Below are 54,616 nucleotides of genomic sequence, written 5' to 3' on the forward strand. Positions count from 1 at the left end.
AAAAATTTCAAAGTGTTTTTTTTTGTACTTATTTCACCTAATATAAGGTCGTTTGGTATAAATATGCCCTTTGCTGTGCATTGGAACCCTCCTAGAGCAAAATAAAAAATTGACAAAATTGCACTTTTTGCAAAAATTAAATTTTTTCAATTTTTGAATGATTGTAACTTTTTTATTTGAACTCTTATACATTTTGATAAAACGCCATTAGAAAGAGGATAAAAAATACTACAAAATGAGCCAAAACTGGACTCTCTAGCTTTTCAGGTTACCGAGATATTGAATTTCAAAAAGTATTAAATAAGGACACCTAATACCCCCCCATTCTTTAAATTTTTTTGAAAAATGAAAATTTTAAAGTGCTTTTTTTGTACTTATTTCCCTAATTTAAGGTTGTTTGGTATAAATATGCCCTTTGCTGTGCATTGGAACCCTCCTGGAGCAAAATAAAAATTGCCAAAATTGCACTTTTTGCAAAAATGAATTTTTTTCAAATTTTGAATGATTGTAACTTTTTTATTTAAACTCTTATAGATTTCGCTAGAACGCCATTAGAAATAGGATAAAAAATACTACAAAATGAGCCAAAACTGGACTCTCTAGCTTTTCAGGTTCCCGAGATATTGAATTTAAAAAAGTAGTAAAAAAAGACCCCTAATACCCCCCCAACCTTTAAATTTTTTTGAAAAATGAAAAATTTCAAAGTGTTTTTTTTGTACTTATTTCACCTAATATAAGGTCGTTTGGTATAAATATGCCTTTTGCTGTGCATTGGAACCCTCCTAGAGCAAAATAAAAAATTGACAAAATTGCACTTTTTGCAAAAATGAAATTTTATCAATTTTTGAATGATTGTAACTCTTTTATTTGAACTCTTATAGATTTCGCTAGAACGCCATTAGAAAGAGGATAAAAAATACTACAAAATAAGCCAAAACTGGACTCTCTAGCTTTTCAGGTTACCGAGATATTGAATTTAAAAAAAGTAGTAAAAAACGACCCCTAATACCCCCCCATTCTTTCAATTTTTTTGAAAAATGAAAAATTTTAAAGTGTTTTTTTTGTACTTATTTCCCTAATTTAAGGTTGTTTGGTATAAATATGCCCTTTGCTGTGCATTGGAACCCTCCTGGAGCAAAATAAAAAATTGCCAAAATTGCACTTTTTGCAAAAATCAATTTTTTTCAAATTTTGAATGATTGTAACTTTTTTATTTAAACTCTTATAGATTTCGCTAGAACGCCATTAGAAAGAGGATAAAAAATACTACAAAATGAGCCAAAACTGGACTCTCTAGCTTTTCAGGTTCCCGAGATATTGAATTTAAAAAAGTAGTAAAAAAAGACCCCTAATACCCCCCCAACCTTTCAATTTTTTTGAAAAATGAAAAATTTCGAAGTGTTTTTTTTGTACTTATTTCACCTAATATAAGGTCGTTTGGTATAAATATGCCTTTTGCTGTGCATTGGAACCCTCCTAGAGCAAAATAAAAAATTGACAAAATTGCACTTTTTGCAAAAATGAAATTTTATCAATTTTTGAATGATTGTAACTCTTTTATTTGAACTCTTATAGATTTCGCTAGAACGCCAAGAGGATAAAAAATACTACAAAATGAGCCAAAACTGGACTCTCTAGCTTTTCAGGTTACCGAGATATTGAATTTCAAAAAGTATTAAAAAAGGACCATTAATACCTCCTGGAGCAAAATAAAAAATTGCCAAAATTGCACTTTTTGCAAAAATGAAATTTTTTCAAATTTTGAATGATTGTAACTTTTTTATTTAAACTCTTATAGATTTCGCTAGAACGCCATTAGAAAGAGGATAAAAAATACTACAAAATGAGCCAAAACTGGACTCTGTAGCTTTTCAGGTTCCCGAGATATTGAATTTAAAAAAGTAGTAAAAAAAGACCCCTAATACCCCCCCAACCTTTCAATTTTTTTGAAAAATGAAAAATTTCAAAGTGTTTTTTTTGTACTTATTTCACCTAATATAAGGTCGTTTGGTATAAATATGCCTTTTGCTGTGCATTGGAACCCTCCTGGAGCAAAATAAAAAATTGCCAAAATTGCACTTTTTGCAAAAATATTTTTTTTTTAATTTTTGAATGATTGTAACTTCTTTATTTGAACTCTGATAGATTTCGCTAGAACGCCATTAGAAAGAGGATAAAAAATACTACAAAATGAGCCAAAACTGGACTCTCTAGCTTTTCAGGTTACCGAGATATTGAATTTAAAAAAAGTAGTAAAAAACGACCCCTAATACCCCCCCATTCTTTCAATTTTTTTGAAAAATGAAAAATTTTAAAGTGTTTTTTTTGTACTTATTTCCCTAATTTAAGGTTGTTTGGTATAAATATGCCCTTTGCTGTGCATTGGAACCCTCCTGGAGCAAAATAAAAAATTACCAAAATTGCACTTTTTGCAAAAATGAATTTTTTTCAAATTTTGAATGATTGTAACTTTTTTATTTAAACTCTTATAGATTTCGCTAGAACGCCATTAGAAAGAGGATAAAAAATACTACAAAATGAGCCAAAACTGGACTCTCTAGCTTTTCAGGTTCCCGAGATATTGAATTTAAAAAAGTAGTAAAAAAAGACCCCTAATACCCCCCATTCTTTCAATTTTTTTGAAAAATGAAAAATTTTAAAGTGCTTTTTTTGTTCTTATTTCACCTAATTTAAGGTCGTTTGGTGTAAATATGCTCTTTGCTGTGCATTGGAACCCTCCTGGAGCAAAATAAAAAATTGCCAAAATTGTTTTTTTTGTACTAATTTCACCTAATATAAGGTCGTTTGGTATAAATATGCCTTTTGCTGTGCATTGGAACTCTCCTAGAGCAAAATGAAAAATTGACAAAATTGCACTTTTTGCAAAAATGAAATTTTATCAATTTTTGAATGATTGTAACTCTTTTATTTGAACTCTTATACATTTTGATAAAACGCCATTGGAAAGAGGATAAAAAACACTACAAAATGAGCCAAAACTGGACTCTCTAGCTTTTCAGGTTACCGAGATATTGAATTTAAAAAAGTAGTAAAAAAAGACCCCTAATACCCCCCATCCTTTCAATTTTTTTGAAAAATGAAAAATTTCAATGTTTTTTTTTTGTACTTATTTCACCTAATATAAGGTCGTTTGGTATAAATATGCCCTTTGCTGTGCATTGGAACCCTCCTAGAGCAAAATAAAAAATTGACAAAAGTGCACTTTTTGCAAAAATGAAATTTTATCAATTTTTGAATGATTGTAACTCTTTTATTTGAACTCTTATACATTTTGATAAAACGCCATTGGAAAGAGGATAAAAAACACTACAAAATGAGCCAAAACTGGACTCTCTAGCTTTGCAGGTTACCGAGATATTGAATTTAAAAAAGTAGTAAAAAAAGACCCCTAATACCATTCTTTCAATTTTTTTGAAAAATGAAAAATTTTAAAGTGCTTTTTTTGTACTTATTTCTCCTAATTTAAGGTCGTTTGGTGTAAATATGCTCTTTGCTGTGCATTGGAACCCTCCTGGAGCAAAATAAAAAATTGCCAAAATTGCACTTTTTGCAAAAATGAAATTTTATCAATTTTTGAATGAGTGTAACTCTTTTATTTGAACTCTTATAGATTTCGCTAGAACGCCATTAGAAAGAGGATAAAAAACACTACAAAATGAGCCAAAACTGGACTCTCTAGCTTTTTAGGTTACCGAGATATTGAATTTAAAAAAGTAGTAAAAAAAGACTCCTAATACCCCATCCTTTCAATTTTTTTGAAAAATTAAAAATTTCAAAGTGTTTTTTTGGTACTTATTTCACCTAATATAAGGTCGTTTGGTATAAATATGCCCTTTGCTGTACATTGGAACCCTCCTAGAGCAAAATAAAAAATTGACAAAATTGCACTTTTTGCAAAAATGAAATTTTATCAATTTTTGAATGATTGTAACTCTTTTATTTGAACTCTTATACATTTTGATAAAACGCCATTAGAAAGAGGATAAAAAACACTACAAAATGAGCCAAAACTGGACTCTCTAGCTTTTCAGGTTACCGAGATATTGAATTTAAAAAAGTAGTAAAAAAAGACCCCTAATACCCCCCATTCTTTCAATTTTTTTGAAAAATGAAAAATTTTAAAGTGCTTTTTTTGTACTTATTTCACCTAATTTAAGGTCGTTTGGTGTAAATATGCTCTTTGCTGTGCATTGGAACCCTCCTGGAGCAAAATAAAAAATTGCCAAAATTGCACTTTTTGCAAAAATGAAATTTTATCAATTTTTGAATGAGTGTAACTCTTTTATTTGAACTCTTATAGATTTCGCTAGAACGCCATTAGAAAGAGGATAAAAAACACTACAAAATGAGCCAAAACTGGACTCTCTAGCTTTTCAGGTTACCGAGATATTGAATTTAAAAAAGTAGTAAAAAAAGACCCCTAATACCCCCCATTCTTTCAATTTTTTTGAAAAATGAAAAATTTTAAAGTGCTTTTTTTGTACTTATTTCACCTAATTTAAGGTCGTTTGGTGTAAATATGCTCTTTGCTGTGCATTGGAACCCTCCTGGAGCAAAATAAAAAATTGCCAAAATTGCACTTTTTGCAAAAATATATTTTTTTCAAATTTTGAATGATTGTAACTTTTTTATTTAAACTCTTATAGATTTCGCTAGAACGCCATTAGAAAGAGGAAAAAAAATACTACAAAATGAGCCAAAACTGGACTCTCTAGTTTTTCAGGTTCCCGAGATATTGAATTTAAAAAAGTAGTAAAAAAAGACCCCTAATACCCCCCCATCCTTTCAATTTGTTTGAAAAATGAAAAATTTCAAAGTGTTTTTTTTGTACTTATTTCACCTAATATAAGGTCGTTTGGTATAAATATGCCCTTTGCTGTGCATTGGAACCCTCCTAGAGCAAAATAAAAAATTGACAAAATTGCACTTTTTGCAAAAATGAAATTTTATCAATTTTTGAATGATTGTAACTCTTTTATTTGAACTCTTATAGATTTCGCTAGAACGCCATTAGAAAGAGGATAAAAAATACTACAAAATGAGCCAAAACTGGACTCTCTAGCTTTTCAGGTTACCGAGATATTGAATTTCAAAAAGTTTTAAAAAAGGACCCCTAATACCCCCCCATTCTTTCAATTTGTTTGAAAAATGAAAAATTTTAAAGTGCTTTTTTTGTTCTTATTTCACCTAATTTAAGGTCGTTTGGTGTAAATATGCTCTTTGCTGTGCATTGGAACCCTCCTGGAGCAAAATAAAAAATTGCCAAAATTGTTTTTTTTGTACTAATTTCACCTAATATAAGGTCGTTTGGTATAAATATGCCTTTTGCTGTGCATTGGAACTCTCCTAGAGCAAAATGAAAAATTGACAAAATTGCACTTTTTGCAAAAATGAAATTTTATCAATTTTTGAATGATTGTAACTCTTTTATTTGAACTCTTATACATTTTGATAAAACGCCATTGGAAAGAGGATAAAAAACACTACAAAATGAGCCAAAACTGGACTCTCTAGCTTTTCAGGTTACCGAGATATTGAATTTAAAAAAGTAGTAAAAAAAGACCCCTAATACCCCCCATTCTTTCAATTTTTTTGAAAAATGAAAAATTTTAAAGTGCTTTTTTTGTACTTATTTCACCTAATTTAAGGTCGTTTGGTGTAAATATGCTCTTTGCTGTGCATTGGAACCCTCCTGGAGCAAAATAAAAAATTGCCAAAATTGCACTTTTTGCAAAAATGAAATTTTATCAATTTTTGAATGAGTGTAACTCTTTTATTTGAACTCTTATAGATTTCGCTAGAACGCCATTAGAAAGAGGATAAAAAACACTACAAAATGAGCCAAAACTGGACTCTCTAGCTTTTCAGGTTACCGAGATATTGAATTTAAAAAAGTAGTAAAAAAAGACCCCTAATACCCCCCATTCTTTCAATTTTTTTGAAAAATGAAAAATTTTAAAGTGCTTTTTTTGTACTTATTTCACCTAATTTAAGGTCGTTTGGTGTAAATATGCTCTTTGCTGTGCATTGGAACCCTCCTGGAGCAAAATAAAAAATTGCCAAAATTGCACTTTTTGCAAAAATATATTTTTTTCAAATTTTGAATGATTGTAACTTTTTTATTTAAACTCTTATAGATTTCGCTAGAACGCCATTAGAAAGAGGAAAAAAAATACTACAAAATGAGCCAAAACTGGACTCTCTAGCTTTTCAGGTTCCCGAGATATTGAATTTAAAAAAGTAGTAAAAAAAGACCCCTAATACCCCCCCATCCTTTCAATTTGTTTGAAAAATGAAAAATTTCAAAGTGTTTTTTTTGTACTTATTTCACCTAATATAAGGTCGTTTGGTATAAATATGCCCTTTGCTGTGCATTGGAACCCTCCTAGAGCAAAATAAAAAATTGACAAAATTGCACTTTTTGCAAAAATGAAATTTTATCAATTTTTGAATGATTGTAACTCTTTTATTTGAACTCTTATAGATTTCGCTAGAACGCCATTAGAAAGAGGATAAAAAATACTACAAAATGAGCCAAAACTGGACTCTCTAGCTTTTCAGGTTACCGAGATATTGAATTTCAAAAAGTTTTAAAAAAGGACCCCTAATACCCCCCCATTCTTTCAATTTGTTTGAAAAATGAAAAATTTTAAAGTGCTTTTTTTGTTCTTATTTCACCTAATTTAAGGTCGTTTGGTGTAAATATGCTCTTTGCTGTGCATTGGAACCCTCCTGGAGCAAAATAAAAAATTGCCAAAATTGTTTTTTTTGTACTAATTTCACCTAATATAAGGTCGTTTGGTATAAATATGCCTTTTGCTGTGCATTGGAACTCTCCTAGAGCAAAATGAAAAATTGACAAAATTGCACTTTTTGCAAAAATGAAATTTTATCAATTTTTGAATGATTGTAACTCTTTTATTTGAACTCTTATAGATTTCGCTAGAACGCCATTAGAAAGAGGATAAAAAATACTACAAAATGAGCCAAAACTGGACTCTCTAGCTTTTCAGGTTACCGAGATATTGAATTTCAAAAAGTATTAAAAAAGGACCCCTAATACCCCCCCATTCTTTCAATTTTTTTGAAAAATGAAAAATTTTAAAGTGCTTTTTTTGTACTTATTTCACCTAATTTAAGGTCGTTTGGTGTAAATATGCTCTTTGCTGTGCATTGGAACCCTCCTGGAGCAAAATAAAAAATTGCCAAAATTGCACTTTTTGCAAAAATGAATTTTTTTCAAATTTTGAATGATTGTAACTTTTTTATTTAAACTCTTATAGATTTCGCTAGAACGCCATTAGAAAGAGGATAAAAAATACTACAAAATGAGCCAAAACTGGACTCTCTAGCTTTTCAGGTTCCCGAGATATTGAATTTAAAAAAGTAGTAAAAAAAGACCCCTAATACCCCCCCATCCTTTCAATTTTTTTGAAAAATGAAAAATTTTAAAGTGTTTTTTTTGTACTTATTTCCCTAATTTAAGGTTGTTTGGTATAAATATGCCCTTTGCTGTGCATTGGAAGCCTCCTGGAGCAAAATAAAAAATTGCCAAAATTGCACTTTTTGCAAAAATGAATTTTTTTCAAATTTAGAATGATTGTAACTTTTTTATTTAAACTCTTATAAATTTCGCTAGAACGCCATTAGAAAGAGGATAAAAAATACTACAAAATGAGCCAAAACTGGACTCTCTAGCTTCTCAGGTTCCCGAGATATTGAATTTAAAATAGTAGTAAAAAAAGACCCCTAATACCCCCCCAACCTTTAAATTTTTTTGAAAAATGAAAAATTTCAAAGTGTTTTTTTTGTACTTATTTCACCTAATATAAGGTCGTTTGGTATAAATATGCCTTTTGCTGTGCATTGGAACCCTCCTAGAGCAAAATAAAAAATTGACAAAATTGCACTTTTTGCAAAAATGAAATTTTATAAATTTTGAATGATTGTAACTCTTTTATTTGAACTCTTATAGATTTCGCTAGAACGCCATTAGAAAGAGGATAAAAAATACTACAAAATGAGCCAAAACTGGACTCTCTAGCTTTTCAGGTTCCCGAGATATTGAATTTAAAAAAGTAGTAAAAAAAGACCCCTAATACCCCCCCAACCTTTCAATTTTTTTGAAAAATGAAAAATTTCGAAGTGTTTTTTTTGTACTTATTTCACCTAATATAAGGTCGTTTGGTATAAATATGCCTTTTGCTGTGCATTGGAACCCTCCTAGAGCAAAATAAAAAATTGACAAAATTGCACTTTTTGCAAAAATGAAATTTTATCAATTTTTGAATGATTGTAACTCTTTTATTTGAACTCTTATAGATTTCGCTAGAACGCCAAGAGGATAAAAAATACTACAAAATGAGCCAAAACTGGACTCTCTAGCTTTTCAGGTTACCGAGATATTGAATTTCAAATAGTATTAAAAAAGGACCATTAATACCTCCTGGAGCAAAATAAAAAATTGCCAAAATTGCACTTTTTGCAAAAATGAAATTTTATCAATTTTTGAATGAGTGTAACTCTTTTATTTGAACTCTTATAGATTTCGCTAAAACGCCATTAGAAAGAGGATAAAAAATACTACAAAATGAGCCAAAACTGGACTCTCTAGCTCTTCAGGTTACCGAGATATTGAATTTCAAAAAGTATTAAAAAAGGACCCCTAATACCCCCCCATTCTTTCAATTTTTTTGATAAATGAAAAATTTTAAAGTGATTTTTTTGTAATTTCACTTAATTTAAGGTCGCTTGGTGTAAATATGCTCTTTGCTTTGCATTGGAACCCTCCTGGAGCAAAATAAAAAATTGCCAAAATTGCACTTTTTGCAAAAATGAAATTTTATCAATTTTTGAATGAGTGTAACTCTTTTATTTGAACTCTTATACATTTTGATAAAACGCCATTGGAAAGAGGATAAAAAATACTACAAAATGAGCCAAAACTGGACTCTCTAGCTTTTCAGGTTCCCGAGATATTGAATTTAAAAAAGTAGTAAAAAAAGACCCCTAATACCCCCCCATCCTTTCAATTTTTTTGAAAAATGAAAAATTTCAAAGTGTTTTTTTTGTACTTATTTCACCTAATATAAGGTCGTTTGGTATAAATATGCCCTTTGCTGTGCATTGGAACCCTCCTAGAGCAAAATAAAAAATTGACAAAATTGCCCTTTTTGCAAAAATGAAATTTTATCAATTTTTGAATGATTGTAACTCTTTTATTTGAACTCTTATAGATTTCGCTAGAACGCCAAGAGGATAAAAAATACTCCAAAATGAGCCAAAACTGGACTCTCTAGCTTTTCAGGTTCCCGAGATATTGAATTTAAAAAAGTAGTAAAAAAAGACCCCTAATACCCCCCCAACCTTTCAATTTTTTTGAAAAATTAAAAATTTCAAAGTGTTTTTTTTGTACTTATTTCACCTAATATAAGGTCGTTTGGTATAAATATGCCTTTTGCTGTGCATTGGAACCCGCCTGGAGCAAAATAAAAAATTGCCAAAATTGCACTTTTTGCAAAAATAATTTTTTTTTAATTTTTGAATGATTGTAACTTCTTTATTTGAACTCTGATAGACTTCGCTAGAACGCCATTAGAAAGAGGATAAAAAATACTACAAAATGAGCCAAAACTGGACTCTCTATCTTTTCAGGTTACCGAGATATTGAATTTCAAAAAGTATTAAAAAAGGACAAAAAATACCTCCTGGAGCAAAATAAAAAATTGACAAAATTGCACTTTTTGCAAAAATGAATTTTTTTCAAATTTTGAATGATTGTAACTTTTTTATTTAAACTCTTATAGATTTCGCTAGAACGCCATTAGAAAGAGGATAAAAAATACTACAAAATGAGCCAAAACTGGACTCTCTAGCTTTTCAGGTTCCCGAGATATTGAATTTAAAAAAGTAGTAAAAAAAGACCCCTAATACCCCCCATTCTTTCAATTTTTTTGAAAAATGAAAAATTTTAAAGTGCTTTTTTTGTACTTATTTTACCTAATTTAAGGTCGTTTGGTGTAAATATGCTCTTTGCTGTGCATTGGAACCCTCCTGGAGCAAAATAAAAAATTGCCAAAATTGCACTTTTTGCAAAAATGAAATTTTATCAATTTTTGAATGATTGTAACTCTTTTATTTGAACTCTTATAGATTTCGCTAGAACGCCATTAGAAAGAGGATAAAAAATACTACAAAATGAGCCAAAACTGGGCTCTCTAGCTTTTCAGGTTCCCGAGATATTGAATTTAAAAAAGTAGTAAAAAAAGACCCCAAATACCCCCCATCCTTTCAATTTTTTTGAAAAATGAAAAATTTCAAAGTGTTTTTTTTGCCTACCCTAAAGCAGTTTAAAAGCTCAACAAATTTCCAGAACCTTAACTCAAAAAAAGTAAAATATTTTCATTTCTGAAAGAGTCTTGTGCTTTTTTAAAGCTTTTTTGCAGACATTTATGCCTTTTTGAGCAAAATAATTTTGCTTTTTAAGCGCTTTTTTTCACGATTTTAGTACTTTTTAATCTGGACTTCAGTGATAATTAATGGACGTCTATTTCTGTCTGTTCATTAAAGTAAAACAATTGAAAAATCATGCATTAATAGGACTAATTACTGAACAATTTTGCATCCGTTATCGTCCATTAAAAAAAGCTGTTAAATACGGTCGATGGAATATAAAAGTATGTGTTTTATTTTAATGTATGTAAAATGTATCTTAAATCTCTTAACTAATTTACCTCGCAAAATCCAAGTCTAAAATGTCGCTCCTTGCAACAAGCAATACACACATACGTTACGTAAACTCCAACAACACTGTAATTAAAATAATACAACACATAAACACGTTAAACACTATATTTGTCCGAAAAACATCAGGTGTTTTATCAGTTGACACTAAAGAAACTAAATTAAGTTCATATCTGATGCCCAAGTAGTAGAATGCACAAAGCAAAAAAGTCAGTATGGTCAGACAATATTTACTTTAACTTTTATTTTAGGTGTTTGTATTTCGACGTTTAACCTATCATAAAAACAGTTTTGAATTTTACATACTTTGCGTTCCAATTAAAACGGGTCATCATGCAATTTTGATACTTCCAAGTTTCCTAATCAGTTGTTTTTTAAAGGAGACATTTTTAGACAGTTTAGCATCGTTCTTGTGAAAAACACATAACACTATAATACAGGGTTATTCACTTTATTCGACACGAAAGAACACGTTTGATTGGAAGTAGTATATGGGTTTTTAAAATTATTTTGAATATGTTACAGCGCAGGGTGGTTCAGTAAAAAGCGTATGCTACTGTTTACTTACTGAACCACCCTGTGTTCTTCACCGAACATGTTATAGCGACAACCACAAAAAAGGGTAACATTTTTTCGGATTAGGGTAAATTAGTGACCTATGTGACTGCTAGTTTTATTGTATGCTTCTGTTTTGTTGTGTTGTACGTTCAACACACAATTTTGTTCTTATTAATGCAACTTCTGTTTTTAAAAAACTTTTATTTCATAAAAACGAACGAAATTACATTGAACGTTAACCACGCGAGTTATCTTAATGACTAATTACATCACAAACGCTGCTGTATAAATAGGATAATAAATGCTGAATTAACAAAGCTATTCTAAGGATGTCTATTTAATATTAGATCATCAGAAATGGCCTCCCTCAGTAAGGCTGAGAAAATTGAGGTGGATTTTCGAAGGTTTCTAGTTTTATATCCACTTTTACATTGCCTTTATTTTTTCTATAGTAATAGTAAATTACAATACCAACAATGATAAAAATAATAATTAATATTGTAACATAGTAATTACACTATGTTCCGTATCTGCATTTGCTTCGGTCTCCCCCAATACCAGACTTATGTAAACAAGATCAGCGAATTGGGGACATGATGTGGGTATAAATACAGCTTCAAAGCACGTACTAATCACCGAACTCTGGGGTCCCCCCCTCCTCCACTGATCTCTGGGATAGTCTGGGTTCACCATCTGTGTAGCTTTTAGTGGAGCAGGTGGTAACCAAGTGCAAGCACCCGGGAATCAGCCTGTTAAAGGAAATAGCACGGGCGAGCAGCATTAGTTGCCGTACCGGGTTATCTCCCTTTAGCAGTACTATAGCGTCTTATTCGGCGTGGTGCATGCCCTGGGACACTAGTCTAGGGTTCTATTCACCCCCGGTAAGCGTGTGCCCTCCGCGAACCTCAGTAACCATTCCTGCTGATACACCGTACATCATGATCCTCGCCTTCTTGGCAATCTGGGGGTAAGACCATTGCAGTTTTATCTTGAATAAAAGCGGATTACCTGTACACCTGTCGTTTCCTTCTTCTGAGCTACCCCCCAACGTGACAATATTAATTTAATTGATACGCTAGAGGTAAAAACATCGAATTTCGTTAGATGATGTACAGTTAGTTGTTTTGCTTTTTCCAAGTCTTCATGAATCTTATCGGGGGTAATTGCACAAGTGCATAAAAATTACCGATAATTTTGCCTGAAAACTTGTTATCTCTTAACTGCATGAGTTTATTTTCATATTTTTTTGGCGAAAGAGCCCGACACCGAAGGTGGAGGGCTTTTTTAGAAAAAAATATGAAAATAACCGAATGCAGTTTGCAAAGATAACAAGTTTGAACGCAGAATTATCAGGTCATTTTTAAGGCACGAATGTAATTTTGGGGAATATTTCCCGAATAAAGAAAATGTTTTGGTTTTGCTGCAACTATAGATTGCTCAATGGAGCTCAATGAACAAGTTCCAAACCGTTCATTAATTTATTGTTGACATCGCGTTTGACATTGTTTGGTTATAAAAAGTCAAAAAACTGCGCAAAGACAACAATTAGTATACTAGCAATAGGCTCTACAACAATGCAGTCGTTATAGATACGTACAGTGCAATTATCGAAATGCAATTATCACTTTAGAATGCAATTATCGCTGTCATTCTGGTGAAAATGCACTGCTCATATGGGACATTTAACACATGAGGGAAATATTCTAATTTAATTTCCGTTTTGGATACGATATATCCTCTAATACTTTATCTTTTTGAGTAAATTTCTTCATTTACTTTTCATCCCTAACTAACAGGTACACCAACTATAGGAACTATAGGAAATTACTGACTCACAGTTTGTCTTCCAGTATTTCGTCCTGTATCAAGCGGTACGTCGCTAAGTAACTTCACTATCCAGGGTAGTACTGCTTGTAGTAGACACTAGCACGGCTAATATGTAACTTCTGGCTTCTCTCGTTGTGGCGAACCAGAAAGCGATGTCTGCCAGGAGTCACAAGATGCGTTGCGTTGGTCCGTTCTTCAGAATCCTTCCTTAACTGTTGGCACAGAGGGTGCTACTTAATCCAGTGATGTAACCTTCACGAACTTCAAACTTTCACGAACTCCGAACTTTTCACTAAATCTGAATTTTAATTCGCACTCCGAAAGGATTCTACCGACTGCGCCAATTTTGTTCTTATTAATGCAACTTCTGTTTTTAAAAAACTTTTATTTCATAAAAACAAACGAAATTACATTGAACGTTAACCAAGCGAGTTATCTTAATGTACAAACGCTGCTGTATAAATAGGAAAATAAATGTTGAATTAACAAAGCTATTCTAAGGATGTCTATTTAATATTAGATCATCAGAAACGGCCATATAACTACACCATAGATGTTCAATTTGTTTTGTATCGTATGATGTTAATAAAAGGTGTTATTTATAACTGCTTATCCATTTTTTTTTAAATCATATCTCCAAGGTAAGGCATATTTACTTAAAACTTAAATAAGTGAAAGGTACTATAAGAAACTCTCTCTTTTTTTCGAAGGAGCAATGTACCTAATTATTAAATTATATCAAACTAAATTATCTACTCATTATGACAACATATCAATTTCAATTGCTTAATTTATATGAAAAACTTAAAGTGTTACGGTAAGTTTTAACCTTGCCCGTAACTTGTTTGTCCGTCATTCAGAGTTAACATCGGCTGAATCGTCTTTAACATCTGTCTACTTCCATGGTCGTGACAGTTGGTTGTCATTCTTGTCGTGCCGGTCAGTCTATGTCAATAGAGTTCAAGGAAAATGATGCATCACCAACTTGAAAAGTTTGTTCGCTGAGATTCTAGAATTGTGCAAGTCTATAAAAGGCCAATTTGTCATCTGGCCAAGTCTTTTTCACGCTGACTATCGAGCGAGATCCACGAATTTGGTGTTCGATTTTGTGACACGCGTGTGTGTGAGGTTATTTCCGCCATTTTGGTAAGTTGCCTTAATTTGCTAGAAGCAACCCAGGTTTTAATGTTGGTTTTATTTAAGGGTGGCCGTATTCCAGTGGTTGGAAGCGGGCCGTTTTGCTTTTTCGTCCTTTTTTAGAAATAAAAAGGTAATTTTCTTGACATGTGTTAACCTGGGTATGTAAGGTTAGATTTATCTGAAGGGCCCCTCCTGGTTGTGGTCAAAGCCTGTCTCCTGGAGTCAGAGCAGGGTAACTTGTTGGAAACAAGCAGGGAGTGGTACTTGGTTGATTTGCCGTGGATAGAACCACGCGGTAGCTACAGGGAGCTAAGAGTTCGTGGATTGGTGGATTGGAAGGGAACAAGGATTCAGGCACCATTTTATTTTCCTGCTGGATGACTGGCCAGCGGATAGCCACGTGCTAAACCACCAAGAGTGTGGTGACTGTTTTGGAGGGAGCATTTCGCCTGGTTAGTGGGTTATAGTTTTATTGTGATTCGCAAAGCAACTGGAACTGAACTTGATAGCATTTAGAGTAATAGTTACTGTTTTGACTTTTTAAGTAATGACCTTGGCTCGGTTAACCCTTGTAGTAACCACTGGAAGTGGACATTTATTCTGGCTTATTGCCACTTAACAGATTAACCAAGTCAAAGTCAGTTAGCTTATTGTTTTTGGATGCTGTTTGCTGCTCTTGATTTCTGCCTAGGTATTCTACAACAACGACATTGGCCTGAAGGATCGTGCTGTAGCGCTGCATCCCGATTCGTCCCCGGCTCCAGTAAATCGGGCAGTAAGGGCGGTATGTTTTAAGTTAAGAGTTAGCAACAGCCGTAGAACTGTGTTCGAGTAATTTCCTGAGTAAATTTTAAGCCTTCAGCCTTAACTGTTTTTATTCTTTGTAAACTGTAAATTTGTAAATATAGATTGTACATTTCACCTAGTTCAGTGTATGTTTTCGACTACCTTAAAACCCAAAAGTGCAGGGCTATCTCATGCTCAATTATCCACGCCCGAGATAAGTTTTAATTTTATTAGCAATAAGTAAAAAGATTGAAACAAAGTTTGGAAGAAAAGATCTAGTTGGCCACTTAACGATCTATAGATGCATACAATGACAATATTTACATTTATAACTTTAACACCTGTGATTTCACAATGTTTATCAATAGACAAGTTGTTAAAATTTTTTCTGACACAGTTACTTTTTGTATAGATTAGGGTCCCACATCCTCCTCCTGTTTAGACTACCGTTTTGCTGAGAAATTAACTATTTTTATGAAATATCTAAGAAATGGTGCAAGATAGGTATAGGGAAGTATTCATTAATTACTATCCTTTATGCGGGGAATTCAAAAATGAGATTAGAAACAGGGTGTTCCATTTGAAAATCAAAAGTTGCTGTTCTTTCCCACTGATCTGGCAACACCGCAAAGTGTTAAAAACTAATGGTTAGTTTAGTTAGTTTTTAAACGTTTTATTTAAGTGTGATATCGCCGTGAATGCCTCCAAATGCGTGCATAAAAAACAATGACACGGAATCATAAGAACAGCGTGCCCTGAAGATGCAAAAACAAATATGCGAAACGTTGGCTATACTGTTGTATATTGATTCTACGTAAACCCGATCCAACTCCCAAAAAAGAAAAAGCTACTACATAATAATAAATTTAGTTTGTTGCTACAATTATTCACTAAGTTAACTTACATAAGTACTGCCCGGAGTCTTGAGAAATCATTAATGTTGTTTGATAGATGCAGTCATCCATAATTTTTTCAGAAAATAAATATCTGCAATGCATATTGCCATGAAAAAATGAAACCCTATAAACATTCTATTCTAGTCTATAAACATTGATCATAATTGACGTACCCTAATAGTAAACTTTAGAGCCAATTTAATGCGAATAACCAATCCATGGTAGTTAAAACTATAGTTATTGCTGGTTATTGTTCACGTGCAACAGATAGCATAACCAGTGAGTAACCCAAATCGTATTAATGTAATAGTTGTTAATGGTCAAAACTATTTACAAAAAAGTTATCCGCATTAAATTGGCTTAGGTTAGGCTGCCCAATGATCTTTGACTCAAGTTCCTGCATGTGAATACGTCAATAACATTTTAAAGAGGCTTATTTAGGTCAATTAATTTACGTAACGCCGTATTCGGACGCTAAATTTTACCCAATGGCTTTGATACTCTACCCCTACCCAATGCGCAATAGGCCACACCCACTTGGGTTTTAGACCCGTAGCGGCCGTAGTCGTAGCATCTAGCATCCATCTAATTTCATTTCATTTCCGTTGAAACTGTCGAAGCAAACAGAAGTGAAACTTTAAGCTCTGTTTTAAGTACTTGTTATTTTTCTAAAAAGGCATTTTATATCCACATAAGTTTAAAATGGCTTGTCGTTGGGCCAACGTTAAAAAACCAGAAGCTGTAAATTTGAGCGAAATCATGTCCAAAGAGGCAAGAGAAAATCGAAAGTTGGGCCAGAAAATTTCTATAACAGGTAAGTTCATTCACATTATACATAAAAACTATGTAGCGAAAGCAATTATTCAGCTCCCAATTACAACCATTTTTACAACGGTCAATGAGTTGCACAACATTTCATTATTGCTATTATCACCACAGATGCTCACACTTCTTCCAATGCTACCTTAACATCTGAGGATATCCCTGAGGAGGTGCTGAGGGCTATATCAAATGATACCATGGACAGTGATGCCCTAGTTGCCACAATGCTGCAGCTGAAATTTGATAAAGAGTATGACAAGATGCTGATGAGAACACAACAAAAGTATAATGGTGACTCTAAAGTGTCAATATCTTTCGAGAAGTTTAAAAGAACTTCTGAAAATTTTGGTAAGTTAAGAGAGTCAATTTGTGTTTCCAAACTGTTTTCATGATGTTGTCTTGTAGATTTTGAAAGTGATGAGGAGGAAAACACTAGAGACAGAAAAGAGTGGAATCATTTTGACAGTTTTCTTAGAGATAAAATCAGTTTTCCAGTATGTGGTTACAAGGTAACTTTTTTATGTTTTTGACTTTTACTTAATGGGTTACAATGTTAATTTTGCAAAATGCAGAGATTTTTTTTATAAACTATTTGGTAACGCAACCTTCTAATCCTATAATTATAATTTTACAGAAACTTACCAAAAGTGCCAAACGGAGATTTTAATCAGACTTCCTGACGTTATCAACCATATCGATGGTCATGTGGAATGACGTCGCAAGCGTTTTGGTACACTGACGCAATGTCATTTACAAAGTTCATCTCCATCATTGTCAAGACCACGGATTTGCATTATTGGCAACAGCTCTCCTAACATGGGATTTTTATGTATAATTTTGCAATTGCCCTATGTAACATAGATTTAAATTTAGTTCCATAAAATAGTAATTTTGCTCATATAATAAACAATAAAAAACACTGTTTTGCTCAGTGCGTTTTGCTCAGCTCATGACGTTATGTCATTTTCCTGAAAAGCGCTTCCTAAGAAAGATACAGTCCTCCAAATTTCAGTTGGTTTCAAGAAGATGGTTTTTATTTGTCCGTTCTATTTTCTGCGCTCACTGAATATTATTAAAAAAATACAATTTTTTAATTTCCTTGTTCAATTTGGAGAAAGATCTTTTGAAAAATTTTGTTTTGAAGTTTTTTATGCGTGATAACCTAGTTATTACGTTTTAAGACCCAAAAAAAAAGCGAGACATTAGAGCGGCCAAAAATTGTAATATTTTATTTTTTAATAATAGTGCTGCAAGAAGTCGTTGTCCTTCAAAAAATAAGTTGAGATGCATGTTGGCAGTTTTTATAATAACTCATCACAAGACAAATACAGCCTTTTAAAGTACAAAAAACCAAGTCTTTTGTAACTATTCGTCACTAGACAGTTTAGACAAAAGTTACTTTCGTCAAGTAATGAGTATCTATTTCGAAAGTACTTGTACCATTTTTTATCAAAATTGCTTCAACGATCCCAGAATTATGACAAAACACGCTGAAATTTGGAAAGCGGTATTTTTTACAGGTCTTCAAGGACGCTCTATATTTTTCACGACGTTTCACACGTGTCATGTTTCCTCCTAATAAAAATATAAATTCCACAATATTGTTACGATTTTCCCGTGGGTTTACACAAAGTCAATTTAACTCAACAAGAAATAAATTTATTTACACTTCAAAACACTCTGTACAATAATTAATTCGGCTACCAAAAACACTACTGCAATTCCACAATTATTCTACTATTTAACCCTAACAAAAATTCCCAGACAGAACCCCAAGACCAACTCAGACAAACAATTACGAACATAGAACATTCAATCTAAAACTACTTTACGTCAACATTAACGGACTGAACAACAAGAAACATTTAATCTACAATTACATTGAACGTAACGAAACTGACTGCTGCATGTTTGTAGAAACCAAAACAAAACTGGAACAATCACCAACATACGGAGACTGGCAATTCATATGTAAACATGGAAATACTGCAAACAATGCCAGAGGGGGGGCTACTGTATTACTCAAACCTATACTAAAATTAGGCAAGTCAAATCCTCCTTCACTTAATAACCCACTAAACGACTGCCTTCACTTTACTATACCGTACCTGGACGACAAAATCCATATATTCCTAGTTTACATTCATCCGCACTCAGACATTGAACAAAACATACTGACTAAGGCATGTCTTTACAAATATGCTATAATCATTGTCGACTTAAACTTAAACAGAAACAAAAAAATACAGTTAAACAGATTTTTAGACAACTCAGACTTTATCAAAAACAAACCCCGCCAACATTTCTGATGCCAGCAAATCAAGACTCGACATCATACGTATTATTACACACAGAAAACCTGACAAATATTATAAAAAATATTGATTTGACAAATGAGCTTGGTTCCGATCATCTGGCCATAACTTTTGACATTGACATCCAACCAATACAACCCTTACTTAATACAAAAAAACGCACAAAAAAGTTTGATTTAAACAAAACAGACATAGAAAAAGTGCAACGACAAATACATGACTACATTCAATCACGGACAACAACACCACATCTATAGATGAATTACAGAAACAACTGACATTGGCAATAGAAAAATTTTCTCCACAAGTAAAAAACACCTTTTGCCAACATATCCTGCCAAAATTTATACTAAGACTGATCAAACGCAAACGAGAATTGTACAGACTTTACATACAAACACAAGACAATGAATTAAAGAGAAAACTTAACGAACTGAACAGGAACGTAAAAACCTTAATAGACCAATACAGACAAGACAAATGGTTGGAAGCCTGCCAGGAAATCGAACATGACAACGGAAAAACATATTGGCAGAAAATAAAAACACTGTCACGTTACAAAAAAAACAATCCACTTGGTATAATTAATGAAAATGGCTCAGAACAACACACAGACCAAGACAAAGCTGATGCATTTGCTAGACATTTTCAGAGGGCTTTTCAAACGTCTACCAATCCCAACTTCGACGGCCAAAACTAGACTTTAGTGAATGACTGGTACGACAACAACTTTGACGACCGAATAGATTACAATATTCCACTAATCTCTGACAACGAGTATGACGAAGCACTTGCTCACTTAAAAAACACTGCACCTGGCATAGACAAAGTGAAAAGCAAACTTCTAAAAAGCTTAACTCCTGAAACCCACAAACTCATACTAGACTCACTTAACGACTGCATCAAATCCAACACAATTCCGGATACATGGAAAACTGGTATAATAATACCCATTCCGAAACCTGGACTTGACAACACACAAACACAAAATTACAGACCCATCACACTACTTCCAGTACTTAGTAAACTGCTTGAACTTATTATTAAAAATAGACTTCAAGAACAGATCGGACATCATATACCACCATACCAATTTGGTTTTAAACCAAAGCACTCGACTATACACCCACTTTTCATCTTAACCAACAACATACAAACAACACACCTCAACAACAATAAATCGGCTTGTTTATTCATGGACATAAACAAAGCTTTTGACAGTGTTTGGCATAAGGGACTACTCTACAAACTACATAGACTTAGCACACCAAAATACCTACTTTACACTGTCAGAAACTTACTGGAAGACAGACAACTGCACGTTCGAATAGACAACACACTCTCCTTTTCCTTCAGCCCTGAGCAGGGATTACCGCAAGGTTCACCTCTCTCACCTTTACTCTATAATCTGTACTGCCATGACATATACAACCATAACAAGCAAGACAAAAATCAAATTGACAAAACAGCATACATATTACAATACGCAGACGACACTGCACTTATTGTTCATGACAAAACTACGACAAAAGCAGTTTTAAAACTACAATCATTTACTGACGACATCATGACATGGTTCTACAGATGGAGACTAACGCCCAACGCAACTAAAAACCAGCTTTTATTACTGAACCATCAAATAAAAAACGACTCACCAAACATAACCGCAGACGGACACACAACTGATCCCAAACAAGACGTAAAATACTTAGGGATAACACTGGACCAAAAACTAAAATTCACAAAACACCTTAAAAATGTCCGGACTGAAATTGTTAAAAGAACAAAACACTTTAGGTCACTAACATACAAAAACAAAGGCATCAGTACCAAAACGGCAACTCAAATATACAAATCCATCTGTAGACCGGTCCTGGACTACGGACACTTACTTAGAGCAAACGCTACGGACAAGACTAAAAAATATACACAAATTACTGAACAGATTGCTCTAAGACTAATAACAAAAATACGACATCCTGCAAACCCACTACACAACCCATCCAACCAACTTCTCTACGAACGTACGAACATGACTAAAATAACTGACAGACTCCTACAACTACAAACCAAGTGGAAAAATAACCCAAACAACTGGACAATTGTAAATCCACTATGCATAACAAGACAGACCAGACAATCCCGTTACCTTTTCCCCGCTCTCACCCTGTTAGAACATTTTAAATGAAACTATTTTTTTTTTTTTTTTCGAAAGAATTCTCTTCTTCTCGTCTTGCTCTTTGGCACTTCAAATATTTTCCAATTCAGTAGCAGCAGCAATCCGGACTTGTATAAAAACAGGTGAAATTAAAGACCCGGAAGCTGTTGCGACATCCGACTTTATAGAAAAATTAAATAATTTATTTGATTCTTTAAACAGCAGGCGGCTATTTTCAAAAAATCCATACAATTGTGGCATGAGCGATAAAAATCCATTAGTATTGTCAACTTTAAAAAACTGTAAATCTTTCTTTGAAATCCTTATTAAAAGTCAATCTGTTGAAACAAAATCACGAACCTTTGGCATAACAAACCGAAAAAGAATAAGAGAAAGCAGGCCACCATGTTTTGACGGGATTGTCCAAACTATTAATGCCATCCTTGGATTATATGAGTTAGAAAATCAAAATAACAAATCAAATTTTTTATTTTATTTCCTTGAAAATTTGTTCTCTGTTGCGCGCCAAAGAGGAGGATGGTCTTTAAACCCTACAGCCAAAGCATTTCGGCTCTCTTTTCGCATTCAGTTTATAACTAACTAGGGTTTTAGACCCTTCTAAGAAATCAAACTGTGAAATTACAACTTTATCTCCTTTGAAAAGTTCGGAAATAAAAACAACAAGAGAACAACCAGTTGTAGAATATGATCAACCAATTAAAACTGGGGAGCCGAAGAGTGTATTAGAAAGCTGTGAAATGCTAAGCGACGCTGACGATGTAAAAATTGCTACAGACTCCAATGATTTAAAGTTATCATTAGAAGATTGTGCAGTTTCATATTATGCAGGATAGCTTTTAAAAGTTACTAACAATAAATTTAGCTGCATAAAATGTTTTAGCGATTTACAAAATGAGACCAAATTATTAACCGACTCCAATCAATTATTAATTTTATATAAAAATTATGGTTTGACAAAAACTTTTTTAACCTGTCCTTCAACTGAGCTGGAGTGCGTCGTCAAAAAGTCAATGGACGTATTTGTGAATATGTTTAAAACATACAAAGATCAGGAATTTGTTGCGTTAAAATTGACAAACATAATTTTATCACGTAATGCTGGTTGGTTGGGTAAAAAAGAAGACGAGTGCTATGAGCATAAAGTGTTTTTGCTGTCAAAGTTGGTCCATACAAACTTGTTTAAATTTTGTAAATGAGGGGTCCAATGGAAGAACCGGCCAAGTCCTATTTTCAAGCAAAATTACATTAGTGTGCGTTTTAACAAAGTAAAAATATCGCTTTCGTCCAGTGCAAGAACCGGATCTCTAACTTTAAAAATAACACAAATATAGATGTATTGGTGGTTGCCTGCATATATGAACTGCGCAAAAACAGGCCAAGTTCGGGACTTGACTGAAACTAAAAAAAATGCTAGACCTAACCTCAATACTGAGTTGTCTGAAAGTTCTTCAGATAAAGATATGTCCCAAGAAAATGAAAGTTATGTTAAGGAGCAGCCTGGAACTTCTCGTGAAACACCACAAGTAGGCAAAAAACGGTTACAGCGCAAATGTTTGTGGAAGAGAAACATACGAAAGGTAAAAAGAGTCAAAGGAAAGACTTATACCAATACTACCGGCTTATTAGTGCCAGAAAAAAAAATTGGTGAAAACTGCAACTGCAAACTAAAGTGCTTCGACAAAATTGGCGAAGAAGGATGTAACCAGATATTTGCAAATTTTTATAGAATTCTTTCTAAGAATTTGCAAGATGCTTATTTATACGGACTTATCAGAAGAAGGTTAGTAGCACGGAAAAGACCTCGCTCAGGTGATGGACAAGAAAAAATGTCGAGTTTTTCTTATGTGGTAAGTTTTCATTAGAATATGTTGTCCAGTAGTGATTATATTCAACTGTATATTACAGGTTCGCCACAATGGGGAAGAAAAAACAACATGTAAGAAAGCCTTTAAATTTACATGGGATCACTAAAAGTAGACTCGAGCGTTTGCAAAAGCACCTGTCTAATGATAATGGAACTGCTCCTACAGATCGCAGAGGGAAGCATCAAAATAGAGCAAACAGGTTGCCTGAAAATACCAATGCTAAAATACGTGAACATATTCTTAGTTTCCCTAAGTATAAATCACATTACAGTAGAAAAGACAATCTACAGGGTGATTGATTGAATTTTGACCATCCCCTTAATTTCCTTGATTTTGATTTTAGCAAAAAACGTTAAATACAAAACTAGTAGATATTTAGGTCTACTTTATTCTTAGATAAACAGTTATTATACAGGGTGTCCCAAATTTGAGTAACGAACCAAACTTATGTTTTTTTAAATGCAATGACTAACTTTTTATCCGATATTTGAATTCTACGTCAAATTCTAGGCCTAATTGATGTAAAATGTCTGTATCGATATTTAACTGTTTCCGCAGCGGCGTCCTTGTTTGATTGAATTTTGACCACCCCCTTAACTTCCTTAATTTTGATTTTAGGAAAAAACGTTAAATACAAAACTAGTAGATATTTAGGTCTACTTTACTCTTAGATAAAGAGTTATTATACAGGGTGTCCCAAATTTAAGTAACGAACCAAAAATGTTTTTTGTTAAATACACTGACCAACTTTTTATTCGATATTTGAATTCTACGTCAAATTCTAAGCCTAATTGAAGTAAAATGTCTGTATCGATATTCAAATGTTTCCGCAGCAGCGTCCTTGATTGAGTGAATTTTAACCATCCCCTTAACTTCCTTAATTTTGCTTTTATTTAAAACACTAGTTGGAGCAACTTTGTTATAGATATTTGGGTTTACTTTTACTCTTAGATAAACAGTTATTATACAGTGTGTCCCAAATTTTAGTAACTAAATTAACCCTTAATCACATAGTCGAGGAAACATTGTTAAAGTAACAGATACTGCTGCGGAAACAGTTGAATATCGATACACACATTTTACATCAATTAGGCCTAGAATTTGACGTAGAATTCAAATAACGTATAAAAAGTTGGTCATTGTATTTAAAAAAACATAAGTTTGGTTCGTTACTCCAATTTGGGACACCCTGTATAATAACTGTTTATCTAAGAATAAAATAGACCTAAATATCTACTAGTTTTGTATTTAACGTTTTTTGCTAAAATCAAAATTATGGAAGTTAGGGGGGTGGTCAAAATTTAATCAATCACCCTGTACATCGGTACTATCTGTCACCTCTATTAAGTATTTCAAAACTACATCAGCTTTATTTAGAAAAACATGAATCTGAGCAGTATGCTTTATTTCTTGAAAATCAACCGATTAATCCTGTTGTCAAATATGAATATTTTAGAAAATTTTTTACTGAAAACTTTAAGATACATTTTGGTAAACCGAAGTCCAGATACTTGTACAAAGTGTGACAAATTAATAACTAAAATAAACGCCGCTGATTCTGTTGCAGAAAAAAGTGCCTTGGAGACAGAAAAGTCTATACATATAAGAAAAGCTGAACTTTTTTATACCGATTTAAAAGCCAAAACAAATATATTACAAAATCGTCCTGAAATAGAGGTGATAACTTTTGATTACCAGCAAAATTTGCCACTCCCGGTTTCTTCAAGTGGTGAGGTATTTTATAAGATCCAGCTTTGGGTATATAATTTTTGTATCCATGTTGGCAGTAGCAAAAAAAGTTATTTCTATGTCTATGACGAAACCGTGAGTGCCAAAGGTCAAAATGAAGTAGCTAGTTTAATTTTTCATTTTCTGAATAACTGTCTTAGGCTATCTTTATCAGAAGTAACTGAAATTCATATATTTTCTGATAATTGCGCATCTCAAAATAAAAACTATACGTTGGTTCAATTTTTATTTAGTCTCATACAGACTGATAAGTATAAAGTAATATGCCATAGGTACCCAGAACCTGGGCATAGTTTTTTGCCTTGCGATCGCAGTTTTGGTCTAATAGAAATGGAAAAACGAAAACACGACAAAATATATTTACCACGGGATTACATAAATATTATTCGAGGCTCAAGTAAAAATTTTGAAGTAATACCAGTAACACAAGACTTTTTTCTAAATTTTAAAGATCATCTACAGCGATTTTTTCTGAAGAATCCATCAAAGAACAATAACTAATTTACAATATCTAAATACAGAATTTTACTCTACGAAAAAAGTAATTCTGGCACATTAGTTAAATGTAGCGAATCTGTAGGTATACCCGTGTTTATGTCATTCGATATTGAGAATAAGAAAATTCTAGAGGTATATCTTTACCTAACGATGCCCAAAAATTATTTTCGGGTAGGAGACTACTTAAAAAAAAACAAGTTTGAACATGTCATGACACTGGCAAAAAACTATGTCCCTCGGTGTGACGTATGGTTTTACAATGAGATAGAAGAGTATCATAAATCTTATGCGGCACCGGACAAAGACACTTCAATGTCTGAATATAGCAGCGACGAATAAATGAAAATATTTTCTAGCTTGTAGGTTATGTTCTGTACTAATGTATATTTTATAATCTGTTTGAAAAATAAACATTATAAATCTTTTTCCTACTTTTTGGATTATTTTGTTTTTTTAAATCCCAAATACTGCCGAAAAACCGGTCAAGTCCAAATAAAAATTATTTTTTTAATTAAATGCAAACACTTTAAACTTACACACTTTTTTTCACTCAGGTTATCATGGTATTTGGAACCAAACAAGTACAATAAAATATGCAGCAATATCCTGAATTTAAGATTTTCTAAATGAAAACATATTTCACTCTCCTGTACATTTTTAAAAAATGGACTTGGCCGGTTCTTCCATTGGACCCCTCAAATGGTCTTCACAATGCCATAAAAAAAGTACACAGAAAATTAAAAACATTAAAAATCAGTGAAATATTTATTTATAATATGATACAGTAGATATAAGTACACTTTCTTCAATGATTTTTTTCCATTCAATAATCAATCATCAATAAATCAATCTTTTTAAAATGTTTCCATGTTTAGATTGAGAAATGTCAAAGTGCCAAGTCGAAATGCAATGTTTAAAAATATGTACAAGTCTACTATTTGTCACGGATAGGATTACGATGTTTGATTTCACGGTATTATTAGCTTAAGAATACACTATATGTTTTTTGTTTTATACATTGTCAACTTCAGCTAATTTAAAGTCAACAAATCCCTGCATCGAGTCCCTGCATCGGTCCATCTTCTTTAATTTTTTCATTTCAACTAAAACGCATAATTCGTTTTTTATCGTGTTAGAATAGTTTTTTAGATTAAAATATCGTATATAAATTAATGTTCGGTAGGTTAAAAATAGTCGATTTATTAGAATAATGCACGTCAAAATGCAAGTAAGTTTTTGTTTGTAATTTCCAAAAGCGGGCATCTAATTTATCGTTTGTCATGCTTTTTTTGTAGAACATACAGGTGATTCACGGTGATGGTATATTAGACGTATCTAAAGAATGGCTTAATATTTTTCTTTGAAAATTGGGATGTTAACTAAGTCGGGTCCAAACTCTCTTTCTAAAATATTTTCGATATTGCCGGATCAACTGAAAAGAAGTACCAACTTTTGATTTTCAAATGGAACACCCTGTATTTCATTAAACTTTTAGATTCTACTTTTAATTATAAAAAAGTTTTGTTCAATGTATTCCACCTTTAGGATCCACCGTTTTCGAGAAAATGAGTTACAAAATCTGAAAATTGTCCCCTTCTAAAACCTAAAATATTGAACTGGGAAAAAAAACCACTTACACAATCCTATCTTACTGTGAATATGTGTCTTTTTGAAAAAACTTTTCAATATTTATAAAATGTATTTGGTTAATTTTTAGATTATACCTAAAAGATTTAGAATATATTATGTATTGAAAAAATTAATTACTCAAACCAATAAGTTCAAAAGTATTTTATTTTACCTTATTTTAGTTTTACAGCAATCAAAATTAACAATTTTTGTAAAAGTGGTGCATGTGATTTGAACTCGCTAGCAGTTTAATTCATGCAATAAATTTACGTTGCTCTTGACTAACGACTTTAATGAGAAAAGATTTCAATAAGCGTATAGGTACAAAAAATAGACTAGCTTGTCTATTTTTTCTGTGGTATAGGATACTAAAAAAAAGGCTGCAAGTTTCAGATTTAACTTATAAACTGGCAATGAGGCAAGTAAAATCAGATCGCCGTTAGCGCCATCTTTCAAAACTAGAGCGAACTACGACCCTGTAAAATGCGGCTTGGAAGCTGTTGGTCTAGCAACGGCTTCCTTTTTAGGGGTAATTTTTAATGCATTTGACCGGACTTCCAAAAGTGCCTATATGTACACCAACCAATTGAACTTTCTCTCAGATGTAATACAACCTCGCCCTACAGATACTTCAATGAATGATGTGGCTGTTCCATTACCAAACGATCAAAATGAACCCGCATCAGAAACTTTCCATGATGAAACCTCCACTGTTCATGCTTCCAAAAAAAGAAAAGGGAATATGGTGGAAAAAAAACTTTTAGAGGCCTTAGAAAAGCATAAAATTCGCCAAAAACAAAAAGAACAAGCAGCAAATTCTGGCGATGACGACGATAAACTATTTTTATTATCGTTAGTGCCTGCTTTAAAATCCATTCTCCCACATTTTAAATTTGCTGCAAGAATTGACATTATGCAGAGCATAAATAAGTTTATTTCCCTACAGTCACCTGCTCCACGCTCACAATTGCCATATAATCAAATCACCCAGACTCCCGGTCAACAATCTGGATTACCTCAATGGCAATATCAAAATCAGCCTGGACATTCCGGAGTTCAAACCTACCAATCTGGTGCCTCTAAAATTTATGAAGAGCGTACTGAATCGCCTTTGATGTCGCCTATAAGCTCGTATTCTCAAGATGATTCAGACATAACATTATTATTTTAAATTATTTTGGTAATTAAAAAAATATGTTTTTAATTAATAAAAATGTTGTTAAGGGATATACCTATACGATAAATAAACATGCAAATACACATGAACCTTATACTTAACAGTACTAAAGAGGATTGTTTTACTTAATTGTTACCTTACCTTAATGTGATAAGAAGCTTCTCTTCTACTGGTATACTTTCCCTCATGGCGGTATTTCTTTTTAAACATGAAACTTTGATAAGTGATACCAATTCTTCAAATGTTTTTTTGACATCCTGGTAAAATTAAAGAATTTTTCTGGGTCTTCCGTAAGTTCTGTGTACAGTGTATAAAAAAATGTTTTATTTTTTCTCTCATTGATTATACGATGAATCCAATATTTGTGTTTCTTTTTTTTATTCTCCTGTATAACAAGCATGAAGTTGTTAAAAAAAACAAATCATCATCACTTTCATCAAAAGAAGCCATATGTAATGCTTTCAACGTCGTGTTCAATTGACAACTAGACAACATTGATATTTTGAATTAAGAAAATCGCCCGTCAGCACTTGTAGTGACGCCCCGTGTGTTTTAAGCCGGTTTTCCGCCGAGCGGTGGCCGACTCGGCGGAACCGCTCACCGCTCACAAACCGCTCCGTGTGTTTTTACCCTTAGACGATGCACCGTCGGCAGCTTGTCAGTTGGGTGAAAAGATTGCGAGCAACAGCTTCTGCCATGAATCAAAAAACAGCTGGCAGGCCCAGAACTATGAGAACGCCGAACAATATTAACAATGTACGGCGCGCTGTAAATCGCCATCCGAGATGGTCGCTCCGTAAACCTGCGCTATCATTGCAATTGACGCGCGCTAGTGTTCAACGAATATTGCGGAAGGACTTACACTTTCAACCCTATAACATTAAACTTTGTCAATTTTTGAAGCCGGGAGACCATTTAAGACGAAAAACATTTGCCGAGACAATGATAAACAATTTTTCGAATGAATGGGATATTGAACATTATTTTTAGTGATAAAGTACCATCTTAATTGATATGTGAACAAACACAAGAGAGGATGGTGCTGGAGGCGCTGTTACTGTAAACATCGCCCGCTACACCACCATGATTAATAATTTTTTACGCCCATCCTTACCACAGTTTCCTGGCTATGAACGGTGCGTGGTTTCAACAAGATGGTGCCACATATACTGCAGAAATTTCAATCAAAGCCGTTACAGACCTGTTTCCTGGTACGGTTATTTCCATTAATGGAGATATTCCGTTTCCTCCCCGATCCGCAGACTTGACCCCATTGGAATTTTTTCTTTGGGGTTACTTGAAGAGTGTTGTTTACACCGATCCGGCACCACAAACTATCCAGCAACTGAAAGACCGCATTACCGACCCTATACGTGACATACCCGTAGACATGTGCCAGCGAGTTTTCCGCAGCTTGCGCTCTAGACTAACAGCCTGCTACTAAGAAGACGGCCAGCATTTGAACAAAATATTGTTTAAAAAATAAATCCGCAGGCTTAGCGTGTCTAACAAGACTATTAAATATGTTTCTGCAATTTTCTGAATGTTTGTTTTAGTCCTCTAAAATCTTAAATCCATAATGACACCCTGTATTATGGCACATTTGTACTTCTAGATACAGTAGTTGATATTGCGATATATTAACACTTTCTTTTGTTACATGTTGGTATATCTATTTTAAGCTCCTCCAGACTTCTATAAAAATTTACATCGCAAGTTGCCCATAATTTATTAAAAATGTTCATTGAGCATTGCGAACACATTTGTGGCTTGTCATTTTACGTGTTTAATACTCATGCATTTATCCGCTAATTAAGTTGATAAATATGGACCATTAGATTCGTTCTCTGCTTTCCCATTTGAAATCTTTTTAGATGCAATTAAAAGTTTTTTTAAGGTAGATTTTGAGTTACGAGACCCGAGACAGGAGACCACGGTGCACGATATGCGACAGGAGACCTCGACATTGTCGCCTGCCGCTTTATCTATTTGAGGCGCGCGCTAGAGACTAGCGGCCAGCGGCAATGACAATCAGTCGGGTAGTTAACGGCATCGCAAAAGCACGAGTAAATACGCAAATTCGTGAGTTCGAAAATGGCATCAAAACAACTTCAAATATTGCTTGAAGAAGAAGCGGATGATGACCTGTTATCGTATTATTTTATACAGAAAAAGACGACGTCAAATGAGTTCATTGTATGAGACTAGAAGTACAGAGGTCTTTTATTCTTTGTTAATTAATAATCATTTAGCAATTGAAGAAGAAAAATTCAGACAATTCTCTTCGAATTATCCTTTTTTTTCGATTATCCTCTTTCTCTATCCTCCTCAATAATCTAGACGACACGCGCGACACTACTGGTTCGAGACCGGTCGCTCTATTGCGGTCTCTGTCGCCTGCCGTGGTCGCTCGTCTCTTGTCTCATGTTCCAAATGTTCTTCAGGCAAATACATGCTTTAACAGACGTGCCGCGATCTCCTCTCGCAGTCGCGCGTCGCGGTCTCATGTCTCGGTCGCGTACTTCAAAGTCTACCTTTAGATCGCCTTTGAAGCCTTTACAACAAAATGCGCGTAGACTCAGCGAAGTACAGTCAGTCTATTCAACTGAAGAACTCAAACAGGGGAGTATTTTACATGGGCAACATAATAATGGCCCGATTCTGAACCTAAAGGTTATCAATCAATACACAAAAATTAGTATAGAAAATTTCACGTTTGTTATAGAATCCAGATCAAGAGCAGACTGTTACTGTTTGATAAAAAATGGCTATAAAAAAATACATAATATTTGTACAACTATTGAACGTACATTTATTATTGGAAAGCATTTTCTTAATTATCGCTCTTTATACATACATATCCTTTTAACTCTCAGGAAAGAAATATCGGCAAATTAAATAGTTTATCAGTCTACAAATTGTCGCCCTGATAAATTATTAATAATAATCTGCGGAGTACGTCGTAAGGTAAATATATCGAATGTGGACACTGCACTAAATTCGGACACTTTTTGCTTTATTTAATAAAATAAGACGTCGCATAAAGAAAATGTGTTTTTAAATTATGTGGTACCATCTATAGTGTTGTACAATAGTCTCTAGCAGAAATGTCATTTGTCAATCTTAAAATGCACTTTCAGTAAGCTGATGAAGTTTCAAGTGTTCGGTTCTGATGATTTTCTTATAAGAAATCACACTTTCCGGATTCTTTCAGGTAAGATTATTTGTATAATTAGAGCTAAAAAAGTAGATTTTCTTTATTTATATCAAGGTTTTATGTGTTTCTATCTTATTTCTATAGAAAAATGTGTTTTATCAGTTATAACGTATATTTATTAAGGTGTCAGAATTTTGGACTTGCTAAATATTAGTATCCTAATTCGGACACAGAGTGTCAAAATTACGTACACGTCCTAGTATTTACCTAAAACGTGCGACCCATATTCGGACACACGGTATCATATTTAAATATAGGTGGCCTATAAGTACAACTAAGTACTTACTTACTCATAGGTATTTATTAGTACTTACTTATGTAAGTACAAGATGCACATTTTTGTTCGTTTTTATAATGTACGGCAAAAATACCAATAGGAAAGTTTCGCAATGAATTTGAAATATTACTAACGTGATGGTCTTTAAGTATAGTTAATAACTATTATTTTGAATAATCTGTAAAAATATTCATAATATATACTCCATTTTTACAGAAACTGTTGTTGTAAAACTCTTACTTATGTAGATAGTTACTACTTAATACTTATATTTGTAGATGTCTGAAAAGAAGAATTGCAATTATTCGTTGAATAGCTTAAACTCTGCATTAGAATCCATAAGAAATGGAATGCCTATTAAGAGGGCGAGTAAAGAATATAATATTCCCAAAACTACACTTTCTTCCAAATTTTATGGAAAGTTTCCCATTGGTTTGCAAAAGTTGGGTTTCCTGTAACCAAAGAACAACTTCTTGAAAGCGTCAGTGTGCTTTTAAAAAAGAAAAAAAAGGTAGATCCTCTTAAAAACAAACCACAAAATACATTCCCAGGGAGACATTAGTACGAAGGGTTTCTCCGTCGTCATCCAGAAATTTCCAAACGGATCACTCAAAATTTGGTTCAAGCTAGATCCCAAATTACTGAGAGAGGTGTAAGAAAATGGATTCAAGAAATCGAGGTTTATTTTTAAGAAAATAATTTGATGGATGTCTTACTGGATTCTCGACGAATACTTAATGCTGATGAGACTGCATTTTTCTTATGCCCGAAAGGATCAAAAGCACTAGCGCTGAAAGGTAGCAGAAACGTGTACAACAGCACAGCCAATAATGAAAAAGATTGTATTACCACCCTTGTAACAGGTATGCAAATCACTTATCCTCATATTGAGCATATACCTATACTTTAGTGCAACTAAAGTTATGATAATCAGGGTATATATGATAGCATTACTGCATTTTCTCTTCACCTACTTACGTACAAAACTTCTTTTTCGAATACCCGATATAAGTTAAGGTCATCATATTCCTATTTTTTTATAGGAAATGCTGCCGGAGAATTGCCTCCCCCTATGGTTTTGTTTGCCTACGAACGAATTCCACAGAGCGTTGTAGCATTCATGCCGGACAATTGGGGACTTGGAAAATCTGAATCGGGTTGGATGACAGGTGAAAATTTTTTTGAATATGTATCAAATATTTTTTATCTATGGATAATTAAGAACGCCATACCATTACCAGTAATTTTGTATGTAGATGGTCACAAATCCCATCTAACATTGCATTTGAGCGCAACTTTTGTTCAGAAAAGGGTATCATACTTATCAGTTTATATCCAAATTCAATCCAAATTCAACCAATGGATGTTGGAATTTTTAAACCCCTTAAAAATGGTTGGAAAAAGAGCATTGCCCAATTTCGAATCAATACAAATAAGCAGAAAATTCGCAATGAAAATTTTGCTCCAATTTTGAATACCGTAATTCAAGATGTTATATCTATTCCAATGCTGCAAAATGCTTTTAGAGCATGTGGTTTATTTCCATTCAATGCAAGTGCAATAGATTACAGTAAGTTGGTAACTGGAGAAGTTAATATTGACAAAGCACAAAATCAGACCAACTGTGATGTAACAAATCTAATACCGGATAGCGTTGAGTTTACATCACAACATTTAAAATGTATCGAAAGTTTTATAGAACCAAAGAAAATTGTTGAGTTTGAGAACTTTATTTCTAAGGAGTCAGCATGGTCAGGTCAATTACAAGATGAGTCTTTATTTATTTTATGGAAAAAATTAAAAGAGCACGTTGCAAATAAGACTGAACAAGTTTTACAAAATATAGATAATAATGATGAGCAGTCCGATCTTGACACGATTCACATTACAGGTGATATTATTTTAGAAGCAGATTGGCTAGATGATTTAAATATAATGGACAACACGACTGAGACTATAAAAATTATTGAAGCTTTGGCAGATGAAACAGACTTGAATAAACCACTAGCAAAAGAGATAACAGCTATTTTAAACCACTCTGAAATAGACGAAGAGCAACTGAAAGTTTCGGGCAATTATGTAATCGAAGACAAAGTGGAAGAACTAAACGATGCTGAGATAATCTATAAAACAGGAGAGAAGTTAATAGAATTAGATAACAAAATGGAATCTACGTCAGAGTTAAAAACACCATATGTTCCAGAAAAAAATCATGTTAGTTTAGAAACACAAATAGAAGAACTAACTGTTGATAGGACAGAAAACCCAGACTGTGCAGACAAAAAAGAGAAAAAAAAATATGGTAATTTAACGGTAGTAGACACAGAAAAGCTATTTGGGTTTGAAAATGTTACAAGTAAAAAACTGAATGAAAAAGCAACCAGAGTTACAGCAGAAGCAGACAAGGAGAAGGCCCAAAACGAAAAAAGACATTTGAACATTACCAAACAGAAGGATGAGGTAAGTTTTGAGTCACTAGGAGAAACCGCAAAACTAACAGAAACACTAACAAAAAGTTTTAATCAAGAACTGCCACTTGCGGAAAGTAAACTGCCGTTTTTGGTACCATCCCCATTTAAATCTATTTTATTTTGGCCTGATAAATCAGATGCAGAAAAAAAGATTTCTGAAAAGGAACAAAAGCAAACCTACTAAAAGAAAAAACGCAACCAATGAGACAACCACCAAAGAAACCTTTTCATCCAGAATTGCTTCAAACGTTAACGAAAATTTGTCAATAGGTTCATGTCATAGTAAATTATTTTTAAAAAAATCCAGGTTTAATTCTGGAAATTAATAATAAGAAAGCCCTAATAAATACTATGGCTCCTAGTGGAAATAACTGGAAAGACTAACTTCTTGAGAGGCTCAAGTTAAAATTAGAACAGCTTGAAAATCAAGGCATCATTGAAAAAATTGAAAACCCCACTGTGGCTGAATCCTGTGGTTATAGTGGAAAAGAAAAATGTGGATTTAAGGTTATGTTTAGACCCTAAATTTCTCAATCAAGCAATTCAGAGGGAACATTTTCTAATTCCAACTGCGGAGGAAATTGCAGTTAAGCTAAGTGACAAAGAGTATTTTACAGTTCTAGACATGAAAGATGGGTACTTTCAAGTAAAAATTGATGATGAAAGTGCTGATTATACAGCTTTTGGAACACCATTTGGTCGTTTTAGATTTCTCAGATTGCCTTTTGGTATTAAGTCAGCCCCTGAGGTCTTTCAAAGAAAGAATTTTGAAATGTTTGGTGATTTAGAAGGGGTGGGAGTTTATTTTGATGATTTAATAATAACTGGTGCTAATGTTCAGGAACATGATAGAAATCTGAAAATAGTTCTTGATAGAGCTGTTAAATATAACATCCAGTTTAACAGTTCTAAAATACAGTTTAAGTCAAAGTTTGTTAAATTTATGGGGCAAATTTATTCAAAAGCTGGTGTTGAGGCCAATAAAAACTATGTGAAAGCAATAACTGACTTTCCAACACCTAACCATAGAAATGAATTGCTTGGAGTGCTTGGTATGGCTAAGTAGGTACTTGGGAAAGTTTGTTCCAAACATGTCGAAAATCATAGCCCCCTTGAGAGATTTAACCAGACAAGATGTCAGTTGGTTGTGGAGTGATGTTCACAAAGAGTCTCTGTCACAACTCAAACATTTGTTAACATCAGCTCCAATATTACGGTATTTTGACTCTAAGAAAGAGATTGTTATTCAGACTGACGCATATAAAGATGGTCTAGGTGCATGTTTATGACAAGAAGGCCAACCCATTGCATTTGCGTCAAGAAGTCTCACCTCAACAGAACAGAAGTATGCGCAAATCGAAAAAGAAATGCTTGCCATTGTGTTTGCCGTTGTGCAATTCAGAAATTCCATTATTTTGTGTATGGTTTAAAAGTTAATGTTAACTCAGATCATAAACCTTTGGAGGTGATCTTTAAAAAAGATTTGGCAAACATTTCACCTCGACTGCAAAGAATGCGGTTAAGACTTTTAAACTATAATTTAGTAGTGTCTTATAAACCAGGTAAATATTTGTATATAGCTGATACATTATCTAGAGCTTTTCTGTCTGATGGTTTAAAGAGTGATGAGGAGTTTAATTTTGCTATTCATTCAGTAGTTAAAAATCTGCCAATGTCAGAAGACCGAAAACTTGAATTTGAAAATGCTCTGGCAAATGATTTACTTCTAAGCACTGTAGTTGATTTTTGTCTGAAGGGTTGGCCCGATAATAAGAGAGACATTCCTGATTGTGTGCAACAGTATTTTAAAATAAAAGACAGCCTAAGTTTTTCAAATGGTTTGCTATTTTTTACCAATAAAGTTGTAGTTCCTGAATCGATAAGAAAAAATATGCTTAAATTGTTACATGAAGGCCACGTTGGCATAGAAAAAGCCAAATCTCGTGCCCGTCAAATCTTTTACTGGCCGAGTTTGAACATTGATATAATATCATATATGAAAGCTTGTAGAATTTGTGAATCATTTGCTAGAAAGCAAGAAAGAGAGTCTCTATGTTTGTATCCTGTTCCTCAGCGACCCTGGGAACGTGTAGGTATCGATATTTTTAGTTACGCAGACAAAAGATATCTTGTTATTTTTGATTCTTTCTCAAATTGGTTAGAAATTTCAGCTGTGATTGAGCCACTTAAAAAAGTGTTTTCGGCCTTTGGAATTCCTGATTGTGTAACTTGATAATAACCCATTTGACAGTGCGCCATTTAAAGATTTTGCATAGTGTTGGAACTTCAGAATTGTCACTAGAAGCCCTAATTATCCACGCTCTAATGGTCTTGCCGAAAAAGGAGTAGGTATAGCCAAAAATATTATTAAGAAAGCTTTAAAGGGTAAAGAGGATGTTGAAGTAGCCTTAATGCAATATCGAAATTCCCCGCTTAAACACATGGATTATTCACCATCCCAATTGTTAATGAGCCGAATTTGTAAGACCAAAGTCCCCATTAATCCTGATTTATTATTTCCTAAAATGTGTGAAAATATAGGGGATAAGTTAGTTAATAAGCAACGTGTGTATAGCAAATATTATCGTCAAGCTAAAGATCTGAAACCAGTAGAACCTAAGACAGACATTACGATGTAGGGTAGAGTGGGGTAGTATCGGACATGGGGCACCTTCGGACATTTCAAGTTTACCGCTTAAAAATGACATTATATTAGTTCCATTTACCGCCAACTGATCAGCGCCGATTTTTATTACCGAGACACTCGCCGCACTCTAAATTTCGTTATGGTGTTTTGAGTTATCTTTGAAATCAAAATTATTGTGAGTTGTATGTAAGAAAAGGCATCACGGCGTGTAAGCTCCTACCATATAACCACCGGAGATAAGTAAGTTTAACTTAGTGTACTTTACATTGGTGAGTTTGTGACTACTCATAACCTCAAAACAAAGTCTATAACGGCTTTTTAAAAACTGCGTGGGCTCACTTAGCTGTAGTTGCATATTGGGGCACATTCGGACAAGCAGCGTGGGGCAGGTTCGGTCATTTTTTGACTCTCAAGATGAACGCACCAGAAACGGGGTTGATCAACTTTTAGATAGTGAAACACTTGCATGTGGCGATTACGTGCTTGTAAAGTTTTGCACAAAGAAAATAACATTACAGTATATTGGGAAAATTCAACAAGTATGTGAAAATAATGAATATTTTCTTACATACTTAAGAAAATATAAAAATGGATTTCATTTTCCCCAACAAGAAGACACTTCCACAGTATCAAGAGAGGACGTTTCAAAATTGCCAATGATGAATGCAGCAGGAACATGTAGGGTTGCGGAAGTTCTACAATTAATTTTTCCCTATTAATTTTTTTGGATTTAATATTCAATGAGTTTTCTTTAGTATGTTGAACAAATTGTTTTGTAATATCATGTTTATGCTCTTTGGTACTGTATTTATTGGACTTGTCCGCATGTGCCTCATATATGTACGGAACTGCCCCACATGGTGTCCGGATCTACCCCAATATGGGGCAGGTCCGGACAAAGACGTCATTAAAGAAAACTTGAAATATTTTTAAAACTACTTTGTATTTTGCAACAAAACATAGCAAGGATATTAAAAATATAATACAGTATATCATGTCATTTTAAAAATAAACTTTAATTTGACCTATATGTAAGAAAAGGCGGTCGGAAAAAACCTGTCCGAAGGTGCCCCACTCTACCCTACAATCATGATCAGCAGCAATGGGAACCTGGACAGATTGTTGATGTCCATAGAGCACCGCGTTCATATATGGTTCAGAATGAAGCAGGCCACATTGTGCGCTGCAATCGCATAGATTTGAGAAAGTTGTCTAACACATTTGTTCCTTCAAGTGCTCCTGAACATGATGACAACCATGTGTTTGATGCTGTAGAGAAAACGTTAAGTGATAAAATCTCGAATAATATTGAGAGTGACCAGCTCCAGGTTCCTGATGTTTTGAATGAGTTGGATAAAAAAGGTCCTTGTAATTTTATCCAGCCGTCTGAGCAGTCATGCAAAGCTGATATTACGTCAGGTTCGTATGCGGAAAACTAGATCTGGTCGCTCTATTAAAGCCCCAGAGAGACTAATCTATAGCGAGGGAATGTGAGATGATGTATGTGCGGAAGGCATCCCTCTCTATGTCATGATTGTCATGTGTCAAGTAGTCATTGTAAGGTTAAGTGGGCGCGCGGAAACATGCGAGTTAGTTCTAGTTACGATTGCAGAGGTTGTTCATTTTCCCCCTTCTAGGGGGTTGTTACATTGTTATAATAAATGCTTAATAGCATTTATGTTGTTTTCTTATAATATCCTGGCGGATATTACAAAGATTACACAAAGTAACACATGTATTTAATTTTTGGAGCAGCTAACATATTATTTAATAAAATCACAATTTGACACTCTCCTTAAGTTGTCCGAATTTGGTACATTTACCTTTATTTATTGTTATTACTGTTTTACTCATTTTGTAAAAACAATTACTGAGCTAAAATAAATATTTTTTTATGTAGGTATTGTAACTTTATTTCGTAACCTCCTATATACAAAATAAGGATGCTAGAGTGCTTACGTTTAAAGCGGCCTACACATCGACTCTAATGTTCATGATGCAAGTAGTAGCGTGTGTAGTAGTGTATCACGAAATTGGCATCAGTTGCGGCTTGTTCTAGCCGGTTTTATGCCAATTTCGATTTTTTTCGTCCAATTTTTCAATATCTATGCCGGTTTTGAGGCGGAATCGATCTATGCCGGTTTTGAGATGAAATAGTACAATTTGGCACAGATTGACCACGAACGAGTGAAATCCAGCCACCAAAGTGGTCCCAACAGACGTAGAATAGCTCAGCAGTATCAAATATGCAGACTAGAACATCAGCGGAATCGATCTATGCCGGTTTTGAGACGAAATAATACAATTTGGCACAGATTGACCACGAACGAGTAAAATCCAGCGACCAATGTAGTCCCAACCGACGTAGAATAGCTCAAAAGTATCAAATATGCAGACTAGAACATGAGCGGAATAGATCTATGCCGGTTTTGAGGCGGAATCGATCTATGCCAGTTTTGAGATGAAATAATACAATTTGGCACAGATTGACTACGAACGACTGAAATCCAGCGACCAATGTAGTCCGTACCAAAATAGTCCCAACCGACGTAGAATAGCTCAAAAGTATCAAATATGCAGACTAGAACATTAGCGGAATCGATCTATGCCGGTTTTGAGGCGGAATCGATCTATGCCGGTTTTGCCACGAAATAATACAATTTGGCACAGATTGACCACGAACGAGTGAAATCCAGCTACCAATGTAGTCCGAACCGACGTAGAATAGCTCAAAAGTATCAAATATGCAGACTAGAACATTAGCGGAATAGATCTATGCCGGTTTTGAGGCGGAATCGATCTATGCCGGTTTTGAGGCGGATTCGATATATGCCAGTTTTGAGATGAAATAGTACAATTTGGCACAGATTGACCAGGAACGAGTGAAATCCAGCGACCAAAGTGGTCCCAACAGACGTAGAATAGCTCAAAAGTATCAAATATGCAGACTAGAACATTAGCGGAATAGATCTATGCCGGTTTTGAGGCGGAATCGATCTATGCCAGTTTTGAGATGAAATAGTACAATTTGGCACAGATTGACCACGAACGAGTAAAATCCAGCGACCATTGTAGTCCGAACCGACGTAGAATAGCTCAAAAGTATCAAATATGCAGACTAGAACATTAGCGGAATCGATCTATGCCGGTTTTGAGGCGGAATCGATCTATGCCGGTTTTGCCACGAAATAATACAATTTGGCACAGATTGACCACGAACGAGTAAAATCCAGCGACCAATGTAGTCCCAACCGACGTAGAATAGCTCAAAAGTATCAAATATGCAGACTAGAACATCAGCGGAATCGATCTATGCCGGTTTTGCCACGAAATAATACAATTTGGCACAGATTGACCACGAACGAGTAAAATCCAGCGACCAATGTAGTCCCAACCGACGTAGAATAGCTCAAAAGTATCAAATATGCAGACTAGAACATCAGCGGAATCGATCTATGCCGGTTTTGAGGCGAAATCGATCTATGCCGGTTTTGAGACGAAATAATACCATTTGGCACAGATTGACCACGAACGAGTGAAATCCAGCGACCAAAGTGGTCCCAACAGACGTAGAATAGCTCAAAAGTATCAAATATGCAGACTAGAACATTAGCGGAATAGATCTATGCCGGTTTTGAGGCGGAATCGATCTATGCCGGTTTTGAGGCGGATTCGATATATGCCAGTTTTGAGATGAAATAGTACAATTTGGCACAGATTGACCAGGAACGAGTGAAATCCAGCGACCAAAGTGGTCCCAACAGACGTAGAATAGCTCAAAAGTATCAAATATGCAGACTAGAACATTAGCGGAATAGATCTATGCCGGTTTTGAGGCGGAATCGATCTATGCCAGTTTTGAGATGAAATAGTACAATTTGGCACAGATTGACCACGAACGAGTAAAATCCAGCGACCATTGTAGTCCGAACCGACGTAGAATAGCTCAAAAGTATCAAATATGCAGACTAGAACATTAGCGGAATCGATCTATGCCGGTTTTGAGGCGGAATCGATCTATGCCGGTTTTCCCACGAAATAATACAATTTGGCACAGATTGACCACGAACGAGTAAAATCCAGCGACCAATGTAGTCCCAACCGACGTAGAATAGCTCAAAAGTATCAAATATGCAGACTAGAACATCAGCGGAATCGATCTATGCCGGTTTTGCCACGAAATAATACAATTTGGCACAGATTGACCACGAACGAGTAAAATCCAGCGACCAATGTAGTCCCAACCGACGTAGAATAGCTCAAAAGTATCAAATATGCAGACTAGAACATCAGCGGAATCGATCTATGCCGGTTTTGCCACGAAATAATACAATTTGGCACAGATTGACCACGAACGAGTAAAATCCAGCGACCAATGTAGTCCCAACCGACGTAGAATAGCTCAAAAGTATCAAATATGCAGACTAGAACATCAGCGGAATCGATCTATGCCGGGTTTGCCACGAAATAATACAATTTGGCACAGATTGACCACGAACGAGTAAAATCCAGCGACCAATGTAGTCCCAACCGACGTAGAATAGCTCAAAAGTATCAAATATGCAGACTAGAACATCAGCGGAATCGATCTATGCCGGTTTTGCCACGAAATAATACAATTTGGCACAGATTGACCACGAACGAGTAAAATCCAGCGACCAATGTAGTCCGAACCGACGTAGAATAGCTCAAAAGTATCAAATATGCAGACTAGAACATTAGCGGAATAGATCTGCTGGTTTTGAGGCGAAATCGATCTATGCCGGTTTTGAGACGAAATAATACCATTTGGCACAGATTGACCACGAACGAGTGAAATCCAGCGACCAAAGTGGTCCCAACAGGGTGCCTATTCTAACTGCATTTCGACGTCGAAATCTCCGGTCGCCAGTCGAAAATGCGACAAAATCCCTCTGGTGGAGGACGTAGAACTAAAGTCACGATGTCATCGTTTTTCGATAGTCGAAGTTAATTTCAACTGCTCGAGACTGGTTGAAATTGTAATCTCGACGTCGAAATTGTGTCGACCGTAATTCTGTTGAAAATTTGAAGGTTAGAATTTTGAATTTTATGGCCCTTTGTTGTTGGGTTTAGCGTACCTTTTTAACCCTTTCGGCTTTTGGTTTGGCCATGTTGTATTCGTTGTTCGCGTGGTGCACCTCGAAAAGAAAACGAAAATGTCTGAAGTGAAAGTAACAGCGGCACAAAAAGAAATTATTAGATGTTTTATGGAAGAACATCCAGACTTTGCGAAAAGCAAATTATTAGGTATGTAAATACTATATAAATGATTAATATATTCTCACTTTTTATTTATCAACATGTTTGCAAGTGTGTTTCATATTTTTAACATGTTTTTACCTTTTGTTGAACATGTTATTTAATAAAATGTGGACAGATTTCAATATACAAATGTATGGAACATTATAATAACAATTCTGATTTGTTAGGTCATGATGGAAAAAAAATTAGGGCAGCTTTGTGGGAAGTGTTGACCACAGAGTTAAACTCTGTTGGAGGGCCTAAAAAAACTAGTGCCAAGTGGCAAAGAGTAAGTTTTGTTGTATTCATTTTTGATATGTTTTAAGTAACATTTTATTTAGGTCTGGATAGACTTGAAAACTAAAGTGAAGGGTAAGGCTGCAGCCATAAGAAGGAACCAACAAGCAACAGGAGGAGGTCCCCAATTCAATCAAAGGTTAACCGACTTTGAAGAGAGGATGGTTGCTTTTTTGACAAAAGAAGCTGTCCATGGGCTGGAAGTCCCTGCTGGCCTGGCCTTGGATAGTGAAGAATTACCAGCAGTAACAGCCTTCACTGAGCCAGTAGCAGGACCTTCATATGAATTAATGGCTGAGTGTTCATCAGCCATAGACTCTCATGAGGAAGATGTTGTAAGCCAAGTAAGTAGAGAAAATGAGCTTTTTTTATCTTATTTTTATGAAACAAAGTTTTATGCCTTTCTTATATTTTTATTTTTTTATCTAGGATGATGTATTGTCAGAACCACATACACCTGGTTCCTATGATGACCCTTCGAATGAAGGCGCAACCACTTTTACTCGTAAGTGTATAATGTGTGTAACACCAATTAAACAAATTATACTATTTGCTGTTAATTTATAGCAAAGAAAGGGCGTAAAAGGAAGGCAACCACAAGCCAGCAGGCCTTTCAAACATTTTCTGGCCAGTCTGAGAGGCTCAACACAAATATAGAGGGTGTTCTCCATAGACTGGATACACAAAACGAAATTCATCGGGAAACCAATAACCTTCTAAGGGAATTAATTGAGGTTTTAAAAAATAAAAATTATAATTAGCTATTTCTAAAATCAGTGTATTTATTTATCAATCTTTACCTTCTATAAAATAACAAAGGTAAAGTAAAAATTTATACAAAATATCTTTGTATATATAAATGCCGGGTTTGTTGACCCAATCTTCGTAAGACATTGTCTGCAGCAGCTGCCGGAACTTGTGGAAGTACCAACCCTTGCCTTATGTCTATTTCATCCCATTGTGGATCTGGATTTGCTACCCTGTAGTGAATGGCAATGTTGTGTAGTACACAACAAGCCATTATGATTCTTGCAGCCTTTTCTGGAGAATAATGAAGGACTCTATCCATTAGTAAGCATCTAAACCTGCCTTTGAGAAGCCCTATGCATCTTTCAACAGTACTTCTGCATGCTTTGAATGTTTGATTAAACCTTTGTTCTTGTGGAGAATTAACATTTGCAACAGGCACCAACAACCATGGTAAACAGGGATAACCAGAATCTCCTAAACGCAATCACCAATTTTTCACAATCATTATTTTTATATGACTATGTTGTATTCATACCCATAATTTTGCTGTTGTCATTAATATTTTCAAAGTTTCCTCTCATAATCTGAGCCACAATACTGGATCTCCAGATAAAAGCGTCATGAGTGCTACCAGGCCACCTTGCTACTACGTTTAAAATTTTTAGTTCTGCATCACAAACCTACAAATCATAAACAGTTTTCAAGGTAATATGGAAATTTGTGTATTTCTTAGTACTTACGAGTTGACAATTAAGACTATGATAGCCTTTTCTGTTAACAAAAACATGTTCATTCTCATGTGGCATGGTAATTGCCACATGAGTACCATCCACAACACCTATGATTTCAGGCATTTGGTGCTCTCTAAGAAACCTAAATAAAGCAACAATTTATGTCTCTGCTAATTGTAATATTAAAGAAATAGTTACTTGTCTCTAATGGCATTTCTTTGGTTGGCATTACTAGGAAATTTGATCCAGTTCCTCATTAACCGACGAATAATAATGTTAATCACCTCATTTATACAACGGCTAACCATTGTTTGGCTCAAGCACGACAATATGTTGGTACCAACGCTTCTCTGGTAGCTTCCAACAGCCAAAAAATGGAATACTGTTAACACCTATAAAATGAATCTGATAATTATTCCAGTACTGTTGTAAAAAAATTTTACTTACTCTTAACATTACAGGCAGCCTGTTTTTGCGTCCCTTGTTCCATATGAGGAGCTAATATATTTATGATATCCAAAGATGCTTCTTTATTTAATCTAAAGTTTTTCACAAACTCTTGCTCCGAGATAGAAAATGGATTTTGTGCATCTCTTATGGTTCGTCGGAATAAACGTATTCGATTGCGTTCTTCCTCACGTTCCATATCTTCCACGATTAAATAATTAACGAATTGAAAAGCCATACTCAAAACTTAATTTAATACACGAGGTAATGCAGAAAAATCAAAAGTCTTCAGGAAGCACGTAAAGTAAACTCATAAATCATAATAAACATGAAAACAACTGTCAACTGTCAACTCAACATTACCAACAGTCGAAAATTCATCTTAACCTAAGAAAGTAAAAATCCCTAGAAAACACACCAACCATCGAAATTGCTAAGTCATCAATGAATTTCGACGTCGAAATTTTTTGAGGCGGACTCGATCTATGCCGGTTTTGAGGCGGAATCGATCTATGCCGGTTTTGAGACGAAATAATACAATTTGGCACAGATTGACCACGAACGAGTGAAATCCAGCGACCAAAATAGTCCCAACCGACGTAGAATAGCTCAAAAGTATCAAATATGCAGACTAGAACATCAGCGGAATCGATCTATGCCGGTTTTGACACGAAATAATACAATTTGGCACAGATTGACCACGAACGAGTAAAATCCAGCGACCAATGTAGTCCCAACTGACGTAGAATAGCTCAAAAGTATCAAATATGTAGACTAGAACATTAGCGGAATAGATCTATACCGGTATTGAGGCGAAATCGATCTATGCCGGTTTTGAGACGAAATAATACAATTTGGCACAGATTGACAACAAACGAGTGAAATCCAGCTACCCAAGTGGTCCCAACAGACGTAGAATAGATCAGCAGTATCAAATATGCAGACTAGAACATCAGCGGAATAGATCTATGCCGGTTTTGGCGGAATCGATCTATGCCGGTTTTGGCGGAATCGATCTATGCCGGTTTTGAGACGAAATAATACAATTTGGCACAGATTGACCCCGAACGAGTGAAATCCAGCGACCAATGTAGTCCCAACCGACGTAGAATAGCTCAAAAATATCAAATATGCAGACTAGAACATAAGCGGAATAGATCTATGCCGGTTTTGAGACGAAATAATACAATTTGGCACAGGTTGACCACAAACGAGTGAAATCCAACGACCAATGTAGTCCCAACCGACGTAGAATAGCTCAAAAGTATCAAATATGCAGACTAGAACATTAGCGGAATAGATCTATGCCGGTTTTGACACGAAATAATACAATTTGGCTACAGTTACTTTTGAGCCATTCTACGTCTGTTGGGATCATATTGTACTCTGAATTTGGCTCGTTCGTGGTCAATCTGTGCCAAATTGTATTCTTAGCCTTTGGCAACGTTCCCAAACCTTCCAGAACATTGCAGAAGCTTCTAGAAGATGCCAGAATGTTATAAGGCTTTTGGTAACGTTCCGAAACTTTCCAGAAATTTGCAGAAGCTTCTAGAACTTGTCAGAATGTTATAAATTCTTTGGCAACGTTCCCAAATTTTCCAGAACTTTGCAGAAGATTCTAGAAGTTGTTAGAATGTTATATAGCCTTTGGCAACGTTCCCAAACCTTCCAAAGCATTGCAGAAGCTTCTAGAAGTTGTTAGAATGTTATAAAGCCTTTGGCAACGGTCCCAAACCTTCCAGAACTTTGCAGAAGCTTCTAAAACTTGTCACAATATTATAAGACCTTTGATAACGTTCTCAATCCTTCCAGAACTTTGCAGAAGCTTCTAGAACTTGTCAGAATGTTATAAAGCCTTTGGCAACGTTCCGAAACTTTCCAGAAATTTGCAGAAGCTTCTAGAACTTGTCAGAATGTTATAAGGCCTTTGGTAACGTTCCGAAACCTTCCAGAACTTTGCAGAAGCTTCTAGAACTTGTCAGAATGTTATAAATCCTTTGGTATCGTTCCGAAACTTTCCAGAAATTTGCAGAAGCTTCTAGAACTTGTCAGAATGTTATAAAATCTTTGGCAACGTTCCCAAACTTTCCAGAACTTTGCAGAAGATTCTAGAAGTTGTTAGAATGTTATATAGCCTTTGGCAACGTTCCCAAACCTTCAAAAACATTGCAGAAGCTTCTAGAAGTTGTTAGAATGTTATAAAGCCTTTGGCAACGGTCCCAAACCTTCCAGAACTTTGCAGAAGCTTCTAAAACTTGTCACAATATTATAAGACCTTTGGTAACGTTCTCAATCCTTCCAGAACTTTGCAGAAGCTTCTAGAACTTGTCAGAATGTTATAAAGCCTTTGGCAACGTTCCGAAACTTTCCAGAAATTTGCAGAAGCTTCTAGAACTTGTCAGAATGTTATAAGGCCTTTGGTAACGTTCCGAAATCTTCCAGAACTTTGCAGAAGCTTCTAGAACTTGTCAGAATGTTATAAAGCCTTTGGCAACGTTCCGAAACTTTCCAGAAATTTGCAGAAGCTTCTAGAACTTGTCAGAATGTTATAAATTCTTTGGCAACGTTCCCAAACTTTCCAGAACTTTGCAGAAGATTCTAGAAGTTGTTAGAATGTTATATAGCCTTTGGCAACGTTCCCAAACCTTCCAAAACATTGCAGAAGCTTCTAGAAGTTGTTAGAATGTTATGAAGCCTTTGGCAACGGTCCTAAACCTTCCAGAACTTTGCAGAAGCTTCTAAAACTTGTCACAATATTATAAGACCTTTGGAAACGTTCTCAATCCTTCCAGAACTTTGCAGAAGCTTCTAGAACTTGTCAGATTGTTATAAAGCCTTTGGCAACGTTCCGAAACTTTCCAGAAATTTGCAGAAGCTTCTAGAACTTGTCAGAATGTTATAAATTCTTTGGCAACGTTCCCAAACTTTCCAGAACTTTGCAGAAGATTCTAGAAGTTGTTAGAATGTTATATAGCCTTTGGCAACGTTCCCAAACCTTCCAAAACATTGCAGAAGCTTCTAGAAGTTGTTAGAATGTTATGAAGCCTTTGGCAACGGTCCTAAACCTTCCAGAACTTTGCAGAAGCTTCTAAAACTTGTCACAATATTATAAGACCTTTGGTAACGTTCTCAATCCTTCCAGAACTTTGCAGAAGCTTCTAGAACTTGTCAGATTGTTATAAAGCCTTTGGCAACGTTCCGAAACTTTCCAGAAATTTGCAGAAGCTTCTAGAACTTGTCAGAATGTTATAAGGCTTTTGGTAACGTTCCGAAACCTTCCAGAACTTTGCAGAAGCTTCTAGAACTTGTCAGAATGTTATAAAGCCTTTGGCAACGTTCCCATATCTTCCAGAACATTGTAGTAGCTTCTAGAAGTTGTTAGAATGTTATAAAGCCTTTGGCAACGTTGTCCTTCGACAGGAGCGAGGGGCTGATTACTTACCTCTGAGGCACGCCTGTCAGGTTGCTGAACCCCCGCAGAACTAGCTGCGGTACCAGACTGCGCAGTGGTATAAATTTTGTTACTGACACTGAGTGGCATCGTTTGGGGGGGTCAGTTTGTTTTCTGCACTTTTTGGCTTGCGCAAGTAGGTCCTACCTCTGCGCAGTGGTATAAATTTTGTTACTGACACTGAGTGGCATCGTTTGGGGGGGTCAGTTTGTTTTCTACACTTTTTGGCATGCGCAGTAGGTCCTACCTCTGCGCAGTCCTATAAATTTTGTTACTGATGTAACATAGTTAGTTGAAGTTGTAACAGTTCATTGACATGCATAGCTAAGTATAATTATTAATCGTATTGCATTAATCGGTTCGCTATTATAAGTATTTTATGTATACACAGCAACCGATATTATATTGTATGAGTAGGCATAATAGAGTACGATGCCACCCAGAAGCTAGTAGTGGATACAAGAGTGTAATGCATAAATATAATTGATTTATTCAGCAGATATTGAATACAGGGAACTTGCGGGAGTATCATTTACTACCTTTACACTGACACTGAGTGGCATCGTTTGGGGGGGTCAGTTTGTTTTCTACACTTTTGGCATGCGCAGTAGGTCCTACCTTGTTATTGACACTGAGCGGCATCGTTTAGGGGGGTCAGTTTGTTTTTCGCACTTTTTTGCATACGCAGTGGGTCTTACCTCTGCGCAGTCGTATAAATTTTGTTACTGACACTGAGCGGCATCGTTTAGGGGGGTCAGTTTGTTTTTTGCACTTTTTGGCATGCGCAGTAGGTCTTACCTCTGCGCAGTGGTATAAATTTTGTTACTGACACTGAGTGGCATCGTTTGGGGGGGTCAGTTTGTTTTCTACACTTTTTGGCATGCGCAGTAGGTCCTACCTCTGCGCAGTCCTATAAATTTTGTTACTGATGTAACATAGTTAGTTGAAGTTGTAACAGTTCATTGACATGCATAGCTAAGTATAATTATTAATCGTATTGCATTAATCGGTTCGCTATTATAAGTATTTTATGTATACACAGCAACCGATATTATATTGTATGAGTAGGCATAATAGAGTACGATGCCACCCAGAAGCTAGTAGTGGATACAAGAGTGTAATGCATAAATATAATTGATTTATTCAGCAGATATTGAATACAGGGAACTTGCGGGAGTATCATTTACTACCTTTACACTGACACTGAGCGGCATAGTTTAGAGGGGTCAGTTTGTTTTTCGCACTTTTTGGCATGCGCAGTGGGTCTTACCTCTGCGCAGTGGTATAAATTTTGTTACTGACACTGAGTGGCATCGTTTGGGGGGGGTCAGTTTGTTTTCTGCACTTTTTGGCATGCGTAGTAGGTCCTACCTCTGCGCAGTCGTATAAATATTGTTACTGACACTGAGCGGCATCGTTTAGGGGGGTCAGTTTGTTTTTCGCACTTTTAGGCATGCGCAGTGGGTCTTACCTCTGCGCAGTGGTATAAATTTTGTTACTGACACTGAGTGGCATCCTTTTGGGGGGGGGTCAGTTTGTTTTCTGCACTTTTTGGCTTGCGCAGTAGTATAAATATTGTTACTGACACTGAGCGGCATAGTTTAGGGGGGTCAGTTTGTTTTCTGCACTTTTTGGCTTGCGCAGTAGGTCCTACCTCTGCGCAGTAGTATAAATATTGTTACTGACACTGAGCGGCATAGTTTAGGGGGGTCAGTTTGTTTTTCGCAATTTTTGGCATGCGCAGTAGGTCTTACTTCTGCGCAGTGGTATAAATATTGTTACTGACACTGAGTGGCATCGTTTGAGGGGGTCAGTTTGTTTTCTACACTTTTTGGCATGCGCAGTAGGTCTTACTTCTGCGCAGTCGTATAAATGTTGTTACTGATGTAACATAGTTAGTTGAAGTTGTAACAGTTCATTGACATGCATAGCTAAGTATAATTATTAATCGTATTGCATCAATCGGTTCGCTATTATAAGTATTTTATGTATACACAGCAACCGATATTATATTGTATGAGTAGGCATAATAGAGTACGATGCCACCCAGAAGCTAGTAGTGGATACAAGAGTGTAATGCATAAATATAATTGATTTATTCAGCAAATAGATATTGAATACAGGGAACTTGCGGGAGTATCATTTACTACCTTTACACTGACACTGAGCGGCATAGTTTAGAGGGGTCAGTTTGTTTTTCGCACTTTTTGGCATGCGCAGTGGGTCTTACCTCTGCGCAGTGGTATAAATTTTGTTACTGACACTGAGTGGCATAGTTTGGGGGGGGGGGGTCAGTTTGTTTTCTGCACTTTTTGGCATGCGCAGTAGGTCCTACCTTGTTACTGACACTGAGCGGCATCGTTTAGGGGGGTCAGTTTGTTTTTCGCACTTTTTGGCATGCGCAGTGGGTCTTACCTCTGCGCAGTCGTATAAATGTTGTTACTGACACTGAGCGGCATCGTTTAGGGGTGTCAGTTTGTTTTTCGCACTTTTTGGCATACGCGGTAGGTCTTACCTCTGCGCAGTCGTATAAATTTTGTTACTGACACTGAGTGGCATCGTTTGGGGGGGGTCAGTTTCTTTTCTGCACTTTTTGGCATGCGCAGTAGGTCCTACCTTGTTACTGACACTGAGCGGCATCGTTTAGGGGGGTCAGTTTGTTTTTCGCACTTTTTGGCATGCGCAGTAGGTCCTACCTTGTTACTGACACTGAGCGGCATAGTTTAGAGGGGTCAGTTTGTTTTTCGCACTTTTTGGCATGCGCAGTGGGTCTTACCTCTGCGCAGTGGTATAAGTTTTGTTACTGACACTGAGTGGCATCGTTTGGGGGGGGTCAGTTTGTTTTCTGCACTTTTTGGCATGCGCAGTAGGTCCTACCTTGTTACTGACAATGAGCGGCATCGTTTAGGGGGGTCAGTTTGTTTTTCGCACTTTTTGGCATGCGCAGTAGGTCCTACCTTGATACTGACACTGAGCGGCATAGTTTAGAGGGGTCAGTTTGTTTTCTGCACTTTTTGGCATGCGCAGTAGGTCCTACCTTGTTACTGACACTGAGTGGCATCGTTTGGGGGGGTCAGTTTGTTTTCTACACTTTTTGGCCTGCGCAGTAGATTCTACCTCTGCGCAGTCATATAAATTTTGTTACTGACACTGAGCGGCATCGTTTAGGGGGGTCAGTTTGTTTTTCGCACTTTTTGGCATGCGCAGTAGGTCCTACCTTGTTACTGACACTGAGCGGCATAGTTTAGAGGGGTCAGTTTGTTTTTCGCACTTTTTGGCAAGCGCAGTAGGTCTTACCTCTGCGCAGTCGTATAAATTTTGTTACTGACACTGAGCGGCATAGTTTAGAGGGGTCAGTTTGTTTTTCGCACTTTTTGGCATGCGCAAGTAGGTCCTACCTCTGCGCAGTAGTATAAATATTGTTACTGACACTGAGTGGCATCGTTTGGGGGGGTCAGCTTGTTTTATGCACTTTTTGGCTTGCGCAGTAGGTCCTACCTCTGCGCAGTAGTATAAATATTATTACTGACACTGAGCGGCATAGTTTAGGGGGGTCAGTTTGTTTTTCGCTCTTTTTGGCATGCGCAGTAGGTCTTACTTCTGCGCAGTGGTATAAATTTTGTTACTGACACTGAGTGGCATCGTTTGGGGGGGTCAGTTTGTTTTCTACACTTTTTGGCATGCGCAGTAGGTCCTACCTTGTTACTGACACTGAGCGGCATCGTTTAGGGGGGTCAGTTTGTTTTTCGCACTTTTTTGCATGCGCAGTGGGTCTTACCTCTGCGCAGTCGTATAAATTTTGTTACTGACACTGAGCGGCATCGTTTAGGGGGGTCAGTTTATTTTTTGCACTTTTTGGCATGCGCAGTAGGTCTTACCTCTGCGCAGTGGTATAAATTTTGTTACTGACACTGAGTGGCATCGTTTGGGGGGGTCAGTTTGTTTTCTACACTTTTTGGCATGCGCAGTAGGTCCTACCTCTGCGCAGTCCTATAAATTTTGTTACTGATGTAACATAGTTAGTTGAAGTTGTAACAGTTCATTGACATGCATAGCTAAGTATAATTATTAATCGTATTGCATTAATCGGTTCGCTATTATAAGTATTTTATGTATACACAGCAACCGATATTATATTGTATGAGTAGGCATAATAGAGTACGATCCCACCCAGAAGCTAGTAGTGGATACAAGAGTGTAATGCATAAATATAATTGATTTATTCAGCAGATATTGAATACAGGGAACTTGCGGGAGTATCATTTACTACCTTTACACTGACACTGAGCGGCATAGTTTAGAGGGGTCAGTGGGTCTTACCTCTGCGCAGTGGTATAAATTTTGTTACTGACACTGAGTGGCAACGTTTGGGGGGGGTCAGTTTGTTTTCTGCACTTTTTGGCATGCGTAGTAGGTCCTACCTCTGCGCAGTGGTATAAATTTTGTTACTGACACTGAGTGGCATCGTTTGGGGGGGGTCAGTTTGTTTTCTGCACTTTTTGGCATGCGTAGTAGGTCCTACCTCTGCGCAGTGGTATAAATTTTGTTACTGACACTGAGTGGCATCGTTTGGGGGGGGTCAGTTTGTTTTCTGCACTTTTTGGCATGCGTAGTAGGTCCTACCTCTGCGCAGTCGTGTAAATATTGTTACTGACACTGAGCGGCATCGTTTGGGGGGGTCAGTTTGTTTTCTACACTTTTTGGCATGCGCAGTAGGTCCTACCTCTGCGCAGTCCTATAAATTTTGTTACTGATGTAACATAGTTAGTTGAAGTTGTAACAGTTCATTGACATGCATAGCTAAGTATAATTATTAATCGTATTGCATCAATCGGTTCGCTATTATAAGTATTTTATGTATACACAGCAACCGATATTATATTGTATGAGTAGGCATAATAGAGTACGATGCCACCCAGAAGCTAGTAGTGGATACAAGAATGTAATGCATAAATATAATTGATTTATTCAGCAAATAGATATTGAATACAGGGAACTTGCGGGAGTATCATTTACTACCTTTACACTGACACTGAGCGGCATAGTTTAGAGGGGTCAGTTTGTTTTTCGCACTTTTTGGCATGCGCAGTGGGTCTTACCTCTGCGCAGTGGTATAAATTTTGTTACTGACACTGAGTGGCATAGTTTGGGGGGGGGTCAGTTTGTTTTCTGCACTTTTTGGCATGCGCAGTAGGTCCTACCTTGTTACTGACACTGAGCGGCATCGTTTAGGGGGGTCAGTTTGTTTTTCGCACTTTTTGGCATGCGCAGTGGGTCTTACCTCTGCGCAGTCGTATAAATGTTGTTACTGACACTGAGCGGCATCGTTTAGGGGTGTCAGTTTGTTTTTCGCACTTTTTGGCATGCGCGGTAGGTCTTACCTCTGCGCAGTCGTATAAATGTTGTTACTGACACTGAGCGGCATCGTTTAGGGGTGTCAGTTTGTTTTTCGCACTTTTTGGCAAGCGCAGTAGGTCTTACCTCTGCGCAGTGGTATAAATTTTGTTACTGACACTGAGTGGCATCGTTTGGGGGGGGTCAGTTTGTTTTCTACACTTTTTGGCATGCGCAGTAGGTCAGGAGTGTAATGCATAAATATAATTGATTTATTCAGCAAATAGATATTGAATACAGGAAGGAAACTTGCGGGAGTATCATTTACTACCTTTACACTGACACTGAGCGGCATAGTTTAGAGGGGTCAGTTTGTTTTTCGCACTTTTTGGCATGCGCAGTAGGTTCTACCTCTGCGCAGTCGTATAAATTTTGTTACTGATGTAACATAGTTAGTTGAAGTTGTAACAGTTCATTGACATGCATAGCTAAGTATTATTATTAATCGTATTGCATCAATCGGTTCGCTATTATAAGTATTTTATGTATACACAGCAATCGATATTATATTGTATGAGTAGGCATAATAGAGTACGATGCCACCCAGAAGCTAGTAGTGGATACAAGAGTGTAATGCATAATTATAATTGATTTATTCAGCAAATAGATATTGAATACAGGAAGGAAACTTGCGGGAGTATCATTTACTACCTTTACACTGACACTGAGCGGCATAGTTTAGAGAGGTCAGTTTGTTTTTCGCACTTTTTGGCATGCGCAGTGGGTCTTACCTCTGCGCAGTCGTATAAATTTTGTTACTGACACTGAGCGGCATCGTTTAGGGGGGTCAGTTTGTTTTTCGCACTTTTTGGCAAGCGCAGTAGGTCTTACCTCTGCGCAGTGGTATAAATTTTGTTACTGACACTGAGTGGCATCGTTTGGGGGGGTCAGTTTGTTTTCTACACTTTTTGGCATGCGCAGTAGGTTCTACCTCTGCGCAGTCGTATAAATTTTGTTACTGACACTGAGCGGCATCGTTTAGGGGAGTCAGTTTGTTTTTCGCACTTTTTGGCATGCGCAGTAGGTCCTACCTTGTTACTGACACTGAGCGGCATAGTTTAGAGGGGTCAGTTTGTTTTCTGCACTTTTTGGCATGCGCAGTAGGTCCTACCTTGTTACTGACACTGAGTGGCATCGTTTGGGGGGGTCAGTTTGTTTTCTACACTTTTTGGCCTGCGCAGTAGATTCTACCTCTGCGCAGTCATATAAATTTTGTTACTGACACTGAGCGGCATCGTTTAGGGGAGTCAGTTTGTTTTTCGCACTTTTTGGCATGCGCAGTAGGTCCTACCTTGTTACTGACACTGAGCGGCATAGTTTAGAGGGGTCAGTTTGTTTTTCGCACTTTTTGGCATGCGCAGTGGGTCTTACCTCTGCGCAGTGGTATAAATTTTGTTACTGACACTGAGTGGCATCGTTTGGTGGGGGTCAGTTAGTTTTCTGCACTTTTTGGCATGCGCAGTAGGT

The 54,616-nt window shown here is 35.7% G+C and overlaps 3 protein-coding genes and 2 long non-coding RNA genes across 5 annotated transcripts; 4 read left to right on the forward strand and 1 right to left on the reverse strand.

Annotated features, from left to right (window-relative positions):
* The first annotated feature begins 14,080 nt into the window (after positions 1–14,080).
* On the forward strand, positions 14,081–15,209 carry LOC145739462 (uncharacterized). Its single transcript, XR_014181043.1, has 3 exons — positions 14,081–14,295; positions 14,353–14,419; positions 14,474–15,209. It is a non-coding gene; the product is annotated as an uncharacterized LOC145739462 (long non-coding RNA).
* Positions 15,210–16,532: 1,323 nt separating this feature from the next.
* LOC145739463 (serine/threonine-protein kinase RIO3-like) lies at positions 16,533–17,729 on the forward strand. The gene is made up of 4 exons (XM_081994875.1): positions 16,533–16,785; positions 16,911–17,141; positions 17,199–17,302; positions 17,428–17,729. Exons 1-4 carry the CDS (start codon positions 16,674–16,676, stop codon positions 17,458–17,460), a joined length of 480 nt encoding a protein of 159 aa, XP_081851001.1. The 5' UTR covers positions 16,533–16,673; the 3' UTR covers positions 17,461–17,729.
* A 5,018-nt stretch (positions 17,730–22,747) lies between these two features.
* On the forward strand, positions 22,748–25,818 carry LOC145739465 (uncharacterized). Its single transcript, XM_081994876.1, has 3 exons — positions 22,748–22,864; positions 24,439–24,548; positions 24,634–25,818. Exons 1-3 carry the CDS (start codon positions 22,748–22,750, stop codon positions 25,400–25,402), a joined length of 996 nt encoding a protein of 331 aa, XP_081851002.1. The 3' UTR covers positions 25,403–25,818.
* An 11,925-nt stretch (positions 25,819–37,743) lies between these two features.
* Positions 37,744–38,331, reverse strand: LOC145739464 (uncharacterized). The gene is made up of 2 exons (XR_014181044.1): positions 38,137–38,331; positions 37,744–38,086 (listed from the first exon to the last, which is right to left on the reverse strand). It is a non-coding gene; the product is annotated as an uncharacterized LOC145739464 (long non-coding RNA).
* A 3,547-nt stretch (positions 38,332–41,878) lies between these two features.
* LOC145739461 (uncharacterized) lies at positions 41,879–43,156 on the forward strand. The gene is made up of 5 exons (XM_081994873.1): positions 41,879–42,085; positions 42,268–42,368; positions 42,421–42,720; positions 42,806–42,881; positions 42,944–43,156. The coding sequence occupies exons 1-5, from the start codon at positions 41,995–41,997 to the stop codon at positions 43,135–43,137; spliced, it is 762 nt and encodes a 253-aa protein (XP_081850999.1). The 5' UTR covers positions 41,879–41,994; the 3' UTR covers positions 43,138–43,156.
* The last annotated feature ends 11,460 nt before the right edge of the window (positions 43,157–54,616 follow it).

This window comes from Ips typographus, unplaced genomic scaffold (genome assembly GCF_016097725.1).
Source record: "Ips typographus isolate SLU unplaced genomic scaffold, UJ_Ityp_2.0 IpsContig188, whole genome shotgun sequence".
Classification (NCBI taxonomy): domain Eukaryota; kingdom Metazoa; phylum Arthropoda; class Insecta; order Coleoptera; family Curculionidae; genus Ips; species Ips typographus.

Coding starts and splice junctions, on each gene's coding strand:
- LOC145739461 (XM_081994873.1), top strand. CDS start 41,995: ATGTCTGAAGTGAAAGTAACAGCGGCACAAAAAGAAATTATTAGATGT. Junction 42,721..42,805: donor AGGAAGATGTTGTAAGCCAA/GTAAGTAGAGAA, acceptor TTTTTTATCTAG/GATGATGTATTGTCAGAACC. Junction 42,882..42,943: donor AGGCGCAACCACTTTTACTC/GTAAGTGTATAA, acceptor GTTAATTTATAG/CAAAGAAAGGGCGTAAAAGG.
- LOC145739463 (XM_081994875.1), top strand. CDS start 16,674: ATGGCTTGTCGTTGGGCCAACGTTAAAAAACCAGAAGCTGTAAATTTG. Junction 16,786..16,910: donor CCAGAAAATTTCTATAACAG/GTAAGTTCATTC, acceptor TTATCACCACAG/ATGCTCACACTTCTTCCAAT. Junction 17,142..17,198: donor AAGAACTTCTGAAAATTTTG/GTAAGTTAAGAG, acceptor GTTGTCTTGTAG/ATTTTGAAAGTGATGAGGAG.
- LOC145739465 (XM_081994876.1), top strand. CDS start 22,748: ATGTCCCAAGAAAATGAAAGTTATGTTAAGGAGCAGCCTGGAACTTCT. Junction 22,865..24,438: donor GGAAGAGAAACATACGAAAG/GTAAAAAGAGTC, acceptor TATGGAAGTTAG/GGGGGTGGTCAAAATTTAAT. Junction 24,549..24,633: donor GAAAAACATGAATCTGAGCA/GTATGCTTTATT, acceptor GAAAACTTTAAG/ATACATTTTGGTAAACCGAA.